The 66,624-nt window shown below is 49.7% G+C and overlaps 7 protein-coding genes across 23 annotated transcripts; 3 read left to right on the top strand and 4 right to left on the bottom strand.

Moving 5' to 3' along the window:
* Positions 1–8,740: 8,740 nt before the first annotated feature.
* MBLAC1 (metallo-beta-lactamase domain containing 1) lies at positions 8,741–10,330 on the bottom strand. The gene is made up of 2 exons (XM_008536559.2): positions 10,193–10,330; positions 8,741–9,880 (listed from the first exon to the last, which is right to left on the bottom strand). The coding sequence occupies exon 2, from the start codon at positions 9,861–9,863 to the stop codon at positions 9,051–9,053; it is 813 nt and encodes a 270-aa protein (XP_008534781.1). The 5' UTR covers positions 9,864–9,880; positions 10,193–10,330; the 3' UTR covers positions 8,741–9,050.
* TAF6 (TATA-box binding protein associated factor 6) lies at positions 10,055–24,052 on the top strand. 12 transcript variants are annotated; one of them, XM_008536565.2, is made up of 15 exons: positions 10,055–10,643; positions 19,168–19,383; positions 19,486–19,572; positions 19,703–19,856; positions 20,074–20,130; positions 20,230–20,349; positions 20,569–20,714; positions 20,816–20,893; positions 21,019–21,120; positions 21,226–21,408; positions 21,681–21,755; positions 21,870–21,995; positions 22,568–22,741; positions 23,008–23,205; positions 23,525–24,052. In XM_008536565.2, the coding sequence occupies exons 2-15, from the start codon at positions 19,228–19,230 to the stop codon at positions 23,903–23,905; spliced, it is 2,037 nt and encodes a 678-aa protein (XP_008534787.1). In that variant the 5' UTR covers positions 10,055–10,643; positions 19,168–19,227; the 3' UTR covers positions 23,906–24,052. The 12 variants fall into 12 exon arrangements, with proteins under 12 accessions (XP_008534787.1, XP_070423747.1, XP_008534788.1 ...); XM_070567646.1 differs by having other exon boundaries at positions 10,620–10,643; positions 20,209–20,349; XM_008536566.2 differs by lacking the exon at positions 10,055–10,643 and adding an exon at positions 14,929–15,248.
* On the bottom strand, positions 10,537–14,963 carry CNPY4 (canopy FGF signaling regulator 4). The gene is made up of 6 exons (XM_008536560.2): positions 14,693–14,963; positions 12,628–12,754; positions 12,432–12,528; positions 12,069–12,191; positions 11,436–11,553; positions 10,537–11,343 (listed from the first exon to the last, which is right to left on the bottom strand). The coding sequence occupies exons 1-6, from the start codon at positions 14,805–14,807 to the stop codon at positions 11,189–11,191; spliced, it is 735 nt and encodes a 244-aa protein (XP_008534782.1). The 5' UTR covers positions 14,808–14,963; the 3' UTR covers positions 10,537–11,188.
* On the bottom strand, positions 22,112–27,985 carry AP4M1 (adaptor related protein complex 4 subunit mu 1). Of its 3 annotated transcripts, none has more exons than XM_070567651.1 (15): positions 27,851–27,985; positions 27,653–27,741; positions 27,161–27,267; positions 26,986–27,082; positions 26,735–26,845; positions 26,565–26,645; positions 26,302–26,364; positions 26,136–26,202; positions 25,977–26,030; positions 25,732–25,838; positions 25,536–25,630; positions 25,206–25,250; positions 24,922–24,972; positions 24,659–24,770; positions 22,112–24,472 (listed from the first exon to the last, which is right to left on the bottom strand). In XM_070567651.1, exons 1-15 carry the CDS (start codon positions 27,906–27,908, stop codon positions 24,248–24,250), a joined length of 1,362 nt encoding a protein of 453 aa, XP_070423752.1. In that variant the 5' UTR covers positions 27,909–27,985; the 3' UTR covers positions 22,112–24,247. The 3 variants fall into 3 exon arrangements, with proteins under 3 accessions (XP_070423752.1, XP_070423753.1, XP_070423754.1); XM_070567652.1 differs by having other exon boundaries at positions 27,653–27,761; positions 27,851–27,972; XM_070567653.1 differs by lacking the exons at positions 26,986–27,082; positions 27,161–27,267.
* A 231-nt stretch (positions 27,986–28,216) lies between these two features.
* MCM7 (minichromosome maintenance complex component 7) lies at positions 28,217–35,872 on the top strand. 3 transcript variants are annotated; one of them, XM_008536571.2, is made up of 15 exons: positions 28,217–28,352; positions 29,560–29,639; positions 29,989–30,153; positions 30,317–30,441; positions 30,516–30,696; positions 30,973–31,110; positions 31,418–31,567; positions 31,788–31,902; positions 31,997–32,128; positions 32,376–32,459; positions 32,767–33,160; positions 33,458–33,541; positions 34,233–34,401; positions 35,180–35,289; positions 35,486–35,872. In XM_008536571.2, the coding sequence occupies exons 1-15, from the start codon at positions 28,322–28,324 to the stop codon at positions 35,685–35,687; spliced, it is 2,160 nt and encodes a 719-aa protein (XP_008534793.1). In that variant the 5' UTR covers positions 28,217–28,321; the 3' UTR covers positions 35,688–35,872. The 3 variants fall into 3 exon arrangements, with proteins under 3 accessions (XP_008534793.1, XP_008534795.1, XP_008534794.1); XM_008536573.2 differs by lacking the exon at positions 28,217–28,352 and adding an exon at positions 28,759–28,909; XM_008536572.2 differs by lacking the exon at positions 28,217–28,352 and adding an exon at positions 28,838–29,224.
* Positions 35,873–36,807: 935 nt separating this feature from the next.
* Positions 36,808–39,567, bottom strand: COPS6 (COP9 signalosome subunit 6). The gene is made up of 10 exons (XM_070567654.1): positions 39,329–39,567; positions 38,983–39,108; positions 38,634–38,765; positions 38,275–38,363; positions 38,111–38,173; positions 37,733–37,780; positions 37,542–37,656; positions 37,356–37,448; positions 37,158–37,258; positions 36,808–37,071 (listed from the first exon to the last, which is right to left on the bottom strand). The coding sequence occupies exons 1-10, from the start codon at positions 39,393–39,395 to the stop codon at positions 36,931–36,933; spliced, it is 975 nt and encodes a 324-aa protein (XP_070423755.1). The 5' UTR covers positions 39,396–39,567; the 3' UTR covers positions 36,808–36,930.
* A 13,726-nt stretch (positions 39,568–53,293) lies between these two features.
* Positions 53,294–62,552, top strand: ZNF3 (zinc finger protein 3). Of its 2 annotated transcripts, XM_008536556.2 has the most exons (7): positions 53,294–53,427; positions 54,614–54,735; positions 55,521–55,626; positions 56,937–57,066; positions 58,202–58,293; positions 58,462–58,588; positions 60,317–62,552. In XM_008536556.2, exons 4-7 carry the CDS (start codon positions 57,012–57,014, stop codon positions 61,384–61,386), a joined length of 1,344 nt encoding a protein of 447 aa, XP_008534778.1. In that variant the 5' UTR covers positions 53,294–53,427; positions 54,614–54,735; positions 55,521–55,626; positions 56,937–57,011; the 3' UTR covers positions 61,387–62,552. The 2 variants fall into 2 exon arrangements, with proteins under 2 accessions (XP_008534778.1, XP_008534780.1); XM_008536558.2 differs by lacking the exon at positions 55,521–55,626 and having other exon boundaries at positions 53,296–53,427.
* Positions 62,553–66,624: the final 4,072 nt, after the last annotated feature.

The following is a 66,624-nucleotide window of genomic DNA, read 5'->3' as shown; positions in this document are numbered from 1 at the left end:
TCTTTACTGGCCTCTGACTCTGGGAGATAAGGGTAAACTTCGGACCTCCACCAGCCCCCAGACCTCCACCTAACACCTGAGAGGTCCTGCCCAGGGCAGCAATGCCCTGGGAGGCTACCTGGAGGCCGTACTTGTGACCAGACACCACCAGGACAGACCCAAGATCCACAGTGGGGATCTGTTTTGGGTACAGGTGCTGGGACCTGACCTGCAGGCAGGGATCCCTGGGGATGTCTCGGATCTGGAGAATGGCACATACCTGTTGTCCTTCTCCCAGCTCTGGGCTGCTCAGGCCCAGGTGCAAGTGCCACTGGTCCACTCCAACAAGGCAGTTGGGACTTTTTAGAGAATCTAATGAAAGCAGGATGCCGCAGTAGATTTCAAAGAGTATTTCCAGGAAATTGAAGATAGGTCCCTAAAAAAGTAGCATAACTGAAATACAAGAGGAGAGAGAGAACAGAACATACAAGAGCTGTGGTCAATAATCAAAGGTCTAACATACAGGTAATTGGAATCCCAGAAGGAAAAGAGAGAGAAGAGCAGTGCAGAAGTATTTGAAGAGACAATGGCTAAAAAATTTCCAAAAATAAAAACTATTAACCCACAGATCCAAGAAGCTTAGTAAACTCCAATAATAACACATATAACACAAACACACATATACACCTAAACACATCATACTTAGACCAATGAAAACCAAAGAGAAAGAGAAAAATCTTGAAGATAGCCATAAGAAAAATACGACACCTTACATAAGGAGGGAACAAAGATATGAATTACAACAGAATTACAGCTTCAGGTCAGAAGCTAGAAGAAAAAGGAATAACATCTTTAAAGTGCTGAAAGAGAAAGGTACCAACCCAGAGTTCTATACCCAGTAAAAACGACTTTTCTGACAAACCAATGCTGGCGAGGATGTGGAGTAACTGGAATTCTCAAACATTGTCGATGGGAATGCAAAATGGTACAGCCATTCTGAAACAGTTTGGCAGTTTTTATAAAATTAAATGTACACTTACTATACAACCCAGGAATCACACTCCTGGGTACTTGCACCAAAGACATGAAAACTATGCTCATACATAAAAGCCTGTGCATGAGTGTTTATAGTGACTTTATTCATAATCACTCAAAACTGGGAATGACCCAAATATCCTTCAAATACAACCCCAATATAAACAAACTGATACATCCTTACAATGGAAAACTACTCAGCGATAAAAAGGAACAGATCACTTTTAGATGTAACAACATGGATGAATCTTAAACATATTGTGCTAAGTGAAAAGAAGCTAAACTCAAAAGACCACATTTTCTATGATTCTATTTATATGACATTCTGGAAAAGGTAAAATTCTTTTAAAAGGAAACAGATCAAGTGGTTGCTGGGGGGCTGGAGATGGAGGGGGAGAAATGACTACAAAGGATCATGAGGGAAGTTTTTGGGGTCATGGAAATGTTTTATACCTTGATTGTATTTGCAGTTACATGACTACATGTGACTGTCAAAATATGTAGTTATGACACTAAAAAGAGTAAATTTTACTGTATGCAAATTATACTTCTATAACTCCAAAAACATTTTTTGAAAAAAATATTTTTCATATCTTTAAATGTATTAATAACCTGTCAAATTTTAAAGGAATTATCACAAGGCAAAAACTTAGTGAGACTGGGAACCTAGAGACCAGAGTGGTAATAGACCACTGAAGCTTGCTTTCCCCTTTGGGGGCATTTACCAAACTCAGCAAACTTGAGATGGGTGTTCAGGAAGCCAAGAGCAGGAGACAATGTGGGGAGCCTTGGACAATGTGGGTAGTCCTACAGGAGACGGCACACCGGCATAAAGCCAGAGTCTCCAAATTCTACTCTTTCAAACTGTGTGACCTAGAAACCACCACCCTACACCTAACCAGAAGACAGCAAAGAACCTGACTGTCGTGGACGGACCATGGTCCAGAGTGGTTAGAAAAATGTCTTCCTAGAGAATTGATACCCACGAGCCAGCCCTCAGGTGGATGTGTAGCCCAAATTCACAAATCAGAGTGGTCTGGAAAATCTCAGGCTGTGTTAGTTTAACAGGGTCTAGGAACTTATTGGCCTAGATTTTTGGCAGAAGCAAATACTAATTTTCCTTGGAGAATCCCACTATTGCCTGGGATTCTTTCATGCCAGTTTGGTAACCTCTGAATCCAGTACCAAATTAATAGAAAATTCAATACCAAATTAATGAACAAGGGATCTCGTTTGTGTCACATTTAGATTAACCATAAGGTGTTAGTATTAACAGAGATAACTTACCCAGAACAAAACATGTTTATGACTTAGATCCATTATCTGTTCTTTACATTCTTTGGGGCCTTACAACCATCTTTCCCATAGGTTACTGTTTGGCCTTCTTCTTTCCAATTTCTTCTTTTAGTCTTTTGCTCTTGTTAGCAGCTTTGAGTTGAATTTGTTATTTCAATACCTAATATTAAATAAACTCTGACTTGTGTTTGTTTTTTTATTCTTTTTTCCCCCAGGCATGATTGACAAATGAAAGTTGTGTATATTTGGGTTGCACAACATGATTTCTTTTTTTTTAAGATTTTTTTTTATTTTTCCTTTTTCTCCCCAAAGCACCCCTGGTACATAGTTGTATATCTTTAGTGTGGGTCCTTCTAGTTGTGCTATGTGGGATGCTGTTTCAGCATGGCTTGATGAGTGGTGCCATGTCCGCACTCGGGATCCAAACCAGCGAAACCCTGGGCCCCCAAAGTGGAGCACGCGAATGTAACCACTCGGGCATGGGGCCAGCCCCCAATGTGATTTCTTAAGGTGTACAACATAATGACTTAATATATGTATGCATTGTGAAATGATTACCACAATCAAGCTAATTATCCTATTCATCACCCCACATAGTTACATTTTTGTGTGTGTGGCAAGAACAAAGATCTACTCTCTTAGCAAATTTCAAGTCTGGATAAAGTATTATTAACTATAATCACCATGCTGTACATTAGATCCCCATAAATTACTCATAACTGAAAATTTGTACCCTTTCGCTAACATCCCCTCATTTCCTCCATTCCTCGGCCCCTGGAAGTAACCATTTTACTCTCTGGTTCTATGAATTCGACTTTTCAGATTCCACATATAAATGAGATCATACAGTATTTGTCTTTCTGTGTCTGGCTTATTTCACTTAGCATAATGTCCTCCAGGTTCATCCACGTTGTCACAGATGGCAGGATTTTCTTTTTAAGGCTCAGTAATATTCATGTGTACGTGTACATACACACACATAAACAAACACACATATATCTCACATGTTCATTATCCACTCATCTGTCAATGAACACTTAGGTTGTTTCCACATCTTGGCTACTATGAATAATGCTGAAATGAACATGGGAGTGCAGATATCTCCTTGAGATACCGATTTCATTTCCTTTGGATATATAACCATAAGTGGGATTACTGGATCATATGGTAGCTCTATTTTTAACTTTTTGAGGAAACTTCATACTGTTTCCATAATGGGTGTACCAATTTACATTCCCACAAGCAGTGTACAAGTGTTCCCTTTTCTCCATATTCTCTCCAACACTAGTTACCTCTCGTCTTTTTGATAATAACCATCCTAACAGGTGTGAAGTGATATCTCATTGTGGTTTTGATTGCATTTCCATGATGATCAGTGATGTTGAGCAACTTTCCATGAACCTGGGCCATTTGTATGTTTTCTTTGGAAAAACGTCTATTCATGTCCTTTGCCAATTTTTAAATTGCATTTTTTGGACTTTTCGCTATTGAGTTGTATGAGTTCTTTATAAATTTGGGATATTAAGTGCTCATGAGATACATGGCTTGCAAATGTTTTCACCCATTCCACAGGTTACCTTTTCATTTTGTTGATTGATTCATCTGCTGTACAGAAGCTTTCTAGTTTGATGTAGTCTCACTTATTTATTTCTGCTTTTGTTGCCTTTGCTTTTGGTGTCATATCCAAAAAATCACGACCAAGACCAGTGTCAAGGAACTTTTTCCCTATGCATACTTCTAGAAGTTTTACAGTTTCAGGTCTTACATTTAAGTCTTTAATCCATTTCAAGTTAATTTTTGTGTATGGTAAGATGAGTCCAATTTCACTCTTTTGCATGTGGATATCCAGTTTTCCCAACACTGTCATTACTCATGAAAGTGAATACTACGCATGCGAAAATAATAAATGAACAAACCTCAGGATCATAATATTGAGTGAAAAAAAGCAAGTTGTAGAAGAATATTTACAATACGATTTCATTTATTTTAAGTTCAAAAACATACAAAAACAATCCTTGTGTAGAAATGCAAATACATATGGTAAGACCACAAAAAAATTCAAGAAAATGATAAACATCCCAGTCAAGATAGTGGTTGCTTCTGAGGGACCAGGAAAGGAATAGGATTGGAGAAAAAAGTAAGGAGACTTCAAAGTAATGACAATATATTTTTCTTAAATTGGGTGGTCTGTTGCATTATGGTTCTCCATACATTTTATTTTATAGATGTTCTTATGACCAATCAACAACAAAAATTTTTATTTAAGGTGCATGAGGAGAAAGAAGAGCCCCCAGTATGGACTGAGAGGGAAGTGGGCAGTAAGTGCAGAACAGAGTAGGGTATGGTCAAGGAAGCCAAGGGGGCATGTAAGTTTCAAGACGGAATGTCAAGTCTGCTGGGCAGTGAAGTAAAATGAGCACTAAGTGTCCTGTGGAGTTGGCAATTATGACGTTCATGAGCAACTTCATCCAGAGCCCTTTCAGTGGAGTGGTCAGGGTCGGAGCCAGACTGAGCGAGCCAGAGAATGGAAAATGCTGAAAAGGAATCAGCGAGGATATAAAGAAAATGTCTGGTAGGAGAGTGGGGGACTGCTCCTCTTCTGGAGTACAGCCTGGGTGCAGATACTGATGAGTTTTCTGGTAAGGTGTCTTAAGCAGAGAAGGCTGAGACAATGGTCTTTGCTTTCTCTGTGAAGTCAGAAGTGCTGCTCTCTTCTGGGGCTGAGGAGGGAATGGTGTGGTGTGATTGACAGGACTGCTTTGGGACATGGGAGAAGGCATAAAAAGATTGCATTTAAGACCTACCTAAAATTGGAGATGGTGAACTTTCAGCATCACCAACTCATGAACAGCCATTAGGGTAGATTGCAACAACGAAAATGGCCACAGAACTTTTGGAGCTCCTTCTGTCAAGAGGTAGAGGCCGTTTCCTTATCCCTGAGTCTGGGCTGGCCTTACGACTTCCTCTGACCAACAGAATGTGAGGTAAGGGATATTGTGCAATTTCTGAGCCTAGACCTCAAGTGGCTTTGTAGCTCCTGCTCTAACACTGGGAGCACCTCTGCCACCATGTGAACAAGCCCAAGCTGGCCTACTGGAGGTTGAGAAACCATGTGGAGAGCAGCCCCAGCCATTCCACCAATTCCAGCTGAGGCACCTGATGCATGGGTGAGGCCGTTATGGACCATTCAGCTCTCACCAAGACAATCCAGATGAACCACAGAATTGTAATAAATAATAAATATTTGTGTTTTTAAGCCACTAGGATTTGCAGTGGTTTGTAACACAATAAAAGCTAATTGATACACCATTCATTCATTGACTTTTTTTTTTTTTTTTTTTTTGCTGAGGAAGCTTAGCCCTGGGCTAACATCAGTTGTCAATCTTCCTCTTTTTTTTTTTTTGCATAACAATGATTAACCCTGAACTAACATCTGTGCCAATCTTCCTCCACTTTACATGGGGGTCACCACCACAGTATGGCTGACAAGTGGTGTAGGTCCATGCCCAGGATCTGAACCCCTGAACCCACACCACTAAGCCCCTGAACCCACACCACTGAAGCAGAGCACACTGACCACCAGCCCTCATCATCTTCATTCTTGTCACAGACACTTGTCTCTTCAGGAATGTGACAAAGCTCTCCTTCAGAGCCTTTCTCTGATCCACAGCCAGATGGCAGCCAAGAGAAGCAGCAACTTGAGTGAGTGCATCTGGGATAGTTAGGGGTGGAGGTTAGCCCACCTGGAGGGTTCTGTCCATAACTGAGATTAGCCTCTCCCTGCAGTGGTTAAGGGATGGGCAGTGGAGTCTGGAAGCCTGCATTCACATGCATGCTCTGACATTTATCAGCTCACCTCACTTAATTTCCCCATCTAATATAAGAGGATGGTTAAAGTACATGCACCTGGCACAGAGTAAACACTCAAAAAATGTTAGTTCTTTTTATTAATTTAGCTGTTCCATTTTTCCCTTTCCTATAGCCCTGTCCCCATGGCTCCCATGCAGCTCTGAGCTGGTCTCAAAACTCTCTGGCTTCTATCACTGAAATCTGTGGTGCTCACTGTCCTGCTCCAGATGCTCCTCCTCCACTGTTGACAGCATCCTGGGCTGCCTGGCTGGCTGCTCAGATCCACATGGTGGGGAACTCCACACTTTGGCAGTGGTGGGAGTATCTGAAGGAGGATGCAGGCGTGTCTGGAAGGCAGCAGGCAGTCCAGCCAAACTGGAGTGGAGAGTCTGCCTTGAAGAGGACTGGGTGAGAGTTTGGGTTATTCTACAGGCCATGTGGAGCCATTGAATATTTGTGAGTAGAGGAATCTAATCATACAGCTCAAGTTTCCCTAAGAGTTTTCCAAAAAAGAAGCTTGAAAGGAACTTCTAAGAGGACAGTCGCTCTGAGCCCAGTCTCCTAATATCTTAAGCACTGCTTTCCCTGTTATCAACCCTTCTCCACAGCATCCTCACTGCCTCCTTGTAATGGATCATTTCCTCCAGTGTTTGCATCCATTCAACTCTTCTTGTTCTAAGTGACTGTCAAAGCAGCTTAGGCAGGAAAGGAGTTAATTGGCCCAAGTGACTAAAGAGTTAAGGAGTGGATCTGGCTTTCAGTGCCCAATCTGGTCATCAGGTCTGTTTCTCTCAACTACTCACTTCTGCCCCCTTCTGTTTAGCTTCATTCCTGGTCTCCATTTGGTGGCCCCAGTAGCAGTGGCTCTTCCAAGGTGGCAATATGACCCATCATCCCATGTCAGTCTTGCAGGAAAGAACTATGCTTTTTTCCACTAGCTCCAGCAAAAACCCTAAGATTACCAAAACTGGACTAACTTAGACGACCTGTCCATCCGGGAGACAATTAGTGTGGCCAAAGGGATGTATTGTTCCAGATGACAAGGCCTGAGTCATGGGCAGAATACCTATGTTCTGGGAAGTAAGTCAAAACTGGAATTTTTGTTTGTACATGTTGAGAGTGCATAGCTCTAAATAACCGATCTCCTCTTCTCTCAGCCTCCCCACAGCCCTGAACCTGGTGGATCCACATGCCACATATCAGCTGAGGCCCCTGACAGCCGTGAAGACCACTCAGGGCATACTGCTGCACTAGCTGGCCCCTCCACACCCCAGTAGCCTCCCTGCACACCATGGCCCAGGAGCTGGGGGGCCTGGCCAGAGGCCTCCACTCCATGACAGTGCACCCACTGCACCACTTCCCCTCCATCCATCTTTGTGCAATGACTGGCAAGGACCCAGGCAGCCGTGGCTGTGCTTCTGGCCCAGGAACCGACACTCCTGTGGTCATCAAACTGGCCAATATCAGCGACCAGTCCATGTACAGCAGTGACTGGTTCACCCTCCAGGTGAACCAGCCCCTCCAAGCTGCCTTTGCTGATCTCCGTGCGGCCTTTGTGGATGCCTGGGAAACGCTGGCAGTCTGGCCCTGCCCAACATCCACCCAGGGCGGTTCATCATCCACAATAAGGTGGACTTCCTCCTCTCCTTTGTCTGCCCCACCTGAGTGCTTCTGCAGGTGTGTTTGGAGGGCCTGGGGACTGGGACACAGTTGTGAAGAGGCCACAGCCATAACAGGACTTCTGGAATAAGGGGAGGTGCCATCAACTTCTCTCACCTGGAGGAGTGCAATAGCTTCCCATCTAGTACAGCCAATTCTACTCTTGCCCCATTCCAACCACTTTTCCACTCAGAACAAATGGTAATTTTAAAACATGTGAGATTAGGTCATTAGCCTGCTCAAAAGTCAAAGGCTTCTCAATATAAATGGAAACCCCTCCCCATGGTCCACAAGGCCCTGACTAACTCTGCAGCCTCATCTATTGCCACTCTTCCCTGGCACTCTGCAGTTGAAACCCACGGTCTTCTCGCTGCTCAAGCAGGCCAAGCTGTCCTGCCTCAGGGCCTTTATACCTGCTATTTCTGTGCCTGGAAGGCCTATCTTCCAGATCCTTGTATGGCCTGCTTTCTTCTCGTTCAGTTCTTATCAAACCTCGACTCTGCTTTTCCTGACCACCCTTCCACCCCAGCACACTCTCCCCTTCTCACCCTGCTTTCTTTTTTCATATCTCTAACCACAACCTGTAATTATATGGTTTACTACTGTCACTGTTGTTGTTTACTTGTACATCTCAGTAGAACATAATCTCCATGAGGGACAGGAGTTTCTCCAGCTTGCTCACTCTTTTATCTCCATGACCTAGAGCAGTGCTTGAGACATTACAAGTGTCAAATACTCATTGAATGAAGGAATGTATGAATAAATTAAAGTCAGATGCCTTAGGTGTTAACCTTTTCTCAGCAACAGCATCCTAGGAGAAATAGACAATCGGCCAAAGCGACCCGTTGAAGTGTTGCAGCTGCTGATTACATTTGCATGATTATCGCTATTAATACTTCATATTTACATTAGGGCAGTACGATTTTCCATGCAGTTTCCTGTTTTTATTTTAGACGACCCTCCCAAGAACATTCTCTCACTTTTACTAATGAAGCCCCGAGAGGGGGCACACAGCTGAGCCAGTCCTTGGGGTCAGTTTGGTTGCAGAAACAGTGACATTGGCGACAGCACTGGCAAGAGCACTGTATCCTCGCTGCAAAGCTGGCCTCCTAGAGGAGCTGGAAGTGACCACCTTGAGTCCTCTGATTGGCTGTCCGGGTCCTCTCCGTCTCCGGGACGTCAGGTCCTTGGCTGAGTGGCTTCCCTGACAGGAGTCCAGTCTCTCCCAGGGCTTATCCGTGCATTGTGGGCTCCTTGTCTCCAACCACGGAATCCTGCCGGCTGTTCCCTGGATCCTTTGTCTCTGGCTGCGAGGCTTCCCTGACCACCCTAAAGGGGGCTCCGTGACCAGGCACAACCACATCGGCAGTGTCTAGGACCCTCTTCCGGCTCCGCTCCTGGGCCACCGGGTCCTCGCTCAGCGCCTGCCAGGAGTCCTCGTCCCCTTCGCGTTCAAACACATCGCCCACCACCATCACGGTGCCCAGGGCTGTGCCCGCCACCACAACGCTGACGTCCCGCTGGCCCCCGTGGCCCGGCGTGGCCCACACCTCGAGCCCGGGCCCCAGACGCAGGGGCCGCTCCTCCCCCAGCCCGTGGAGGAGATAGCGGCCCCCGGGGAGGCAGAAGTCGTGCGAGACCAGCAGAGACGCCGCGGGAAACAGCCCCAGGTTCCCGATGTGATCCGAGTGCCCGTGGGTCCCCACCACCAAAGTCACATCTCCAGGGGCCACGCCCTGCCCCGCCAGGGCCCCCAGAAGCGCCTCGCGAGCCCAGGGGCCCCCGGTGTCCACGAGGATGGGGCCACGGGCCGCCTCCTCCAGGGCGCTCTTCGCCTCGCCACCCGTGGGCGGGGGCTCTTCGTGGCTGGAGGCAGGGCCCCAGGCCTGGGGCAGGACAAGAGTCACGGAGCCGTCGGCACGCACGGCGTCGCCCTCCTCGGGCTCCGCGTAGCCCTGCAGCAGAACCACCACGGAGTATGGGCCGCCGGGCACCAATAGAGGGGTCTCCCCACGCAGCGGCTTGGTCTGCACTAGACTGCTCATGGCAGGGGAGGGACGGGCTGGGGAAAAGAAATGGTGCTGTGGGCGACTGTGCACTCCCTCTGGATTCCCACACAGGCCCAGCCTCGGCCCAGCGGCACCTTCCAAATCTCAGTTCTTGGCCACCCCCCCCCCCGCCTCCTTACGGTGGTATCGCCCTCACCCCCCTTCCGAAGATGGTATCGCCCAACCTTCCCTCCAGCGTGAACGCACGGGGCCCTAGGCGTCTGTGGTCCCCGCCTCGCTGGTCTCGGGTGGTGCGTCCTCACCCGTCACCCTCCAGAAGCTATCGGTTTTGCTTATACCTCACTCTAACAGAAGCTGCTCTTTACCTTGGACCTAGCTTTATCGCCTTAGGTCTTGCCTCACTCCGGAAAAAATAAAAATCGGAAAAGCGCGCGCGATTTTGTCCTCTGCGAGCTCCCGTAAGCTCAAGTATGGCGGCTGAGGAGACGCCAGACGCTGAGTTTTAATTCCGACGCACTTTGTGGCATGCGCAGACGGGCTGTCTGACCCCAACCTGAAGACCGCGGTTCTCAGCCCGCTGGGCCCTGCCAGCCTCCTTGGACTGCAAAATTGGCTTCTTAAAGGACGGCGGCCAACGGCCCTATTCTCAGGGCGCTGCCATATCGGCCTGCTATGATGAATGCACGACACTTCATACTTTGGGCCCAACTGATTTAAAAAAAAATTTACTAGCGATATAGAAAATTTGGCACCTGCGAAATTATGTGGTGGGCCCTCGGTGAAATTAATATGAAGTAGACCAAGTATCTACGCCACGTAAGTTATCAACATCGCCCTGTCCCCATCCACTGTCCCTTCTTGTTCACAGTTTGTGGGCATATAGCCTCCTGGACGCAGGCGGTGTGTCTAAGTCATAGAGAATGTCCTTTCTGGCTTTTTCCCTTGTAAAAGTCTGAAAAACAGACCCCCGAGGGGCAAAGTGACTTTCCCAAGGCCTACAACTCCTGTGCCATCGCTGACCCCCGGGGGGTGGGGGGGGGGGGGGGGATGTAGTAGAGATATTTAAAGGGGAAAGGCTTCAATACTGTCACCACACACACCTGACAATTAAGGGGCTAGACGGCAGGCAGAGGGCTCATCTGTTGGGGCAGGGCTTCCACCTGCTGCTCCCTCCTTTGTCCCCATAGCCATGCCATGCTGTACCCCCGGATCCTGCCTGAGACCAGATGGGAGAGAACAGCTACAAGCTCTGCGGTCACTCACACGTACACACACACTCTTAAAGCTGTGGGGCAGGGAGAGCTCAGACTTCAGAGGCTTCTCTATGACTGCTGCCCCCGTGGGGGCTTCAAAGGCAAGGGTCAAAGATCCTCTGGGTCGTGCTTGGGGTAGCTTGGTGTGTTGGTCAGGTTCTCCTCTTCCTCCTCCTCCTCCTGATCTTGCTCTTCCTCCTCTTCTGTCTTCTCTTGCCCATCTGTGATCTTCTCCTTTCCAGTCCAAGTTTCCCGGAGACATGCTAAGTTGGATGATAGAAAACAATTTAGCCATTGGTCCTGGGGGTAGGGGAGGGTGTGGTCTGGCAGGAAAGGGACCAGCTCACACACTTACCAGTTTCAGCAGCTGGGAGCACATGACCTTCACAGAGAAAATGCTGTAGGGGCTTCTCCTGATGGTGGAAATACCAGTCTCCCACGACATCTTCAAACTCCTCCAGCATCGTCTCACACTGGTCAAGTGGAAGGGTCAGAAGGGTATCTGCTTTGCTGGGTTTTGGAAACCCTCCTCTCTGCTCTTCACTCCCTGTCTCCCCACCCCACCCTGAAGAGGCAGGTAAACCAGGAGGTTAAACTTGGCTTACTAGATGTGTGATCCTCATTCATTCAACAAACATTTACTAGCACCTACTGTGCCAAGTAGGTTATTAAACTCTGAGTCTCAGATCCTTGCCTGTAAAATGAAAAATGGTAATAGTACCTACCACGTCAGGTTGTTGTGAGGGTAAAATGAGGCAGCAGCTGGAAAGTATGTGGCCCTAAATCTAGCACATAGTAGCTGTTCAGTAAGTGACAGTCCATATTATTAGCCTCTGTAATTAGTTCTTAATAGGCTCCTGGCCTCACTTTAATCGATGGCAGTCTTCACTCTGCCCCCTCTCCCTGCTCAGAGGTGGACCTCCCTAGGATCTAGCTCCCTGCTCAGGTTCCCTTCTCTCCTCCCTAAGCAGTGCAGTATCCTTCCTACCTGCTTCTTAAGGAACGTGACCTCCACGCTGGGTTCGTCCCACAGCTCCAGAGGGATCCCCAGATCCACCTTCACCCCCTTCTGCACCAGGCCCTTCAGCGTTGCCATGGTCTGACTCTGCCCCTGAGAGATGGGAATTTGGGATCAGCCCAGCCCACTGCCCCACCTCCTCCTTCCCCATTCTGCCAGATCAGTTTTGTCAACTACTGGAGACTCAGGCGAGTTGCATGAAGGTGACATGAGGGAGTCTACAATAGGGAGAGGATACTCCAGAGCTGGGGCCGGGGTCGGGGGGAATAGGCGTGAGGGGATAGAGGTTGTTGTTTCTGAGAAGTGGGATCCTGCCGTGGGGAAGAGTCTGACCTTAGCATATCTCAGTGAGCCCTTGCGCTCAGCATGAACACTGTAATCCAGGATCCGCTCACATAAGTTCTCCAAGGCCTCTTCTAGCCTTGTCTCTCTGTAGGAAGAGGGGAAACAAAGACACCTTTGGATGCTGTGGGAGCTCCCAGGGCTCCTTCAGGGCTTGGAAGGTGGAGAAGCACCAAGAAGGACTCACGAAACGCTGTAGGGGACGTGTCTCTTCCTCTTGCCTGTGTCCAGCACCTGCCCCAGCTCCAGCACCTCGCGAGATCGGCCAGTGCGACTCAGCTCTTCCTGTAGCTCCAGGCTCAGCAGCTTACACACTAGATGTCCAAGAGGATGTGAAAGACAAACAAACATACCAACAACTCATTCTGCAGATGAGCAAAGGCAGCAGAGCATGATGGTCATAAGTGCAGACTCTGCAGCCAGCATGACTGGGTTGGAATCCTGAGTCAGCTACTTAGTAGCTGACAATCCTGCTGGGCTTTGGTTTCTTCACCTCTAAAATGGAGATAATAATAGTACCTCCTTCTCAGGGGTGTGGTGAGAATTAAATCAGTCAATCTATATAAAACTCCTATCATAGTACCTGGCACCTAGTGAGCAGTGTACAAGTGTGTGCTGCTGTTCTGCAGCTATTTATTGAGCTCCTTCTGGATGCACAGTAACAATACAGAGAGCAGTAAGACCCATGATCCTTATCCACAGGACACTGCCATGTAGTTGGGGACAGCTAAAAAGATGATGACAATATGGTATGAGGGGCCCTACGCTAGGGGTTAAGAACAAGAGACTTAGTCTCACTAGGAAACACAAAATTCATTCAGTGGTCATTTATTGACTTCCTACTAGCCTGCGATTTCCTTAAGGGTGAGCAGTGCATCTGTTCCACCACTGTCTTTCCAGCACCCCCAGCACATGTCCTGGCACATAGTGGGTCCCAAGACAAGGAGTGGCCTATACAGAAGAGCCAAACAAACTAAACACAGGGGCAAGTAACAAAAGTGTCTAAAACGTGCCAGGCACTAGGCTAGGACCTGGGAGACACAGGTACTTTCCTTCCCTCCAAGACCTTACAGTATAGTGGGAGGTGACAGAAAAGGAAGAAGGCTTCCAAAGGAGGTGACATTTAAACTATCTCTTGAAGAACCAAATACAGAAGGGAGATGGTCATTCCAGGCAAAGAGAAGAGCAACCTGTAAAGGCAGAGACGTATGAGGGGGTAGGTCAGGCTCGGTGACTCTGAGAAGTTCAGTGTGGCTGAGGCCTGGGCTTTTTGGGGATGGGAGGTGGGATATGCAAATGTAAGAAAGATGGGGGCCATACAACAAAGAGACTGACACTATGCCAAAAATGTTGGCTGTATGCTGATCACAGCAGGAGGCCTGCAGAGGTGTTAGGACTCAACTGGGTCCCTTTAGAAACACTGGCAGAGGTAGGGGGAGAAGAGTGGGGACACAAGTGAAAGGAGAGGAGAGATTAGGACCAAGTCATGGGGAATACTGATAGTGAAATGCACTGTGGACTGAGGTGAAGGGAAAAAGAATCCAGGGAAGAAATTAAAGTCAGGAAGGCAATAAACTGGGGAGCCAGGACACTGAATGGCCCAGCTCTGAAGTGCGTTCTCCCAGCTGGGCCCAACACTGATGCAGCCCAGAAGATGCTGCTCGCTGTAAAATCCATACAGTACCCACCCTCTGCAAAGCCTCACACGTATGGGGAACCTCTCCCAGTTGTGTGGCCTCTTCTTTCATTTATGAGCGTCAAGGGCTGATTTACTCACTCCAAACCCCCTCTGGAGGGCGTGGGGCCTGTAATTTGGGAGCGTCTCTGCCAGGGTGGAGCAGAGGATATTTACAAGGTACGAGCCTTACAGGCTGTTCCAGCAGGCTCTCCAGATTTAGGTCTAGCGGCATGGGGGAAATACGAACACACAGAGGCACTAAAGATGCTGTGTAGAGTGGGCGGTCCTGAGCAGATAGTCCCTTAACTACAATTCCCACAAACTGTTGGGGCCCAAGCCAACAAGAAAAAGCGGGCTCCCTCTGGATGTCTCATGGGAATTGTAGTGCCATAGTTTTCGGGTAGGGCTATGCATTCCTTCCCTTGACCCCATAGGGATTCCACCAAGCTCCACCAGAATGTCCCTCAGGCCTTCAAGGAGATCGAATAACCCAGCCATCACAGTCCATCTGGCTCGGCCTAGACGAAGGAGGTGGGACAGAGGGAGGCGAATAGAGGCTACTCCCTTTAGATACCTTCGCATTTGCTGGGCAAGCGTTCTGTGTCATCGTCCTCCTCCTTCGGCGTCCCAGCCCAAGCACCGTACACAGCCAAAATGAAAAGCAATATTCCCAGCCGCACAGGTCCCATGACAAAGTGCTGTCCACAACCAACCACCCCTTGTCTTCAGACCAACTTCGGAAAGGCAGCGGGCCCTTTAAATCCCGAAGCGTTCGGCGGCAACTTAAATCCAGCTTGGCAGGGGCGGCGCACGCGCAGTGCCGGCCCGAAAGGGGGTGGAGTCTCACTGCGCTCCAGGCTTCCCCGCCCGGGTTTGGTGGCGCCTCCGGAAGGTCCTGGCCGCTGGGTGGTAAAGGAATAAACTGAAGTAATTGCAGAAGGAGGGTGTGCTCCTTACACGTGGACACAGAAACAGAGTCTTTTATAGCATTTCAAGCCGTGGGCCTCGAGGACTTACTCCGGCTCGAGGAAGGGACACTGACTTGCTCTCCTTCCCTGCCAGGACCTGCTCCCGGGAGGGGGCGGGGCCAACATGGCGCCGAGCGCCGGGTGAGCGGCGCTTTGGCGGCGGTGAGAGACTTTTCCTGCCCGGGACGCTCGGCTGGCGGGGCGGGTCTGAGTGGTACCCGGGGCTAGACCCTTTGAAGGGCCCGTGTGGGCACCAGGAGGAGGACGGTTGGTTGTGTGTCCGTGGCGTGGGGACTCCGTGTGTGTGTTTGCATAGGAGGGATGCTGGGGGGATGAGCTGGGCTCTGCGCCTCCTTTCGCGCTGGACCCATTGCCTGGGGACCTCCGACCCGCATCCCTGCTGAGGAGGCTGCTATACGGATGTAGTTCAAGTTCCCCCTCCTCTGTGAAGCCTTCCTGCCCACTCCACTGGCCTGAGGGGTCCCTGAGGTGGTAGAGTGTTTTATGAGCGTTTGCTGGCAGAGGGTACCGCAGGATATTGAAGGATTAGTAGGAGTTCGCCAGGGAACTGCGACACGACTGCTTCTTGTATACCCGGCTTCAGGCACAGAGTATGTGTTGAATAAATGTGTTCCCTGCAGATAAGACTTATAAACGTGGGGGAGGAGACCTGGGATGGTATGAGAAAACCAGATTCTCTTTCGCTTCCATCTTCCCACCCCTCCAGCACGCCCCACCTGTCCCCCACCTAACACCCGCAGTCAGTCCTAAACACTTTGACATTAGTCTTAGTAATGCCGTCCTCAGGCAAACCACTTTCCTTTTGGCGGCAAAGTAGATTCCAAGCTTGGCCTTTATCTTGTTCATTTTGATAATAGTGGTACCTAGTATTTATTGAGTATCTCCGTCTGTAGGCCTTACAATTCATTCATTTACTCAACAAATATTGAGTATCTCCAGTGTCTCAGGCACCAGTCTGGGGTCTTGGAATACATCAGTCCACATAACAAAGATCTCTGTCCACAGAGTGTGGGAAGGGGAGCTGTGGTGGTGATAAGCAGCAAGAAATGATACAGTATACATTAGCAGATGTTAAATGCTGTGGGGAATAAGAGGGCAGAGTGAGGGTGGGGTGCGGTATTAAATAGGGTGGTAGGAGTGGGCAGCCAAGCTGACATCTGGGAAAGAGCATTCCAAGCAGAAGGAACAGAGCAGAAGCCATAAAGCAAGAGTCTGCCTGTCAGGTTGGGACAGCGAGGAGGACAGTGGGGCTGGATCAAGGTGTAATAAGGAAGGAAAGGGGGTCGAGGATGTAATGGGGAGAGGGCAAATCACGAAGGGCCTTGTAGACCATAGTAAGGATTTGGGGTTTTACTCTATGGCAGCTGGGGAGCAGAGAAGTGACCCAATCTGATCGACATTTTGATGGACTCACTCTGGCTGCTGTTTTGGGAATAGATGTAGGGGGCAGGGGTGGAGCAGACAGACCTTGTCAGAAGGTACCCAGATGATAGAGGATGAGAGTAAGAGAATCAGGTTGGATTACCTGTGGGTTTGATGTGAGGACTCACATAAAAAATGAGCCCCTTATTGTGAAGATGAGGAAAGCCGAGGCTGGAGCAGGTGGGGAGTGGGGGATCAGGAGTTCAGGTTCAGAAGAGATTTTATGTAGACAGTTTGCTCTATGAGTCTAGAGTTAGGAAGAACACCCTGGGCTAGGGATATAAATTTGGCCATCATCGGCCTATAAGCTATATTGAAAGCTGTGAGAGTGGTTCAGGTCACCAAGGGAGTAAATGTCACTACAGAAGAAGACCGAGGACTGAGCCCAGGACACGCCAGCATTACGGAGATGAGAAGATGATGAACCGGTAAAGGAAACAGAGGGAGTGGTCAGTGAGGCCTCTAGGAGGAAAACCAAGAGAAGGTGGTGTGGCAGTGGAGTAAAGAAAGTGTTTTCAGAAAGGACTAGTCAGCTATGCTATATGCTGCTGAGAAGTCAAGTAAGATGAGGAAGGAGAATGGCCCTTGGCTTTGGCAGTGTGGAGTCATCGGTGACCTTGATGAGCAGTTTCAGGCACCAAGTGGAGTCAGAAGCCTGATTGGAGTAGGTTCAAGAGAGAAGGAGAGGACAGGAATCAGAAACAGTTAAGACAACTCTTTCAGGGAGTTTGGTTGCAAGGAGGAGCCGAAAAACGGTATAGCTTTTAGAGAAAGTGGAATGAAGAAAAGATTTTTTTTTCAGTTTTTAATTTTAGTGAAATACACATATCATAAAACTTACCATCTTAACCATTTTTAAGTGTACAGTTCAGAAGTGTTTAAGAACATTCATATTGTTGTGCAACCATCGCCACCATCCATCTCCAGAACTTTTTCACATTGTGAAACTGAAACTCTGTTATCTGTCAAACAGTAACACCCCCTTCTCCCCTTTTCCTAGTCTTTGGCAGCCACCCTTTCTGCTTTCTGACTCTGCATTTGTCTACTCTAAGAACCTCATATAAGTGGAATCATATGGTATTTGTCTTTTTGTGACTGGCTTATTTCACTCAGCATAATGTTTCTAAGGTTCATCCATGTTGGAGCGTGTTTCAGAATCGCCTTCCTTTTTAAGGCTGAATAATGTCCCATTGTATGGATAGGCCACTGTTTTGTTGTTTTACATGGGAAAAATAACTGCATTTTGTAGGCTGATGGGAATGATCCGGCAGGTTGAGAAACTGATAATGATACAAGGAGATGGGAGAAAGGCTGGAGCAAGGCTTGAGTTGGTGAGGGGCATGAGCAGTTTCTCTGCAGTTATGGGTAGGAAGGAGGAGTGTGGACACTGGTGCTGCTCACTGGGTAGATGTGGTGGTGGGAGTCTGGAGGTCTCTTCTGATGGCCAAAATGAGGGAGAAGAGGTGTCAGATAAGACAAAGGGAGACTGGGGCCAGCCCCCTGGCTGAGTGGTTAAGTTTGCACGCTCCACTTCGGCGGTCCAGGGTTTCACCAGTTCGAATCCTGGGCACAGACATGGCGCTGCTCATCAGGCCATGCTGAGGCGGCATCCCACGTGGCACAACTAGAAGGACTCTCAACTAAAAATATACAACTATGTACCAGGGGGCTTTGGGGAGAAAAAGGAGAAATAAAATCTTTTTTTTAAAAAAAAAAGAGGGCCAGACCAGTGGCACAGTGGTTAAGTTCACACGTTCCACTTCGGCCGCCTGGGGTTCACCCGTTTGGATCCCAGGTGCAGACATGGCACCACTTGGCAAGCCATGCTGTGGTAGGCGTCCCACATATAAAGTAGAGGAAGATGGGCATGGATGTTAGCTCAGGGCCAGTCTTCCTCAGCAAAAAGAGGAGGATTGGCAGCAGATGTTATCTCAGGGCCAATCTTCCTCAAAAAAAAAACAAACAAAGGGAGACTGAGTGCACTGAGGTGTAGTATGATTGTCTGGCAGCATTAAGGGCCCCTTTGAAGTTTGTGGCCATGAATTTAAAGTGGGAATTGGTCGAGATGGTTGTGTGTTTTCTCATGTTCAATTGTACGGGTCTGTAGAGCGAGAGAGTTGTAGTTAATCAATATTGTGTTTTCGTCAAGCATGAATAATGGTGCAAGAAGGGGCAAGAGAGATGAAGGTATGCACATTAACAATCATAGGAAAAAAGACATTTTCCACATTTGCAAAGAAGAAACCCAGAGCTGGGAGAATTTAAGTAACTGGCCCAGGTAACACAGCTCGGTAGTACTAGGGCTGGGATGTAGACTGAAGGCCGAGATCATTCTGCTGTGCCTCCCTTGTCCAGTGCCTGGGATAGAATCTAGAGATTCTACAGTAGAATCAGAGCTCAATATTCTATTGAGCTCAGGAGAATCAGAGCTCAATAAATGGTGTCGAATTTGATCGGATTGCTACCTCCTGTTACACCCAGTGCTGACTCACGTGGGGATGGACAGAAGGCACCCCTGAGTCCCTTCCCCCGCTCACATCTCATTGTCCTCCTTCTGTTGTTGCCTCTCCTGACCCGACAGCCCCTCTTCTTGGGGTCTCACATTTTCTCTCTTCTGCCTGCCCCATCCCCCTGCCAGGGACTCCATCTCTCCACCCTGGGGCATCATCCTTCAGGGGAGGGGAAGAGGGGCTCCAGAATGGCTGAGGAGAAGAAGCTGAAGCTCAGCAACACTGTGCTACCCTCGGAGTCGATGAAGGTGGTGGCTGAGTCAATGGGCATCGCTCAGATTCAGGAGGAGACCTGCCAGCTGCTGACAGATGAGGTCAGCTACCGCATCAAGGAGATTGCACAGGTAACCTGGTCCCTCTGCCCAGTCCTGCGTTGTATGGATGATGCTGCCTGGGCCACCTTCTTCCTCAGGGTCTCCAGCTGATGTCTGTTCTCCCACCCCCAGGATGCCTTGAAGTTCATGCACATGGGGAAGCGGCAGAAGCTCACCACCAGTGACATTGACTACGCGCTGAAGCTAAAGAATGTCGAGGTGATTGGGATGCACAGGACTGAGACAGGGACAGGGTGGTGAGACACTGTCCTCCCAGACATTGCATCTGCCTTCAGCAACGCCCCCACAGGCTACCTTCTCATCCCAGTGTCTCTCTCTTCTGATACAGCCACTCTATGGCTTCCACGCTCAGGAGTTCATTCCCTTCCGTTTCGCCTCTGGTGGGGGCCGGGAGCTTTACTTCTACGAGGAGAAGGAGGTTGATCTGAGCGACATCATCAATACCCCTCTGCCCCGGGTGCCCCTGGACGTCTGCCTCAAAGGTTGGCGGAAGGGAGAGCAGGGTGGCAGGGAGGAGGGGAAGGAGGAGCCATGCATATGGGTCTGAGGAAGCTTACCAGTGAAGCAACTCAGTGTGAGATCCCTGGTGAGTGCGTTGCAGGAGATGGGGACAGGAATGAAAATATACATTCCTTAGTGTGGAGTGACTCCCTAGTGTCCAGGTCCAGCAATTCACCTTGACACCTCCCTTCCTTGCAGCTCACTGGTTGAGCATTGAAGGCTGCCAGCCAGCTATACCGGAGAATCCACCCCCAGGTAACCCTCTCCGTGCCCAGAGCCCGCCCCTTCCCTCTCTCCCTTCTTCCTTTACATCTGCTGCTCTCATCACTCCAGCTGTGACTGCTTTCCCACCAGCTCCCAAAGAGCAGCAGAAGGCTGAGGCCACAGAACCCCTGAAGTCAACAAAGCCAGGCCAGGAGGAAGACGGACCCTTGAAGGGCAAAGGTCAGGGGGCCACTCCAGCTGATGGCAAAGGTCAGTCCTGCTAGGCCAGGCCTCTCCTGGCTCTTGCCCCAAAGCCAGATGGTCATTTGTGAAGTGGGGGAGGTCAGGGCCAGGGACGAGACCTCAGGCCAGAGGTCCCCAGGAAGGATCAAGAAACATAAGGCGGGTCTCCCTCGGTGGGGGAGTGGAGGGTCAAGGTTTGTCTGGTACTGATGCCTCTTCTGGAGCTTTCTTTTTCAAACCCATCAGGGAAAGAGAAGAAGGCACCACCCCTGCTGGAGGGGGCCCCTTTGCGACTAAAGCCCCGGAGTATCCACGAGTTGTCTGTGGAGCAGCAGCTATACTACAAAGAGATCACCGAAGCTTGCGTGGGGTCGTGTGAGGCCAAGAGAGCGGTGAGGGCCCCCTGTCCTGCCTCTACTCCAAGACTCCTCTTTTACTCCAATTCCTCCCCCCAGAATCTGGCCCCATTTCACTCGCTGCCCTCCTCCCACAGGAAGCTCTGCAGAGCATTGCAACAGACCCAGGGCTCTACCAGATGCTGCCACGATTCAGCACCTTCATCTCAGAGGGGGTAAGAGGATTTGGGAAGGCCAGGAGCTGGGATGAGGTTCCGGGGGTGAGGAGGCGTGAGGACGTGGCAGAGGGAGCTCATCTGAGGGGTCTCGCCACCCCGTCACTTACTTCTCCTTCCCACAGGTCCGTGTGAATGTGGTGCAGAACAACCTGGCCCTGCTCATCTATCTGATGCGCATGGTGAAGGCCCTGATGGATAACCCTACACTGTATCTAGAAAAATACGTGAGTGGTCCTGCACACCCACCTCTCATCCCAGGGGCTGGGGACCTCGCTGCCACCAACAGCAAGCCATGTGTCAGAATTAGCTGACTCGCCACTTCTCCTTAGGTGCATGAGTTGATTCCGGCTGTGATGACCTGCATCGTCAGCAGGCAGCTGTGTCTGCGGCCAGATGTGGACAATCACTGGGCGCTCCGAGACTTTGCTGCCCGCCTGGTGGCCCAGATCTGCAAGCATTTCAGCACAACCACTAACAACATCCAGTCCCGGATCACCAAGACCTTCACCAAGGTGAGCCAGGAGAAGAGGAGTGTAAGCTGTTTCACGTCACTCCCCAGGGTTGTCACCAGAACAATGCGAGCTTCACCCAAACCAGTGGGGTCAGCTGTGGCTGGGGGAAATGACACTGAAAACAAGGGGCCGAGGGCAGAGGGACTGAGACTTGAGCTGCATCTGTAGTGTCTTAGCGATCTACAAGGGAAGTGTGTTTGTCAGAGACTTAGGGCGTTACCAATTAGCCTTTCAGACCCCGTTATCTGGGTCTATTTTCTGTCCCCTTACAGAGCTGGGTGGATGAAAAGACTCCATGGACAACACGTTACGGCTCCATTGCAGGCCTGGCAGAGCTGGGACACGATGTGAGGCCCCGGGGGGAAGGGGAGGCATCATGAGGTCACAGCCGGCAACAGCCCCCAACCCGGGAGACCCTGTGTTGACCCCAGGACGCTGGTTCTCCCCTTCCTTTCCAACAGGTGATTAAGACTCTGATTCTGCCACGGCTCCAGCAGGAGGGGGAGCGGATCCGCGGTGTCCTGGATGGCCCCGTGCTGAGCAACATCGACCGCATCGGAGCTGACCATGTGCAGAGCCTCCTCCTGGTGACCAAAGCCCCCTGTTCCTGCCTTTGCCCAACTTCTTCCCACCAAACGCCCCTCCCCCACCCCCACCCCCACCCCCACCACCCCGACCACACACAACACGGGTACAACGTTCAGCCAGCACATGGTGTCTTTTATTCACTTATCCCATCTTTGCCTCATATGTTCAGAGCATGCCTCGGAGTCCGATACTGTTTTGCAGATGGAAAGACTGAGGCACCCAGGAGTTAGTAAGAGGTCAGAGGTCTTAACTCTCAGCCTGTGACTTCTAGACCGCACTGCCCCCGGGGCTTCTGCATCACTCTGTGGCCCGCTCTGTGCAAGGCACACGCCCTCTGGACCAACCAGCCTTGAGTCACCAGTGTATTCAGCAAGTTCTCCACTCACACCAGTGGATGCCCGCATTTTCTTAGGAAGAAAAACAACAGCATTCCTTACACACACTGCTGTCCCAGCACAGTTTGGCCTCTAAGAGGAACATACCTGAAAGAATGAGTAATCTTTTTCACCCCTTCTCACTACTGAGAGTCCCAGCCCTCTCTACCTGCCTTTTCTTTGCCTTCTCTCTGCAGAAACACTGTGCCCCTGTTCTGGCAAAGCTGCGCCCACCGCCTGACAATCAGGATGCCTATCGTGCAGAATTTGGGTCCCTCGGACCCCTCCTCTGCTCCCACGTGGTCAAGGCCCGGGCCCAGGCTGCTCTGCAGGCTCAGCAGGTCAACAGGACCACTCTAACCATCACTCAGGTCAGTGACCCAGTGGAGAGGAGGGGTAAGGTGAAATGAAGAACTCAGGGCTGGGACAGGGCCGGGGTTCCCCTCGGGGCAGGAACTCACAAACATGCACACGTACTCACTTGTAAAGCACAGTACCCTGCCTCAGCAGTCTTGGGGGAGTCCAGGCCCTCTTAGTGAATGAAGCCCCGACCCCAGGGAGATCCACTGAGGAGGAGCCAGAGGAGCCCTTCTTTTCTTAGACACTGACATTTTCTTCTTGCCTTTTCTTCCTATAGCCTCGGCCCACGCTGACCCTCTCGCAGGCCCCTCAGCCTGGCCCTCGGACCCCTGGCTTGCTGAAGGTCCCTGGCTCCATCGCACTTCCTGTCCAGACACTGGTGTCTGCACGAGCTGCTGCCCCACCTCAGCCTTCCCCTCCTCCCACCAAGTTTATTGTAATGTCATCGTCCTCCAGTGCCTCATCCACCCAACAGGTATGTGGAGCCGTGGGGGACCAGGGATGAGGGGGAGCATGTCACCATGCTGCCCCAAGGGGCCAGGTTACCTCAGAGAACCCTGGGTGGCCCGAGTAGAACCCAGTCACCACTGGGCTCAAGGACAGGAGCTGGAAAGGGCACTTCCCAGGGGCCTGTGAGGCCATAGCTGCTTATCCTGAGCAAGGCTCTCGAGCTGGCAGCAGCCTACAGGCTCAGAGGGTGGGAACTAATTATTTGGTCGGCACAAGTATTCCCCCACGCCTGGGGAGTGGGGAGGGCACAAGGCAACCGGACTACCTTTCCTTTCTGCCCCCAGGTCCTATCCCTCAGCACCTCAGCCCCTGGCTCAGGCTCCACCACTACCTCTCCCGTCACCACCACGGTCCCCAGCGTGCAGCCCATTGTTAAGCTGGTCTCCACCGCCACCACCACCCCACCCAGCACTGCTCCCTCTGGTCCTGGCAGTGTCCAGAAGTACATCGTGGTCTCTCTTCCCCCGACAGGAGAGGGCAAAGGAGGCCCCACCTCCCATCCTTCTCCAGCCCCTCCTCCATCCTCAGCCCCTTCCCCACTTGGGAGCAGTGCTCTCTGTGGGGGGAAACAGGAAGCTGGGGATAGCCCCCCTCCAGCTCCAGGGACTCCAAAGGCTAATGGCTCACAGCCCCCCGGATCTGGCTCCCCTCAGCCTGCGCCTTGATGCTGTCACACATCTGCTGACCTTCTCTCCCCCGATTCACACACACACACACGCTGGGTGGAAGGAAGGAGTACTCTGCTTCCGCCACATTACTTTCTTTTTAGATATTGTATAGCTAGTTCCTCAAAATAAAAGTTTGATTTGTAAGTTCTGATCCACCTCAGTCCTTCCTGTGTCAGATCCACAGGAGGGTCAAACTCTACAAGTCCACCTGGTCTCTAGGACTCAGGACTCTTCCAGCCAGATCCATAGCCACGGGCCAGAAGGCTGGAAAAGACGTATTGTCCCTCTGCCGATCCACAGACCACTGCCTTTGCTGCTCGTGTCCTCGTGGGGGGAGCCTCAGATCCGAATGACATAGGCATCACTGTGGCTTAGGTGTCGCACCCACTTGTGGGGGTTGGCATTGCCGCAGGGTCTGAACGCCAGCCTGAGGAAGCGAACCTGGAGGCCAGAGCACGTGTGCCGAGGAAGTTCAAAGGAGAGGCTCGCGGGGCCCAGCCCCAAAGGAGGGGCCGAGGTGGAGGGCCCTTGGCCAGGAGGCCCTGGGAGGCCTGGGACGTCCATCTGTGAGGGGCAGAGGCAGGGGGAGGGGTGCTGAAGGCACAGAGAAGAAAGAGGGCAGGGAAGCCAAGGGACCAGGAAGCTGACCACGCTGGCAGGAACAATGCAGCAACTGCATTAGGAGGGGTGGGCCGGGGGGGCTGGAAATGGAGGTGGAAGGGAGGGCCTTACAGAATCGGTAGCCGGTACCTGGAAAAGGGCTGAGAGCTGAGAGCCTCCTTGCACCCGAGGAAGGTCCCAGCGAAGGGCGCCCTCGCCCAGCTCTGCCTTCTGCTCTGGGCTGCTCAGCTCCTGAGACAGGCTGGAGTTTGGAGAGGAAAGGTGCTGGACTCAGCCCCTGCCTTCCTCAGGAGCAGGCCAGTCCCACCCCGAGCTTACTCCTCCTCAGTGCCATCCTATTGTCCCGGGAAGCTGGTAAAACCACCCAAGCCCCCACGGTGCATACAACTAACCTGACCACCCCTCGCGGTAGGGGAAGATGCAGCCTGACGTTAAGAGCCTGGCTGCAAAGAAAGGAACAGTCAGACCCAGGTAAGTAGTGATTTGTTCATATTCTTCGTTTATGTCACAACTGGACATCTGCACAAGGACCACCCCAACCCCTTCCCAAACTCTAGAGCCTCTAACTAAACTGGATTCCGAGGCTGGTGATGCATCTGAAGGCGGAAGCAACAATAAGTGGGCCTGGTCTCCCACCCTACATAGCTGAACTAGGCTTAGGCACCCCGACTTGTACCTCTTTGGGGGCAGGTCACATCGTAACTTCAGATAAACCTGGAGCCTGGGTGAGAGGGTACAATACGGTTACTCGGGCCATACCCTCACAGCATCTTACCATCCCCCACCCAGGGCCCCCATGTGTGGCTGTGTTGGTGCCCCAAGAAGGCGAGAGAAGGGCTCCACTAGCCACTAGCGTTCACAAGGCTGAGTCCACTTTGGGGGAGAGTGCCTTTTTCCAACTTGCACCCTATTACCTTGACCACCACCACTCACCCATAAGTCTTGGGAAAATGCAGGTATTAGCTTGGGCTCCAGAGAAGTTCTGGTACAGGGGAAATGGTCTCACCTGCCTGAGCCTCGGTCCCACTGCACAGAGGGAAAGAGCCGGAAAGGCAGCGGGGAGGGGAGGTCATCTGAGAGTTGGTACCGCATCACAGTCAGCTGAGACCAGAGAGGAACGGAGGTCAGTCTGGTCTCCTCACATTTGAACTGCCTCCCTTCCCCACGATAGATGGAATATGCTAGGCCACCCTGATCCTGACCTCGCCCTGAGGTGGCTGCAAGCGGAGGATTCGATGAGACTCAAACTCATCCAGATGCACCGAGCTGTGAAATGAGACCTCATCCACCCGAATTCCTGGCCCATAACCTGGAAAGACAGACAGACTCCTCTCCATATCTTGGGGGAGAAGAGTGGGAAGTTGGGGATAATCTGTCTCTAACTTCGCTCCATGAAACCTCTGGCACTGACCTATATACACTTAGAGAAAGACCAGTTTCTCCTCACCTCTTAGTTCTGACTTCCCCACACAAAATTCTTCGGTCAAGCCAATGCGCATCTCTGTCAGAGGAAAGAACATCAGAGAAAGCCACCAAATACTGCCATACACACCAGCAAGGAGCCTGTCCCAAACCCCACCCTGGCTCCCGCCTATAAACTCCTCACCAGAGCCGCTGGGAAGAAAACTCTTCAGCCGGATCTCTCCCTGCACGTCCACCTTTAGCAGTGAGCCCTGAGAGTGGCAGGGAGGTTCATGTCCAGAGGTGACCGCACCAACATGGTTCCCAAATACCATCTGTCCTCAGCTCCAGGGCTGGGGGCCTAAACTTACGTTAGATGCTATGAGTACGGACAATCTCTCCACCACATCCAAAAACACTTCATTCTTTTGGCTCTGAGGAAGAAAAGGGATTTACATGGTTGGAGGCTGAACGGCCTGTGTTCTAAAGTGGACAGGCAGAAAGGACAGGGCAGTGGAGGCCAGGGCCCGGGGTGGGGACACAGGGGTAAGGGTGGTGGAAAGATACACCGAGATCCTGGACTCTGGGGTCCCAGAAAAAAAAGAGGGTCTGAACCCCTCAATCCCTCCCTCACCTGGTCAGTGCGGCTGGACAGGACAGGGCGGCTGGCTGCACTGCTGGGGGCCACTTTGCTCTGTTGTGTCTCAGCCCCAAACTGTAAAGCACCCAAAGCCATCAATCCTCAGGTTTGATACTCCCTGCCAACCCTCCTCCCTCCTCGTCCTCTTCTTTCCTTCTACTGACCAAGCCAACGCTGCTGAGGTCAAAGAGGCTGAAGGGCTTGCTGACCACAGCCTCTGTCTGAATGAAGTTCCTCAGCATCTCTGTGGATGTGGTCTGTACATAGCCATAGTCCTATGGGCAGAGGAAGGGAGGAAGGACAGTCTTTGGGTGGTCAGTGGAGGGAAGGGGTGGAAATGAGTGGACTTAGCCTTGCAACCACACGATATATCTTCAGGGATCATAGGACAGTGAGGGAAATCCTGGGGCCTTACCAGCACTTCATCCAGGAGTTCATAGACAAGAGCCACGTTGCGGGAGATGGTGCCCTCACCCAGGGAACCACAGTAATCGCCCAGGAGAGTGGCTAAGCTGAAGGAGACAGGACAGTGTGCATATGCCCCTCCTCTGAGACCCCCACGCCCAGGTACCCAGCCCTGCCCTCCTCACCGGGAGAGCAGCTCTAGGAGGCTGAAGGGAGAGATGTTTTCTGAAGTCGTGGCCACCAAATAGAGGCCGCTGTGTCTGATGTGAATAAAATGACGGTCATCGTGGTGCTGAGGCAGAGGCGGGGAAACAGCATTAGGAAAAGAGAGTTGCCGTGCTTTAGGGCCCATAAGCCTGGGGCTCCTTTTCTGATTCCCCTACTGACTATCCGTGTGACTTCGGGCAAGATAGGAAACTTCCCTAGGGCCCAGCTTCCTAATGTGTAAAGGGAGTTAATGATAGTACCTACCCCTGAATTGCTGAGGATCGAGACGCGTGAGGAGCTGCGCCTGGTACATTGCCAGCGCTAAATAAACTTACGTTAATATTATTTGGAGGAACGTACTCCCCCAGGTGGAAGCTCTTAGGGAAACAGCCCTGGGAGGAGGCGGCCCCCCTACCCCGACCCGTCAGGCGCACCCCCTAGTGCCCCTCCCCCGACCAGCGAGTGGTTACCATGACAACCGGGGACTCGTCTCCAGGCAGTCCCGTCAGCTTCCGGTAGAAGAGCTCGGCCACATCCCGGCCGCCACTGTCCCCGCGGACTGACCGAGTGGAAGGACAGCTAAGGAGCGGGTAACACAGGCTAGCTCTGGGGCACTGCTCCACCCAGGCTCTCCAACCCCCGTCCCCCGCCTCGCGGGTCAAGGATACAGTCCTTGTAGATGAGCGGGTCCCCTTTGGAGGACAGAATGAAGAACTGGGAAATCATGGCCCTTCGGAAGAGCAGACAAGGAGATAGCGAAATGCAGGCCCGCCCCGCCCGGCGGCCCCGGAACAAAAGGACGCGCGTACTGGCCCTTTAAGAGCGATTCTCCTCCGACCGCGGGAAACCCGGCGCCCGCCCCGCCTCGCCCAGTCTTCCCCTCCCGACACCCGCGCAGCTTCCCCGTCACTCAGCCCAGACTCGCCCGGTGATTGGCCGAGGCGGGGCCTGAGGCGAATGGGAGGGGTGGAAGATCTCTTCTCTGATTGGCCCTCACGCAGTGGCGCCGGTCACGTGAGGGGCGACGTTTCGCGCCAATTTCGGTTGGTCGGCTGCAGTCCGCCGCGCGGGCGTTCTCTGCTACCCGGGGAGTGAGATCCTTGAGCCCGCCAACTGCTGCGGCACGGCCCTCAGCAGCGATGGCGCTTAAGGACTACGCGCTCGAGAAAGGTAAGGGTGTACAAGCCTGGGAGGGGCGTCCTGCGCGGGAAGCCTCCCGGCCAACACCTGTTGGTGTGAGCTGGGGTCCTGGGGGGCCGGGGCCGGCGGGCTCTGGGCGCGCGAGACCCGAGGCGGGATCGGGAGGCGGCGGGCTGCGGCAGATGGTGCCTGGGAGGCTCGCGGGGCACCGAGGGCGAGAAGAGCTGTAAACGTGTCCAGGAAAGCAGTGGGGGATCCTGATCGGAGGCAGGCAGCCTGGCTGGGGCTCCAGAGGGGAGATTCGCGCCCAGGAGAGGCCGGGACATCAGGGGACGTTGGCTGAGACTCAGGCAGCCACCGACCCCTTCCCCCCGCGCCCTTAGGCATTCCGAGTGCCCGCGTTCTCCCGAGACGCGCCGAAGCCCCGGGGGCGGGCAGTCTCGGGCCGCTGCGCGCCAGGATTGGCCATTTTAGGCCAACCTCCGAGCGGAAGTGAAGGCGGGCGGAAGTTGCGCGACGAGGCTGGAGGGAGTGTCGTGTGTAAACAGTGTCCTTCCGCGCGGCGGCCTCGGAGAGAGCTACCGAGGGTGGGGGCGTGCCTCGAATTGGGGGGTTTAGCGAGAGGCCCAGAAGGGCAATAGTAGTGGGGGGACAGAGTGGCCTTGGACTAGCCCGCCAGTTGCCAGATGGGCTCCCGCTCTGGGCGGAGGAATCCCGGGCTGTGAGGCGGCGGCATCGGGGCCCATGTGCTTCTTTGTTTACTAAGAGCGGAAGCAGTGGCGGGAGAGCGGGTGGAGGAAGGGCCTAGTGGCCGCGATCGCAATGAGAGCGGAGGTTTAGGGGACCGAAAGAAAAGGGAGTGTCGTACGCGTGGAAGAATAGCTGAGAACCTTGAGAGCTGAGTATGTTGCTGGGTGTGAGAGGCCCTTGGGAAAGGCTACAAAGATTTCTAACTAAGGCAGAGACTGGAATTCCCCGGGGAGGAGGGCGTTGGGTAATACTCTTTAAGTGCCAGGGGCGCCTGATTCTTCCCCGGCTGAAAACAGACTTGTGAAAAGGAGTTCTGCCCAGTCGGGGGAGAATTTCCTAGGCTTATTTAAGTGTTCACATGATTAACTAGTTGACATTTCTTGTTTTAAATAAAAGGGGGTTTCTTAGATTTCTATCAGAGGAGTTTACAGTAAGGGATGTGAAAGAAGGAAAGCTTGATCCTCATGATTTTACATATATGTTACAGAAAAGGTGAAGAAGTTCCTACAAGAGTTTTACCAGGATGAGGAATTTGCCAAGAAGCAGTTCAAGTATGGGAACCAGTTGGTAAGTCTAAGACTAGGTAGAGGGAAGGGGGTGGTTGCTTAAGGAGCTCTAAGAGGTGGCCCGGCTTATTTCAGCAGTTATGTTTGTCTGTAAGTGACATGCGTTTAGCACCATACCTGATACCTGGTAAGTGAATAGAACACTATGTTCGTGATAACTAAGGTGTTTTTAGGAGTTGGGAGGCTGTGTTTTGGAGGCTGAGAAGTGAGTATTGCTCTGTGTCACATCACTCTTTGTCCTCTGTGGAGGCCTGGAACCTGTGTGCTCAGCTTGCAGTGGTGGGTCCTTGCACGTGAATACTGGTGAGCACAGTAAACTTGGCTCTGTTGCTGTCTCTTCCCCGCTGCAGGTTCGACTGGCTCACCGGGAACAAGTGGCAATGTACATAGACCTAGATGATATAGCTGAGGATGACCCCGAGTTGGTGGACTCGATTTGTGAGAACGCCAAGCGCTATGTGAGGCTCTTTGCTGATGCTGTCCAGGAGCTGCTGCCTCAGTACAAAGAGAGGGAGGTGAGTGGTTGCAGAAAAATACAGGGCAAGGAACTTCGGTTTCTGTCAAGAGGCTCCTCAGAGAGTGTTTTCTGAGTTAGCAGAAAGAGGGGCAGTGATTTCTGCCTGGCTCTGTCTTTTCCCCATCCTGCCGCTCATTTTTCCTATCTTTTCCCTCTTTTAGGTAGTAAATAAAGATGTTCTGGACGTTTACATTGAACACCGGCTGATGATGGAACAGCGGAACCGGGACCCTGGGGCAGCCCGAAGTCCCCAGAACCAGTACCCTCCTGAACTCATGCGCAGATTGTAAGTGGTGTCAGTGGACAAGGGTATGGGAATTTATCCTCCAGGACCTTGCTGATGATTATCTTCTCCCTTAGTGAGCTGTACTTCCAAGGCCCAACCAGTAACAAGCCTCGTGTCATCAGGGAAGTACGGGCTGACTCTGTGGGGAAATTGGTAACAGTGCGTGGAATTGTCACTCGCGTCTCTGAAGTCAAACCCAGAATGGTGGTGGCCACTTACACTTGTGACCAGTGTGGGGCAGAGACCTATCAGCCGGTATGTGTAGAGCAAGGAACAGGAACATGCTTAACTCTTACTGGATTTTGAAAGAAATAATCTTGTCTGCTGGTGTTTATCTGTCATGTTCACTGTTCATTATGAAACATGCCTCTGTGTTCACTTTTTATTCTTTTTCTGGTATGTGCTGGTCTTTCCATTCATCCTGTGTTCTTGGTGCCTATTGATATTGAAGAAAAAATGGGGTTTGAGTGACTGATCCTAAGGGGCTCATTTCCTTCTGATTTCTTCTTTGTTTCCTTTCTTACATCATAGATCCAGTCTCCCACTTTCATGCCTCTGATCATGTGCCCGAGCCAGGAGTGCCAGACCAACCGCTCAGGAGGGCGGCTATATCTGCAGACACGTGGCTCCAAATTCATCAAGTTCCAGGAAATGAAGATGCAGGAACATGTGAGTTTGTGGTATGTGGCCCAGGGAAGGTCAAGCTTGGGAGTCCACTGAAATCCTGCAGTCACTCATGGAGTGGGAGAAAGGAGAACAGAAGCGGGAAGAGCTGAGGCAGAGAAATCGCCAAGGGCAGGAGGAAGGTTTAACTGGAACTTTCTGATTAAGCTGGGAAGAAGTCAAGGAGATCTCAGCTTCCCTCTGCCTGGGCAGGCCAAGAAGTAGAAGAGTGGTAGGCCTAGGGAGGGAAGGTCAGACCCTCGTAGGCCTCGTGTTCCTTTCTCCTAGCCTCATGTACCCTCCTCCCCCATAGAGTGACCAAGTGCCTGTGGGAAACATCCCTCGTAGTATCACGGTGCTAGTAGAAGGAGAGAACACAAGGATCGCCCAGCCTGGGGACCACGTCAGCGTCACTGGTATCTTCTTGCCGATCCTGCGCACTGGGTTCCGACAGGTGGTACAGGTAAGAAAGGGAGTTTCTGATGAGGGGGAGATGTTCCCCTTTCCTCTTCACCCGCACACTCTCAGCAGCCCCACAGAGAACAATCAACAGCAAACCACCAAACAAAATAGAACAAAGGGTTCTGTCAGGCACTCCTGGGGGGTCTCAGGTGGATGAGGGACTCACATGGATGGGCAAGTTAAAGGGACTTCATTAGTCTCCTGGCATTTTCCTGCCCAAGGGTTTGCTCTCAGAAACATACCTGGAAGCCCATCGGATTGTGAAGATGAATAAGAGTGAGGATGATGAGGCTGGTGCTGGAGAGCTGAGCAGGGAGGAGCTGAGGCAGATTGCAGGTGAGAGGCCAGGGGGAACACTGGGCGTGTGAGTTTCTTCTAGAGCTCTTCCCCCACCCAAAAAAAATACTCATTCATCTTCACTTTCTCACAGAGGAGGATTTCTATGAAAAGTTGGCAGCTTCCATTGCCCCAGAGATATATGGGCACGAAGACGTGAAGAAGGCGCTGCTGCTTCTGCTAGTGGGGGGTGTGGACCAGTCTCCTCGAGGCATGAAAATCAGGGGTAAGAGGAAAAATAAGGGAGACACTTGGGTGAGTGAAGGCATTTGGGTAGAAGAAAGGATAACAAGGACTAGTGTCCTGTAGGTCGGAGAATAAAATTCAGCATTTTGGCTTCATGGACACAGGGTGGGATCAGAAGAAATAGTGCTGAGTATGGTGGGGAAGCAGACCTGAGAGGTATTTTTCTCTGTTGTTGAACAACGTGCCTTGAAAGAATAGTCACCTAGGGGCTTCCTTCCCTTCCTCAGGCAACATCAACATCTGCCTGATGGGGGATCCTGGTGTGGCCAAGTCTCAGCTCTTGTCCTACATCGATCGCCTGGCCCCCCGCAGTGAGTAATCGGACCTGGGAGAGGTGAGCGTAGAAGACAGGGATAGGGCCACCATGTTTATTCTCTTCCTTGAGGCTTGGGAAGGTGGGGAGGGTTGGAGAGGGGAGGTGTTGCCAGTGCCAAGACCCCACAGATCTTCGCCTGCCTGGAGAAGGCCTGGACAGGTAGGCAGAGCAGTTCAGTGCAGGCCTCACCTCACTGTCCCCATTTCTTGTGTTCTTTGCCCTATGCTTGTTTCCTTCCTTGTTCCTTTCCCTCTTCCTAAACTTGTCTGCTTATTTTCTCTCTTCCCGACCCTGCCGTTCAGGCCAGTACACAACAGGCCGGGGCTCCTCCGGAGTGGGGCTTACAGCCGCTGTGCTGAGAGACTCTGTGAGTGGAGAACTGACCTTAGAGGGCGGGGCCCTTGTGCTGGCTGACCAGGGTGTGTGCTGCATTGATGAGTTTGACAAGATGGCTGAGGCTGACCGCACAGCCATCCATGAGGTCATGGAGCAGCAAACCATCTCCATTGCCAAGGCGGGCATTCTCACAACACTCAACGCCCGCTGCTCCATCTTAGCTGCTGCCAACCCTGCCTACGGACGCTACAACCCTCGCCGCAGCCTGGAGCAGAACATACAGCTTCCTGCTGCGCTGCTCTCCCGATTTGACCTCCTCTGGCTGATCCAGGACCGGCCTGACCGAGACAATGACCTACGGTGAATGAAGCTCAACACTCAAGGAGACATCCTTTAGTAATGATTTGGGGAGGATTAGAAAACCCCTTAAATTCTCTGCTGTGGAAACTCAAGAGTCGAGAGCCTTCCTCTTATAGCAGGGGCTGGTCCACAGTTCTTAGGAGGGGAGTCAGGGCTGAAACGCTGAGCATTTCCTGGGAAAAAGTGTCCCTGCCACGCTGTGAGGAGATGGTGGAGCTAAGGGAAGAAGATATAGAGTTGGGGCACAGGGTGTGTGGCACCAAAACGACTGTTAACTGCTTACTTCCACTCTCCCAGGTTGGCGCAGCACATTACATATGTGCACCAGCACAGCCGGCAGCCCCCCGCCCAGTTTGAACCTTTGGACATGAAGCTTATGAGGTAGGAGAGCTGGGTAAGGACCAGTATACTTCACCAGTCACCACATGTGGCAGTGTCTTGGGCCATGCGTGCATCTCCTGAAAAGCTTTCAGCCTTAGGGTGTGTATTTTTCACCCCTCCCCCTCCGGCTGTGTCCTGGATCTGAGAACAGTGAGTCTGGGCCCACCCCCAGCCCAGCCACACGAGAAAAACATGGCATCAGAACCTGCTTTCACACCACCTCTGCCACCTGCCTGTCTCAGGGTTGAGGCAGGTTCAGATTTTAGGCAAAGCTGGATCCTGTCCCACGGTTACTTGATATCACTTTTCTCCACGGGGTCTGTGCGAGGCCTTCTGGTCATCTCTGAAGTTTTTCTTTTACCTATCTCTTAAAATATATTTCTGCTCCTTTTAGCCATGTCATAGAATCAGGGGAGGGGACTTGACCATCTCTTAAGACGGGCAGCTTTGTCTTATTCATGCAAAGGCCATTTTCCTGAAAAGTTGGAAATAATTTGAAATGCACCATGTGGAGAAGCCATCAGTGATATTCAAGCCAAGCAAATAATCATCCACTAGTTTTTCTTACTTAAAAGCCCCCCGTCCCCCCGTCCCCCCGCAAGAGTTTCCTTAAACCGAAAACTCACACAGGAAAAACACACACTCTCCCCATCTCCCTTTTCCACTTTCCCACAAACCTTCTCTCCCGCAGACGGTACATAGCCATGTGCCGGGAGAAGCAGCCCGCAGTGCCAGAGTCTCTGGCCGACTATATCACAGCAGCGTATGTGGAGATGAGGCGAGAGGCTTGGGCTAGTAAAGACGCCACCTACACTTCTGCCCGGACTCTGCTGGCCATTCTGCGACTGTCCACTGCTCTGGTGAGTGCCAGGCCCCGTTCTGTTGGAGGGTGGTCTGTTTGGACCCTCTCTGGGCAGCCTGCCTTGATAATGTCCTCACTCATTGCCTCCTCCCTCCCACTCAGGCCCTGCCGGGGCTAAAGTGCTGACAGTGCAGATAGTGGTCCTCTCCATGCTACCGCACTGTGGGTACTTGCTGCTCCAGTAGGGCACGCACAGCGTCCCTGGAGGGAAAGGCCTTCTCCCTGCTTCTCAGACCTCACCAAGGGGATGGATGGGGTTAATTTCACTCCCTATGTCCTAGATCCTGTGCTAGAAACCTTCATTTCTGTCCTCACATCTTGGACCTTAGTCCTGGGGGCTCCAAAGTGCTGTTCGTGCAGGTAGTGTGATTACCTGACCTACTGCTGAGCTAGCACTTCCCGAGCCCCAGGGACACAGCCTCTCTGCCAATCGCCTTCTTGGCTGAGCTCCCCAACCTCCATCTGTCATGGTGGGGAGCCCAGTGGAGTTCAGAAGAGTCTGGTCTCCCTCACAGGACAGCTGAACACCGGGACTGGCCAGTGTTGAGAGGCGGAGACTTGGGCAATTGCTGGACGCTGCCCTGGGCATTGCACTTGTCTCGGTCTGACAGTGCCGGCCCCACACGGCGGATGTTTGGGGGGACGGGAGGGGCCTCCACTCGTTTTGTGAGTAGGCAACACATGGGTTGGCCAACCTTAAAGCTGGAGCAAGGGGGTTCCCTGACTTTGTTCCACTCCCCTCCTCCCGTTCCCATCTCTCCCCACCTTCCCCTTAGGCGCGTCTGCGAATGGTGGACACAGTGGAGAAAGAAGATGTGAATGAAGCCATAAGGCTAATGGAGATGTCAAAGGACTCACTTCTGGGTGACAAGGGGCAAACAGCTAGGTGAGTGGTTTAATGAAGGATGAAATCAGGAGTCACCTTGACTTTCCTTGAGCAGACAGACCACTTATCCTTGTGGCTTCTGTATCCACACGTGTATGATCTTGGCCTCAGAATTCTAACACTGACCACTGTTCTTTGCTCACGTTGGGTATTCTTGTTTGTACCTGACCTTTCACACCACGCCTGTTTCCTTCAGGACTCAGAGACCAGCAGATGTGATATTTGCCACTGTCCGTGAGTTGGTCTCAGAGGGCCGGAGTGTCCGGTTTTCTGAGGCGGAGCAGCGCTGTATATCTCGTGGCTTCACACCTGCCCAATTCCAGGCGGCTCTAGATGAGTATGAGGAGCTAAACGTCTGGCAGGTCAATACTGCCCGGACACGGATCACTTTCGTCTGACTCCAACCTGCTTGAGACAGTGGGGTCTACGCTGCACACCATGTTTAACCCTCTTCAAAGGTCTAACAGTGCCCTGGAGGTCTAATGGAACCAAAAAGGCGCTGCGCTTGTTTTTCCAGAGCTGCACTTGTTTATTCATTTCTTTTGCTAATAAAGTGTTTGTAGATTGCTGCCTTCTGTTAAAATGATATTGTGAATTTTCTAGATCCATACCTTGTTCCCTTTATGCTTGTCTTATTCCATCCACTCAGCAAATTTACTGAATAAAGTACCTGTTCTACCTGCCAGATACCAATGCGGACCCAGGGGTACAAACAGGAAGGAGAAGCCTCCTGTATGCAGATTATGTGGGTGATGGAGCTCCACTCTGATCCCCCCTCCTGCCATCTCAAGTATTTACTGGGCCTACTTCTGTGTGTCCCTCAGGTTCTGGGGATCCAGAGCCTCTCCGAGCCAACTCTCCTTCATTTCTACGTCTTGACATCAGACTCTCATTTTTCATACTTCCCTAGTCCCAACTCCCACTCTGAAGCCTTATTTAGGGGGTGATGAAAATTGGGGACCTGGAGGGTGGCACATGGAAATATGGTACCTGGCATAAGTAACTATGTAACACTCCCTGTATTGAGACCATCTCCTGACCTCTGAAGTACAGGCTGCTGCCTGCTAGGGTTGAGGGGCCCTATGGGTCAGGCACACTCAATAAATGTTAGCAGTAATTGAGAAACGCCTGCCTCTTGGCAATACGTGGTGCCCATAGTCCTTTATACAGATGTGCTTAATATCCCGCTTCCTCCCACTCCCCTTTTTGTGTGTGAAAAACAATTTAGCTTGGGCAAGTAGTCATCTGTCTTATTTACAGGGTTGGTCTTTGTAAGTTGATGTCATAGGCTGACAGCTCTCTTAGGTGGAAGCTGCCAGCCTTTGGCTCAATATAAAGACAGTCCACCTGACTGGACATGGGGCCACTTCAAGTGGCAGTGAGCTCCCAATCACTGGAGGGTGTCAAGAAGAGTTGAAGATGGGGCTCGTGCCCCTGAGCAGGTCTGGAACCAACACCCTCTAAGATCCAACTTGAGAAACCTGTGTGGTGCCTAACAGAGAGGACAGAGCCACTGGAAGGGGTGCTGAGGGGCTGCTCCCCCTTTTATTAATGACAGGTTTCTGTGAAGGGAGTACAGCACCCCTCCCCTCTGGGACAGCTACTGTCTGACCCCTGTGCATCATTCCTTCAAGTACCCCATCAGAAGAAGAGTCCCCGCATCCGCCTGCCGATGCCTTGTCGATCATAGAGGACGTTGAATTTGTTCACAAACTGGTTCATGGTGTTGCACGTTTTGGTGATGGTACCAAGGTAGGCCATGAGCCCCACGTCATTGCATTGCTGAGAGGGAACAGAAAAAACCAGTTGCCCGGAGAAGAACAACAGTCCGATAAGCCCCACCTCCCCATCCTGGGTTTTACACTCACATCGTAAAAGTCTGTCTTGAACTTGTCTGTGCTGAGCACTGGCAGGCAGTGACACAGCGCATAGGCCTCCCGCAGGATCTCATGATTAAAGGGGACCTCTCCTAAAGGCACAAAAAGAGGTTGTGTTAATGTAGATGCTGTCACTTCCCCAGGAGAGAGGAAAAGTGGTATAAAGTGCCAGGCAGACACCTATCCTACCCGCTTCAGAGGCCTTGACGTACTCCAAGATGAGCTTGACACGGCTATGCAGCATCTTGATGGCGCTGTGCTGTGCTATCAGGTGTTCAGCTACTGCAGGGGGACGGGGGACAGGCCAAGGGTGAGAAGGCGTGTGGCCACACCTCCCACCCCCACTTCCAAGAAAGCCCCTCCAGCCTCCATTACCAGTGGAGTTCTCTCCACTGCCTGTTGCTGTCATTCGGGCCACGTGGTCTACACCAATGCGTTCAGCTTCCTCTGTCGCCAGAGTGTAGGTCAGCTCAGCAAACAGCATTGTGGCCTACAGGGCACGTAAGGAGAGTCAAAAGCCAGAAATGCCAGGAGCAGGATCTGAGAAGTGAAGGGTAGGGCATTACCTCTCCATTGATTATATCGATGACAGACTCAAAAACGCTGACGGGAAGCTATAAAGAGGAGGGAGAAGAGCTCTTACTAACATCAAATGCACCTCAGCCTATACTATGAGCCAAAAACTGGGCTAGGCCCTTTCCCATTAGATTTTCTCATGTAATCATCCCAAGGACCCAGTGAAATAGGGATTACCCCATTTTACACTTGAGGAAAACGCAGTGTAGAGGTTACATGTCTAACCCAAAGTCACACAGCTAGTAAGTGGCAGAATGGAGATTCAACTCAATAGAGATGTCATACAGTAAAGGAGAGCAGGGGATGAGGATAAAAGGCACAGTGACAGACAAAGCATGACAACTGGGCGTGGGGTCAGTATAACTCACATCTGTGTGCTTGGTCATAGGGTTCAGCTTAAGAAAGAGGGGGCTCTCGATGATCTCGCACACCTGGAAGAGGGGGAGGATGGACAAACGTGTCAATGCCCATCTTTCTTCTCCTCATCCTCTATTCTCTGTCCCCCAGCACGCACATGTGGCAACATGTATACCTGCTTATGGACGTGGATGTCGGAGGGGTCAGGCGGCCCCCCTGTAGTATACCAACCCAGAAACTCCAATTCCTTGAATACCTGTTTAACTGGAGAGGAAGAGGCCAGAGCACACAGTATTGCTTTAAACCAACCTTCCTTAAGTTGAAGCTCCCGGTGTATTTTCACCAGTTTCTCACCTCCCCACTCAAATCCCGGCTCAATTTAGAATGTTTTCTTTTTCTGAGATCTCTTCAGCTACTCTCTCTTCACTTTTCTCCGTTCTCATCCTATTGTTTGCTTCTTCCCAACCCTCCCCACCTTCCCACTCTGCTTTTTTCCACTCCCACTCGTCTCCCCCACTTCTATTCCCCTCTCACACTGCTCCTCCTTGGTGTAATAATATTCCTTGTCAATGATAATCTTCTCTTCCACGGTGTGGGACAGCAGCTCAAAGGAGTTCATCACCTCGATATTTCGGCCCTCTTGCTTCCCGATCAGAGCCCCAATCACTGGGGGAGAGAACAACACACAGCGGCGAAGGTAAGAAACCCCGAAACTTTTTCCGAATTATTATAGCCTGAGGGTGTGAGGTCGGTCCGAACCAAGTACTGGGGATACAGTGATTTAGGGGAGGGAGAGCTGGCTTCAGGAAAGGAAGGGGAAGAGACCACTATTTGAAGGAGGTGACCAAGGACAGGACGTTGGAGAATTATGCCCAACACTCACCCTGCATGGGCCGCCCCTCCTGGGAGCGCATGCGAATCCAATGGTCTGAGATGTTGAGAATGACGAGGGGATGAAGAGCGACTGAAACACTGCCAGTCACCCCGGAGGCCATCACGCTTGGGACTACTAAGAGTGGAGGAAAAGGAAGGAAGGTGAGATCCCGGGCCTCACGTTCTTCCCGGGAGATGAGAGCGGGCACAGCAGAGCCGGGGCCATACATCCCTCCTGCAAGTTATCCCAGGAGCGATGCTGCCGTCCCGCCCTCCTGACTTCTCGGCGGAGCCCAGCAAGGCCTTGACGCCCCGCGAGGGGGGTCTCCAGAAGCCGCCCCCGCGGGGCCCGTTACCTGCTGCATCCACCTCCATCCCGCTGCTCCCTCCGGTCCCGTTCGTCGCAACCCCCGCCGACGCCATTTTCCCCGCGCCCGCCAGCCTCGGCCCCGCCCCCCCTCCCGGTTTCCGTACGGAGGCGGCGCATGCTCAGTGCCCCCGCGGCGCACGCTGCCCTGGCGCCGGTCCGCGGCAGGCGGCGCAGGCGGCCGGCGACCGGGAAAGCTCCAGGCCTTCAAAACCCCGGAGCAGACAGATGGTCGTGGAGGTTGATCCCGCCTCTTTCCTGCGGCTGACCTTGAACAAGTTACTTAACCCCACCGCATCCTTATAGTTCAGTAGAATTGGGATAAGACTGCCTAGTTTCTAAGGCTGTTGCGAAATGAATGAAATATCATGTAATTGCCCCAGAATAAGATCCGAGCTCCCAACCACGGCCCGCAAGGCCCTGCATGATCCAGCCCTGCCTGCAGGCGACCCTGCAGCCACACTGGCCCTCACGTCTGTTTCTTTCACACGTACCCCTTCAAGGGTCTCGTGTCGTTCATCGTTGTATCTCCTGTGACCAACACTGTACCTGACGCTGCGGCACCTAAATATTTGAGCGAGTGAATGAATGAATAGTTTGGGGTGGAGCCTGGTCTTGAGTGGCTCCATCTGCATGTCCTGTCTTACCTCCTCCTAAGCAGTGACATTACCTTCAGTACTAGGAACATCCCGGGCATTTTCTAACCCTTCCCAACCTCCCTCTCTATCTTCCATCGCCATCAGCCTTTCAAAGCTCACCTCCAGCAAACCTAACTCACTCCAGCCGTCTCTGCACTCCTACACGCAAGCGAGTTATGTACACTGCCTTTACCCCTCCTGCTTCCCCCACATGTCTGGCTGGCTCATTTAGTATATGTCTGTACCTGACCCAAAGGGTAAGCTCTAGAAAGCAGGTAGAGACCTGTGTCTTGATCCTGCAGAGCCTATTCTGGTACCTAGAACTAGCAGATACCAGGAGATGTTTTCTGGTGATAACGGTGATTTATGTGAATTAAGCAATCTCTCCATTTAGAAGCCCAGATGAAGGGAAGTGGAAGGCCCAGCAATCCTCAAAGGAAGGGGCTGGAGAAATCCTGCGGGAGAGGGGTCTTCTGGCCAAGGGGAAATTAAGAAAGAGTTTGTCTCATTCTAATCCCCAGGGGAAAACCTCTCAGCCAATTGAGATGGTTATGGAAGAAAATCATATATGCCTCACTTAGGAAAAATGAAGTCAGAAAAATGTAACTCTTTTCAATGGTAGGCAGCTTCTAAGGAGTACAATGCTTTTCAGCTAGACTGAGTGCTAAAATAAAACCAAGAATTATTCTGGTGTTAATAAAGTTGATAATTTGCATTGCTGTTTCACATGCTAAAGAACTCCTTTGTCTTTTTGTTGTTTCAAATGCTTTTAAGAGCTAGTCCTAATGGCCTAGCAGTTAAAGTTCCCTGCTTTCCGCTTCAACAGCCCGGGGTTCGGTTCCCAGGTGCAGAACCACACCACTCATCTGTCAGTAGCCATGCTGTGGTGGTGGCTCACATAGAAGAACCAGAAGCACCTAAAACTATACACAACTATGCACTGGGGCTTTGAGGGGAGTGGGGGGGGGCAAGCAAAAAAGGAGGAAGATTGCCCACAGAGGTTAGCTTAAGGCGAATCTTCCCCTGCAAAAAAAAAAAAAAAATGCTTTTGAAACATTGTTGAGATAATTTACAACTCATAAAACAATGGTTATTGTGAAATTTAAAGATGCCTTTGAGATTGAATCAGTTGCTTATACATGCTTTGGAAGTAAATTCATTGAGCATTTCTTAAAGTGCATTGTATTTTAAAACTACAGAAAAAAATTCAAGTCCCTCTGTTCCCATTGTCACACTGCATTCTGTTGTCAAATCTTTATTTCCCTCCTATAAGGACACTTGGGATAACATTTAGTGCCCACTGGGATAATCCAGACTAATCTCCCCATCTGAAGATCCTTAACTTAATTGTAAATCCAGGATGATCTCCCCATCTGAAGATTCTTAATCATATCTGCAAAATCCCTTTTACCCTATAAAGTAACATTCACAAGTTCCAAGGATAAGGACCTGGATATCTTTTGGGAGCCATCGTTTGGCCTGCCACAGCATGTGCGGGCCACTGGAGGGGAGCTGGAGAGCAGTGTCTTCAATCAACTGGTCATTGTCTTCATGATCTAGAACCATGTCAGTCCAACAAGAGAATCCTTGTGGCTGCACTGGATTTAGGTTGGAATTCCCTAGGCTCGCTTTTCGGCAGGCTGTACCCAGTGGGTCTACCAACCAGGCTGGCCTGGGATAGGAAAAAAAAAAAAGAAATGTCATCCCAAGGAATGGTCAGGGCAGAGTCTTTAATTTTCAAAATAAGTCTGGACAGCTCCCCACTCCTTTCATCATGATCATTGCCCAAGAGATGGCTGACCAAGAGGAGACGAACTTTTTCAGGGAAAGTCACATTCGGTGACCAGGCTGCCTTACTAAGGTGTGTGGACCCAGGAGGAGGGCAGGGAGGTAGAGATGACTTGGAGGAGGCTGTTCCAGTGCTCGGCAACCAGATGCTGAGGATGGTAGGGAGCGTGGATTGTCCATCCAACACTCTGACTATTGGCCTATTGGGTGGCTTTTGTGACAAAAGGCGCACCATTGTCAGACTGTAGAGGGTCTTCAAAGCCTAAAACATGACATAGTTTAGTTTCAAGGGCCGTAATGATGTGGCCTGAGTCAGCAGATCAGACTGGAACAGGGTCACCGGCACCAGGAAAGCCCCTAGAGAGTGTCAAAGGTTCGATGGTGTCCGTTTACCAGAAGGGAGACGGAGCTTCTGGAAGGTGCAGGTTTGATCAACAGCTTGGTGTCAGTCAGTCTTATCAGAGACCAGGTCCCCACCATAAGCATCCACATGAATGACCCAATTGTCAGATAGAGACAAGGGGTGTTTGCATAGTTCGCTGCCCTAAAGGGTGTCTTTAATTTTCCATATCTGTCATCTTCAAGGCGGCAAACCGAACAGCCAGGCCATTGGCTAACAGCCCAAGTCAGTAAAATGTAACAAGGTCCATCAGGGGGAGTGCTGGCCAGACTTATGTTGAGAATGGCCTTTAGCTCTGCCCCCTGAGCACAGTGGTGATGTCTGCTTTCAGTTTTACATAGCTGGCCCTGAGCCTGGAAGCAGCAGCCACCCAATGGCCCACAGAAGTTTTCAACTTAGTTAAGACATCAGTAGACAAAGCCCAGGCGTTTAGGGGAACCTCTGAGATTTGAGGGACCCATTGATCCACATCTTTGCTTTAGGTGATTTCTCCCCAAGCAGTAAACTGCCATTTTTTCGTGAAAAACCCTTCTGGGGCCAGGCTGACCATCCTCTTTAGTATACTATTTCTACTTGACTAACGAGGCCTTTTAGGCTCTTCTCATCTTCTTGGTCATCAGGTCCGACTTGATTCACCCCCAAATAGGGGTACCAGGCTGGAGAGTTACAAGCCTCCTGGGTCTGGTGTTCTTCAGTAGCAGGTGTACGTGTGTCTGCATCCGACAGACGGCGCTATTGCACTGAGAAATGGCCTCTCTGCAAATACTGGCAGCAATCAAGTTTTTAAGTGAAACTGTGATTTAACCTTATATTCTTTATTGTTTCTGCTGGATCATCTGGGAGGGGAAAGAGAGGTGGGTTGGGGAGTGATCTGCATGTCCCACTGTCACCCTCTACATACAGCAGTCCCTGAATGGAAAAACCCCCTCTAACCCTTAAGGGACTGGAAAAGTGCAAGCGTATAATCCATCAGTTCCTGTGATGTATTCAGGTGTAGAAGCAGCAAAGACATCGGGCTCCACACAAGATCCCATTAGCTTCATTTCTCCACTGCAAACCTTGTCCAACCCCATCAGCTGAATTCAGGCACCTCTTCCCCTACAGGAACAAGGACCAAGAAATCTAACTCATGTTTGTCAAGGGCTACAACAACAACCTTCAGGACCCCGCTCTAATCCCCCTGGCTGAGGGTGCAGGGCAGAGGGGGAAGCCAGCCTGCAGGGCATGGCGGAGGCAGCAGAGGGGAAACTTAACTGTCAGCCTTTTCCCTTCTCTGGCCTTGCGCTCCACAGTCAGCACCCACAATTCAGTACTGCCTCCTCCCTCGAGGGGAGGGGTGGTACCTCCTGGCCTCCTGTAAATGCCCCAGCCCAGGGCACCCTTTCTTTCTGCACCCATGCATGTTGCTTCATTTTACCCTGTAGTCCTTGGCACCTTGGCCCCCCCCGTGCCCAGCATCCTGTCCTTACGGACAGTTGTGGCAAGAATCAGGTATTGCAGCTGGGTTGTGAGTGCAGCCCAGAGGACATGCAGGCCACTGGTTTATGCAACACTGGCCAAAGGTGACTGTCCAGACACCCTCGCCTTGCATAGAGGGGCGACGTCTCACAAGATCCCCTGTGACTGCCTCCTACAGGCCCACATTAATGAAAACTAGTGACCTTGTTAGTGGGCTGACACTGGACAGGCCTCCTGAATCAGTCACTTTGGCAGTGCCCCATGTGGCAGGAAGAGAGGATGAGCCAGCCAGCTGCAGCTCACAGTCCCTGTCCCAGGTACCGGCCTCGAGTACGTTCCTTTAACCCATAATGGCCTGGTCATCTGTGGGCATCCACATCCTGTGGGCACTTTCTCCACCCAAACCACCACAAGCACCATCACACACATGCACACACGCCCGCACACACATATGACTCAGCTATTTACCCAGGAGGATGGGCTGAGAAAGAAGAAAGTGTTCACTCTTCATTGAGGCTTGGAGGTGACCAGAAGAGTTTCATCTATGAATAAACCACCATTAATTTTCTAATTGATTAAGGCTCTAAGGTGCAAAGATAATTTTGTCCATATGCCTCTCCCATAGGTGTTACAATCTAGAAAAAGAGAACGGATAGTGTTTGGGTGTTGCAGGAACTACTAGACTCTGAGCTTATCCCAGTGCACTGAGGTCACAAAATTATCTCCTCTCGTCCTCGTGTCTCTCGTCCTGGGCATTTAACCAGTTGTCAAGTGCTCTTGCTTCTACCTCTATGAAATCTCCCATACCAACCCCCTCCTCCCTGTTTCTGATGATACTGCCCTAAAACCACACAGCCTGATAGGCCATCTTGAGTGCCAAGGACGTCTCCGATCCCCTGTAACTCATCCGAGGCACCCAGGCTGGGGCACCTGGTGGGAAGCCCTGATCTTCACACCCCTGACCTCTCCCCTCTCACCCTGCCTCCAGCTTAACAGAAAATTGAGGCTCTCAGGTAAGACTTACCTCAACTTCCTGGTCTCTAACCTAACCTAGAAGGCATGTCCACCTATATCCATCTTCTTACCTATAGCTTTAGAGGATGAAACTTACCTGTAGTTTCATCGAACAGCTTGCAGGAGCCAGTCATGACTCAATGGTTAAGGGAAAGCCTGGTGGAACAAGCAGCAGCGGCGGAGATAAAGGGATGGGCCGCAGCCCAGTGATGACCTGCCCAGAGCAGGTAGGCCACACTCTCCACCCACAAGAAGCTGAGAGACTCTGGGCCACAGCTGCGCAGACAGCCGTTCGTAGGATGTGCCATCACAGGGGCTTTGGCTCTTTATCCAATATTGAAAATTTCATTTGCGTCAAACCCATATGAATTTTTGCCGCAGCTGAAAATAACTGTCTGCCAGGTGAGTCGAGCTCACCTGCCAGCCCACTCAGGGCACAGCACCCACATCCCAGCTGAGGCCTCCCTGCCCTGTGGCCATCAATGGGAGCCGCTCCTGGATAAAAAACTGACATTCCTCCCTTCCTCTAGCCTCAGAGAAGCCTTCCTTATAGACAAGAAGGGTCTAATTGTAGCTCCAAATGTATCCCGGGGTCCTGTGAGCATGCCTGTGAGTTAGCAGAGAGGGCTTGTGTGCAGAGGAGAATGGAATGGACCCACAGAGGAGAAGCCTAGGTCAGATCGCTTAGAGAGTGGCCGCTTCCCTTGCAGTCCCGTGAGCCCCGACTCTGATTAGGATCCTGGCTTCGGATTCTGTGAGCTCTCTGTGGCCCTACGTCACCCTCCCTTCCCCTACTTCTCACTGGAGTTAGTCTGGAGCGGCTAAATTATAAGCGCTGATGAGGTACTGGATAGCAGCGCTAACAACTCCCTGGCACCATCAACCTTCGATTACTGGGCAGGAAACACTTACGCAGTGATGCCCCGGAGCTGCTGTTGCCATGGGGATGCGCGTTGTAAAGTGGAAATCCAAAGGAATTAGCACGGCAGTTCTGACCAAAATATAAGGATTAAGAGGCCCCAATTATTCCAGGTTTTGCAGCGAATGCCATCCCCATACAGAGTCTCAGGGCACTTGGTTTAAAGGTGAGAAAGAACTATAGAATCCTGCATCCGTTTCCAACAACAGCAAAAAACTAACTGGGGTATCCCTCTAATTCCATTTGGGACCCAGGTCGATCCTTGACTGCAATGCTAACACCCACAGAGCTTGAATAGAAGGACGCCCAGACGTCCTGTCTGTCTTTCTCTGTAGCTTCAACCTGCACCCTCTCTGCATAGCCAGGATTCCTGAGTACTTAGATCATGTCTTGAGTCCTCTTGGGTCCTACAATGGGTTGTTGGGCAGGAGGGGCCAGATAATGAGAAGAGATTGGCCTAATGGTGGGGGTTCCCGAGTGCAAGGCTGGAGGGAGGTCCTGCCTCTGGCTGGCCTTGCGGCAAGCACAGGGTCTCGCCATCAGGGCAGCAGCTCTTGTAAGCCAGCTGCCCTCTCTACGGAGTGTCACTCAGTGAAGGCAGTTCCCAGACAAAAGGGTTAAAGCTCTTTCTTTTTACATCCAGGGTGCTAGACTGCCCTGGAGATGTGGAGTCGGGGAGGCTTCCATGTCAGTTGTCCCTAAGGGATGGGGTGCAGGTTGAGGAACGTGGTTGACTCTCTCCCAAAGGAGACACAAACTGCATGAACAACGACATTATTCCGAAAGCTGTGCTTGGAGTGTGGTCATAGAAGCTGGTGATTGGCTCAAGCAGCTACTTCCGGAGCCGAGGTGCCTTTCCTCATCCCCAACAGTTCTTTGAGGGAAGGCAGCCGTCCTAAACTAAGCTCGGGGAGAGAATTTTCACCCCAACCCAGTGACTCTCAAGTGGGAGCAATTTTGTCCTTCAGAGGACATTGGTAATGTCTGGAGACATTTTTGGTTGTCACGACTGGCAGTGAGTGCTACTGGCATCTAGTGGGTAGAGGTCAGAGATGCTGCTAAACATCTACTATGCACAGGACAGCCCCCCACAGCAAAGAATTATCCAGCCCCAAATCGTAGCATCAGCCCTTCCAGAACGCACGCACACACGCGCGAGCACACACACACACACACACACACACCCTTCCCAGGACTCAAGGAGGCCTGGAGAGGACCAGTTCCAGTGTTTTCCACCCCAGAGAATCCTACCCCCTCTTCTTCCTTTCCCCAATGGCCCTGTTCTAACCAAACCAAAGTGGGTTTGCTTCTTGGTGAGTTGAAATCAAAGCCTTCACCAAAAATAGTTGTCAAGCGAAGTGTAATTTGTTTGCAGCAAATAAGGAGACCATGGGGAATTATTTCCAAAGCCGTGGCTCCCTGAGCAAGAGAAAGCAGGGGCCTTTTATTTCAGATGGGGAATGAGTATTCGAACTGCAGGCGCAATTTGGAAACACGCTTCCACATACATCCCGGTGTTGTGGCAATAAGGCCTAAGCATCTCCTGGGGTGGAGATCGTAACATTAAAACAAAGCAGAGGTAACTCTTGGCCTGTGGCGTTTAGACAGGTTCAGGGAGGTTGGTGATTGCATCTCTTAACAAAACTAAGAAACAATTTTGCAAAACAATTAAGCGCTTTTGAAACCTCCTTTGAGTTACTTGGGACAGTTAGTCGGGGACACTGTGTCTCTCCAACTGTTCTAGGTTTATTTCAGGGGCCCCGTGCCCTTTCCCACCAACGAAACCTTGATAGGTCTCCCTAAGTTGGAACCCTCTTGGAAAGCAGGCAAGGATGGAGGCCCAGGGCTTCTTATCCAAACTGATCCACTTCCTCCCCTGCAACCGGCTCCTCAGGATGCAGGGAGACCACTCTAGGGCTTTCACTGAACAAAGACCAGTCATTGACAGGGATTTTCTGTACCTAAATGGCACCTCTCTTGCTAAAGAAAAATGACAACAAAAATGTTTTTTAAATCTCTCTTTGGGGAAATACTCCAAAGAATTGACAGCAGGGACTTGAACAGATACCTGTCCACCTGTGTTCATAGCAGCATTATTCACAATAGCCAACAGGTGGAAGCAACCCAGATGTCCATTGATGCACGAAAGGATAAACAACCTGTGATCTAGCCATACGATGGAATATTATGCAGCCTTGAAAAGGAAGGAAATTCTGACACATGCTACAGCATGGATGAAGCTTGAAGACATTATGCTAAGTGAACTAAACCGGTCACAAAAGGACAAATATTGTATAACTCCACTTATATGAGGTCCCTAGACTGGCCAAATAGAAACAGAAAGTAGAATGGTGGTTGCCAGGGGCTGGGGGAAGGGGAAGGAGGAGTTGTTGATCACCGAGTGCAGAGTTTCAGTTTGGGAAGATAAAAAGTTCTGGAGCCGAATGATGGTGATTGTCACACAACAATGTGAATGTACTTACTTAATGCCACTGAACTGTACACTCAAAAATGGGAAATTTTATGTTATGTAACTTCAGTAAAAAAAATTTTTTAAATCTCTCTTAGGAGTGTACAGGAGCGGGCTGTGGACGTAGCTCCCGTGCTGCGGATGGGCTGTGACCTTCAGTGCGTCAAGAAGATCGCTGGGGCTACAGATTTTATTGGAAATAAGTAACTGGATTTCACCAGTTCACTGATGTCCTTTTTCTTTTCTTTTTTTTTTTTACTGCTTTTTTCTCCCCAAATTCCCCCAGTATATAGTTGTATATTTTAGTTGTGGGTCCTTCTAGTTGTGGCATGTGGGGCACTGCCTCAGCGTGGCCTGACGAGCGGTGCCATGGCAGCGCCCAGGATCTGAACCAGCGAAACCCTGGGCCGCCGAAGCGGAGCTCGGGAACTTAACTACTCGGCCACGGGGCCAGCCCCTGATGTCCTTTTTCTTCTTCCTTTTTTTTCTTTTTTGTTTTTTTGAGGAAGATTAGCCCTGAGCCAACTACTGCCAGTCCTCCTCTTTTTTGCTGAGGAAGCCTGGCCCTGAGCTAACATCCGTACCCATCTTCCTCTACTTTATGTGTGGGACACCTACCACAGTATGGCGTGCCAAGCGGTGCCATGCCCGCACCTGGGCTCTGAACTGGGCTGCCAAGAAGCAGAACGTGGGAACTGAACCACTGTGCCACTGGGCCAGCCCCTGCTGTCCTTTTTCTGATCCAGAATCCACATGGCAGCTTGGAGTGTTGTCTCCTGTTACCTCCAGCCTTTAATATTTCCTCAATCATTCCTTGTCTTTCACAACCTTGATGTACGCTTGTTTTTTGTAGTTCTCATGAAATTCCTATATATACACACTCACACACACGCTTGAGAGCGTATTGGAGGTAAACGAAGAATTCCATAAAGATTCACTTGCTCACTTGTCAGCCATTGAACAGCTGTTATTGAACGCCTGCTAAGTGTCAGGCAGGGCTCTAGATCATGGATGATTGCAGTGGTAACTAAGACAGTCACTGTCCCTGTCCTCAGGGCTCTCATGGGGGCTGGAGGAGGGGGAATACTGATAATGAAAAAGTAGATAGATACACAAAATAATTTCAGCAACTAATTTTGGAATATTTTTAAATAGGTTAGAAAATTGTATTCTATTTGTGCAGATTTGAGAGGCTTTATAGGTGACAATATTTTTTTATTATTGTTTGTTGAGGTATAACATACAAACAGCAAAGTGCACAAACCCTGTCTACAACTCACATATGGTGAGATAAAGTCTTTTATATATAGTAACCCTTCTGATGACAGCTGGCAAATGTTGAATGAAACAAAAATTAAAATTAAAATTTTATTATTTAAAATTCAGAAAACTAAAGAAGTGTAAAAGATATTGAATTAATTTAATTTTTTTTTTTTTTTTTTTTTTTTTTGCTGAGGAAGATTTGCCCTGAGCTAACATCTGTGCCAATCTTCCTCTATTTTATTTGTGGGTTGCCACCACAGCATGGCCAATGACAAGTGGCATAGGTCTGCACCTGGGAACCAAACCCAGGACGCCAAAGCGGACCATGCCAAACTTAATCACTTGGCCACGGGGCCAGCCCCTAATTAAACTTTTTCTAGGCTCTGGTGTAGATCTAACTACCAATTTATAGGAAATACAAGCTACTGAGGAATGTGCTAACAAACAACACAGGGGAACAAGAGAGTCCAGACAGTGGGAAGCTCTGCAGGATAAATCATCCTTTTTCTTTTTCTTTCTTTTTTTTGGTGAGGAAGAGTCACCCTGAGCTAACCTCTGTTGGCAATCTTCCTCTTCTTTTTTTTTTGCTGGCAGAAGATTAGCCCTGAGCTAACATCTGTGCCTTGTGGGTGGGATGACTTCACAGTATGACTGACAAGTGGAGTAGGTCCATGCCCAGGATCTGAACTGGCAAACCTGGGCTGCTGAAGTGGAGAACATGGAACTTTAACCGCTCAGCCATGGGGCCGGCCCCTCATCCTTTTTCTTAAATAAATTACAAGGAAGAAAAATAAGATGAAGGGAGAATTCATAGATCAGAAGAAACTTAAGAAATATATCACCTGATCTCAATATCAACCTTATTTGGATCCCAATTCAAACAGAATTATAAAAAGTAAAATTAAAAATGTTTTAAAAATTAAAAAATAAATAAAATTTTTAGGCAGTCAGGGAAATGTGGTCACTGGCACAATATATAATATTAAGTAGTTACTGTTAAAATTTTTTAGGGGCCTGCCCAGTGTCACAGCAGTTAAGTTCGCAAGCTTCGCTTCCGCGGCTCAGGCTTCACTGGTTTGGATCCTGGGCGTGGACCTATGCATCACTTATCCAACCATGCTGTGGCAGGTATCCCACATATAAAATAGAGGAAGATGGGCACAGATGTTAGCTCAGGGCCAATCTTCCTCAGCAAAAAGAGGAGGATTGGCAGTGGATGTTAGCTCAGGGCTAATCTCCCTAAAAAAAATTTAGGTGTAATAATGGTATCAGTTATCTTTTTAAAGAATCCTTATCATATAGGCAATTAGACTGAAATATTTACAGATAAAATGATGTTATGTCCAGGATTGGCTTCAAAATAATCAGGAGGAGGATGAGTGGGACCGTAGATGAAACACGATTGTTACTTTATTGATAATTGGTCAACAGTATAATTTGCTGCAAAAGAAATTGTATATAATTGAAATTTAATGAACTTTTTATTTTCTATACAGATAAGGCTTTAAGTATTAAATAATTTCTCCTAGATTGGGTTATCATTATAAGTTGTACTTTGCAATTGATCAAAATATAAATGCATAACAAATCTGATCTATGATTAAGACAAAAAGTTATTTTTATTAGAATTTATCTCAGTGAGATAGACAGGGACAGTCTTGTTTCTCTCAATAGATGGGCATTCCTTATTACTAGAATGAAGTATTAAATCAATTCCTACTTTTGTTTTTATAGGGGTAAATGTTCTGCTCACATAAGTGAGTAGAAATCCTGCTCACATAAATGAGTAGATGAGTGGTGAAAAGAATATAGTTGTAGCGACGCCAATTTTATCTGCCCAAATCACATTGTGATCAACAAATGCTTTTGTCCTCCTCTCATTTTATTGGCGAGAAATAACAGGAAACCACTTGAATCACACAAGATTTGTTCACTCAATATTGGCGGCAATATTCCAAATAAATCCTCTAGTTTGGTACCCCAGAAGCTCTGAAACCCCAGGGAAATGCACCGCTGTAAGATCTGGGGGTGAGAAGCTTATCTCCTGTCGGGTGGGGCAGGCAACATGAAAGATGGCAGCTTGACCACAGGGATGTGCACCAGAGCAGCTTTAAAGTGTGCAGGTAGTAAATAAGGATCCGGAAGTTGATTCTCTCCAAACCAGCTGTCTCCACACACTCCAGGAAGATTTGAGTGTTCTCCATCCCCATCTCTACCCTGTGGGTCCTCATACCCTCGTCTGAAGACTGCTACAGTCTGCCAGGATACCCACATGAGGCCACACAGCCCTTCCTTCTGTTGACTGTTGGTAAAGCTGACTTTTTAAATTCTATTTTTTTTCTTTCTTTTAGATAAAAGCTCTATGGAGGCTTAAATATCTTCTTTCCCACCTTGGTGCTCTGCCTTGAGCATCCAGAGGGACTCACGCCACTAGGGAGACCACACACTCAGAAGAACAATCATTAACAGGGTGGCTTTTGAGAACTTGCTGGGAATTAAGCAGGTGGCTGGGTTCTGGGGCAAACGCCAATGGTAAACTGCAAATTGACTTCTCACCCCCAAAGTAACAGAGTTAATCATATTGAAGGCGTTCCCTGACGGTTGTCGATTGTCCTTGGGAGAACATTTAGAAAACAAACAATCCCACTTTGAGGAGGCTCACTCTACTTCCATCCTTCCCTCCTCTCCTTGCCACTGCCTCCTCCTTTATCTCTGTTCGTCTTGTCCTGGAGTAGGACTGGAAGAATAAGGAACTGAGAAGAGAAAAACAAACAACGCCCAGTTTTGTGATGGGAATTGAGTTTATTGAGTGGCTTGGCTATTCCAAGTATTTGCTCAATTCTCACCAGGCTCTAGAAGGACTGGAGATGGGTCACACACCCACACCTCTCAGGCCACCCTCAAGTTTTATTAGTGCATTGGTGCATTTTATTGTGCATTGTTCTCTTGCCTAGGGGCCTTTGCACTGACTGTTCCCTCTGTGCAGAACACTTCCCTTCCCCTCAGCAGCCTCCTTCACTTCTGGAAAATCTTCTCTCCTCCCCACAGGGCCCTGTTCTTCGTCACCTTTTCCTAGCACATCCCATATTTTACTGGAATTGGTTATTTAATGACTGTCCTTAGACTGAAGTCACCAGAGAGTAAGGTCTACTGCATTCGCAGAGCTGACTGGGTGCGCTAAAAATACTGGATGCAGTAAAAATTGGGACCAAACGCGAGGCGTGGTTCTACGGGGACTCAGGAGGGCCTAGGTTACTCAGGACATCACAGGATTTCCTTTTGTATATAATCTGTAAGATTTGATTCCGGTACTTAAGAGGATTTCTCCTGTGAGGGCATAAAAGTGAGTGAAGCGTCCCCTCCCTTCTCTCAAGCATTTCACGCATTCGTCACACCGATGGGGTTTCCCAGGTCTTTTCTGCTCTCATCTCTTGTACGGGTTTTGTCCTCACGTGAACTCTCTTAAGGACTGGGATGTTTTCTCCAGATTTTAGTAATTTAAAGGGGACTTTTTAACATGAAACACACAAAACTTGGTCTGCTTGGAAGCACAAACTTGCTTTATTTGGAAGCAAATTTTAAATACAGGTGAATTTTTTTATATTGACGAATCCTTCAGGAGTCCTCCTGTTTGCTGCGGGTCGGCTTGGGAGCCCGGGCGCTCGGGCACCGTGCGCTCTCCTCGACCCCCGGCGGCCCCGAGGGAGACCACGTGCAGAGCAGGGGCGGAATGACCCCAGTCCCCACGTCCCCGCCGCCCCTCCCGGGCCAGCAGCCCCCGAGCATGAGCCCTGAGGCCGAGATGCGCGGCCGCCCGCCCGGCCGGGCCAGCAGGGTCACGCCGTGGCGGAGGGCAGAGTCCGGGGCACCGCGTCCGCGCTGGGGCCCTGCACCCAGGCCACCGGTCCGAGGCCCTGACTCAGCAAACCACCGAGAGGTGAAGACCTCCTATTTTCCTAGAGAGAACAGGAGGGCGTGGGAGACACGGGGGCGGGGTGGGCGGTGCAAAGGCCCGACCCGGAAGCGAAACGGAGAGAACTTCCGTTCTTTGTTCTGTTCCCGGTGTGTGGGTCTGTGACAGGGTCCAACAGGGCCTGGTCCGTGTCGGGCCCCCCAAACTCCCGTCCCTGCCCCCAGGGTGAGTCCGGCCGCCCCCGGGGCCCGCGGTGAGACGGCGGCTGTGGTTGCCGGGGAAGGGGGTGGTGTCCGTGCCGCCACGGCCCGCGGGGTCCCCAGGCCCTCCCGGAGCAGGGTGCCGGGAGGCGGCGCTCCCTCCCCCCAGCCGGTCCCCGACTCCGCTTCCCCAGAGGACCCCCCGCCCCGACTGGGGCCCTGCGAGGAGGGGAGGAAAGGGGCTCCGGTTCTGCTTTTGTGACTTAGCGCCCAGCGTGAGCGCTTAAAAGTTCCAGTATGGCTGTGGCGGGGTCCCTCTCTTTAAAACAGCTGATGACAGCGACCCTAACTTAGTAGTTCTCCGAGACGCTCTTCTTTGCCGTTAACACCGTTATTCGCGCCCGCGGCAGGAGAGGAGGCCGGTTTTTACTTAGCTGGGTCTGAAGACCAGAGAAAGAGGAGTTCTCGAAGTGTGCGCAGTTAGAACTAGGTCTGGGAGGGAGTGCAAACTCAGATTCCGGAAATAATACCCCTGGCGCCCTGTAAATCGAGACTTTTACGGGGAGTGGTACAGCTGTGTCTGGCTCTCCTTTCCAAGTGTATTGGATCCCTGATTTGATCCGCTTTTGAAGTGGGATTCAACACAGACCGGTGTTTATGCTCGGAAGGGTATGTGTAAATTCCACGAGAGGATAAGTAGGATGATGAACCCGAAATCTATGGAGTAATTAGAACAACTAAAGGTGTTATTCCCCGAGAAGTTTGTGGAGACCGGACGTCATTTGGTTTCAATGTGTAAGAAGATTCTATCCTTGAAGTTCCACAGGGCTCTAGGCCCCTGTGAGTTGAAGGTCCGAGGGGATTGATTTTCAGCTTACCATGCGCAGACCCCTCTAATGGCTAAGCTGTGCAGGCGTGGAACGGACTCCCTGCTGAAGTAGTTGAGAGTATCTAGCAAGTTAGCTGACAGAATGTAGGAACTCGAGGCCATTCTTACACTGCGGGGGAAGTTGACCTGGAAAACCTTGAGTCCCCTTTTAGCTCTCTGCACGGGTAACACAATGCAAGTACCAGCTGTGGTCTTCATTGGTATTTATTAGCAGATATCCTCTCTTTTTTTTTCTTATCTCTAAATATCTAGATTCTAGATTAGAAGTGAAGTTTACATGAATATTTTAAATTCCTTCTTTTTTTTTTCCTTAATCATACAGCCTTGGCATCAACTAAAGTCAGGATCCCAAGGAACTTGACAAGAGGCTGCCAAATTTCCCAATAATTGCTACTCTGGCCTTCTAGGGACTAACTCCAAAGAAGGAAGGAAAGAATCCAGCAGGTAAAGCTTTCCATGACTCGCTCTCACCACCCTGTCATCTTTCTCAGTCCCTGGGACCAGCTCCAGGGAGAGGGCTGGCAGCAGAGCAGGAGGAGGGCCCTGCCAGGACCTGGGGCGGTGGGGGCACAGTGGAGATTTTTCTTTCTGTGAGAAACGTTGTTTACTGATCCAGACACTGGGGACTTGTTCTCAACAATCTGCCTTTGAGCTCCAACGTTGGTTAACCCAGCTGTGAGGAGAGTGTGTTCCTTTATTTCTCTCGAGTCAGAGCCTCCGAGTGTCCTTTCTAAGGAGAGTTTGGACTGAGCTGATTTGTTGGAGGTGTCTGCTTATAAACAGTCCTGGAAGTTGTGAAGTTGGTTGATAGGAGCAGAAAGAGGACTGGCTCTGAGACTGCTGAAGGGACCCAGCCAGGAAGGGTGATGGTGACAAGAGGGTGTGTCACCTTGATTGCCAGTGGGCCTGGCTCACACCTGCTTCAGTGCTTTTCACTGTGTAATGGCGTTGGTGATGGGCGTTCTGTCCCCACTTGTTGCCCCAAAATTGGAGTTCTCTGAACTCTCAGTGGCTCTCAGACAGGGCCCCTCCCCTTCTTATGCCTTATGTGAATGCAACAGTCTGTAACGATGAAGCGGATACTTTTTGCATTCTTGATTTTTTATTCCTTTCAATAATGCCTTGCAATACAGTTGGTACTCAAGAAGTGTTTGTCATATGAGCAATAAATAGATAAAGAGAGGGAGGTAGACAAAATTCAAGGTTTTTTTTCCTTTGCTCTTGTCTAGGTGTAAGGATGCTCTGGTGGCTGCAGCACCTAATCTAGATCCGTGGATTCTTGCTACAGCATTCAAGCGTGTGGTAGAAACTTCTACTTGAGATCCAGACCTTAGTGTAGGTCCTAATGTTTTATTTTGTTCGCTGGAGGCATAGAGAACAGACCTTGATTGTCATAGCACCTGGGGAGTCGGGACATTAGTAGGGATAAAAACGGAGTAATAAGTAACCTTATGTTTTTGAAAAAGTATTTGTTCCTGCTTCAGGGACATAACATTCTGATCCAAGGAAATGTATTGTGAGAGAAGAGAGATACAAAGAAGGCTGCTGCCCACTTAACCAGTGAGAGGAAACCCAGCACACAGCCTTTTAGGTCCTGGGGAATATGTGCACCTACTCTCTGTAATGAGACTCACCAAGACCACAGAAAGGGCCCAGCTTCTCCAGTAATAACGTACCTCTGACTGGGACTGGAAGCAGAAAACTCTTGAAAGGGGAGGAAGAATTTATCTTATTTCATTTAATGGATCTGAACTCTTTGCCCTAGTTCTGTAATACAGGTGGTGTTTCCCCGGGTTTTTGGAATGGGAGACAGATCTCGTGGAAACTTCTCTGGTCTGTCATTTGGGGTTATTTCATTGCCCCTTCCTTCTGAGGATAACACCCAGATTTAATATAACAGCTAGAAACCTACTAAAGTAGGTTTTTTTCCTCCTACTAATTCTGGTGTTTATGAGGGTTTTTTTAAAAATCTGTAAACAGTTGGCTTTATCTAGTATCCTAAATATTCTTTTTTTTTTAAGATTTTATTTTTTTCATTTTTCTCCCCAAAGCCCCTCAGTACATAGTTGTATATTCTTCGTTGTGGGTCCTTCTAGTTGTGGCATGTGGGACGCTGCCTCAGCGTGGTTTGATGAGCAGTGCCATGTCCGCGCCCAGGATTCGAACCAACGAAACACTGGGCCGCCTGCAGTGGAGCGCGCGAACTTAACCACTCGGCCACGGGCTGGCCCCTCAAATATTCTTAAAAGTTGATATAATCCGTACACATTTTATAATCTTTATGTGTACACACTTTTTTACTTTACTCTGATATTTGTGATTTCAATAGTTGCTGAGTATTTCATTCTGTTACTATTCTTTGGTGCCAGTGTTACCTGTTTTTTGTTGTTATAAATGTCACTCACTGTGTTGAGGGACCCAAAGGTGGCATATTGTCAGGGACCTTGGGCTCTTTCTGTGGTCCCAGTGTAGTCTCATTACAGGGAGTAGGTGTCTGTATTCACAGGATCTAAAAGATTAGTCCCAGTTGCTTCGTTTCCCCTTGCGCTTCTTGGGTACTAACTGAAATGCTCGTTCCGTTCCCCTCTTTCTGAATTCAGGTGTTTTTTTTTTTATCTTTGAACCTTGAACTTTTGTTTCTGCAGCACTTCCTCATTCTCGTTCAAAACCTGCTTCCTGCCAAGTCTGCAAGTAGGAGACCAGAGCTTCTAGTCCTACCCATGGAAACTCAGGCTGATCGTGTATCTCAGGAACCTCAGGCCCTGCTTGAGAGTGGTAAGGAACAGGGATTCATTCATTCTTTCCTTCAGTCATTCAGCAATCATCTGTTGAAATCTCTTATTCACTAGGTGCTGGGTTAACTGCTAGAGTCCAGGCTTGGATAAGGCACAGTCCTTGCCATTCAGTAGCTGACAGGCTAGTGAGGTAGGTTGAGTGAAGCCAGTAATTAATGTACAGCTTGATATTATTTAGAGCTGAGGCATTTTTAAGGGCTGGGGGTTCTCTGTGCAGGATTAAGAATCACTGAATTCCATTTTCCAGGCACTTTGTAACAGCTGACTTCATAGGCCTAGTTTGTGCTTTTTAGGAACATGCGCTTAGGGGAGCTCTGGGGAATCATTTTGTAGATCACAGGCAAAAGGATAAAATGTGTAGGAAGCCACAAAAGTATTTGTATTTTGCTTTCACAGCCTGCCACTGACTTTGGAGCCAGTTTCAGTCCTAATGGGTATTCCCATGCTTATCAGGAAAAGGAATTGAAAACCTTTTTGTTTGAGTGATTCTATAGAATCTAGTGTCGCTGGGGGTTTAGAGTCTCTTAGAGACAAATATGTTAACATGAGAATTACAGGAAAAGGCATGTGATCAAGCACAGAAACAGGAAACATTTGTAGTGTTTTGAGATTTGTAGATTTGGTCTCGGGATGGAGGAAAGGAGAAGAGCTATGGGCATTGTGTCTTCAGTCAGGACGAGGGTGAAGCTCCTACTTTTCCTCTGGTCTAGGAGAACCTCATGCAAGAGTTAGAGCTGAGAGATGTGGAGAATGATGGAAGGGGCACGAACAGGAGAGCCTGTGTTTCTGGCCAAGCTTGGGAGAATGGCCGAGAATACACTATAATCACTAACAGTGGGACTGGGCACATTTCATTGAGAGTAGAGTGACTGGAGAGAGAGGAAGGGACCTGGGGCAGATGGCGGGAAGAGCTAACGGGGCTTTGGACATCTCTCCTCACGAGGATGGACCCACACTGAATGTGCCTGTTGTGAGTGCTTTTAATAGCTGCAGAGGAAGTGAACTTAGAAATATACGAGGGAGCAGGTCCTAGGTTGTTCCAGAACCCCATGAGTTTCCTGTAGGTCAGGGGGCCAGAGATAGACTCACTTATGGACCATTTTATTGTTCTTCAGCTCTGCCCTCCTCCAAAGTTCCTGCATTTGCCAACAAGGACAGCCTGGGGGATGAGATGCTGGCAGCTGCACTCCTAAAGGCCAAGTCCCGGGTGAGCTCTAGTTCCCTTTGTCCTTTTCCTTCCCATTTTGTGGAAATTTTTTGTGCCGTGGCATCCCATTCAGTGCCCTAAACCATGATTCCTCCATCAGGAGCTTTTTTTGGCACTGCCAGTCCCATCCCTCGCCGTGAAATTGCATGCAAGCCCGTGTTGTTTCAGGAGTTGGTGACATTTGAGGATGTAGCTGTGTACTTCATCCGGAAGGAGTGGAAGCGTTTGGAGCCTGCTCAGAGGGACCTCTATAGGGATGTGATGCTGGAGAATTATGGCAATGTGTTCTCACTGGGTAAGGAGTTACGCTTTCTCAGTAAAATTCCCTTGGCATTTCTTTGCTTCCTTGTTTGCTAGTAACAGTTGAGTCACTGAAAATAATTAGCTAAGGATTGACTGAGTCTCAGAAAATTCTAACAATAGTAGCTCCCATTTGTACAGTAACATGGCAGTTTATAAAGAGCTTTCATATATAGTCGTTCATTTAATCTTCACAGTAATGCAGCAATTGAGATAGCTAGAATTATCTCATAGGTGAGGAAACAGAGGTCAGAGGTGTTAAATGCTTTACACGCGGTCACATAGCTGGTGAGTGGCAGACCTCGAGCCTTGGTCTTTTGCCTCGAAATCTGGTACTTTTTTCCATGTTATTCTTAGGCCTTAACGTATAATCCAGAGACTTTTCCAAAAGAGGAGCATGTTGAGATCCCTGAACATGTGAGGTACTGCTCTGTGCCCAGGTGGACATTCTGGAACTCTGTCTCCTTCCTATCTCTATTGGATTACCTCTGGGGACCTGTTGTGTTGTTCAGGCCCTGGTGCCACTGCTGCTCTTGTAGAAATTGCAGCTTGTTGTAGGGAGCACTTGGCTTCTTCACTTTTAGTCTGTGGACTGTGGATTCCTCGTCTCTCGCTCAGTCTTGGTGAGAACATTTTCCTAAGCACTGTCAGGGGTTTTCCTAACTCCCATTTGAGACCTCCCTGTACATTTCCTTTCCATCCCCTGCAGATTCAGGGTCTGGGATTGAGGCCTGGGACCGCTCAGTATGAGCAGGATAAACCTTGTCCCATGTCTTTCCCCATGAGCAGGATTCCCATTTCTGAATTTTGACATGATCTCGGGGCTGGAGTGAGAGGAAGAGCTGAGGGCCCTGGGTTTGAAGGGAACTGAGTGCAGAGAGGTCCTGAGAGGTACCTGTTCAGGTGAGGGAGAAACAGCTATTTCTGTCCTTAACACAGATTGCCCTGTCTTTACTTTTTAAAATATTGACAAACCAGAAATGCTGTCTAGACCCTTTATCCTTATTCTCTGTGCCTGAAGTTCTCTGTGGAAACGCCAAAGCAGTGAAAATAGAGAAGTCAGACGTGGAAGCTGTTTCCATATCCTCACATTTTAGCATAGCCTTCTAGGCCCGGGGCCCAGGGATGGACTGAACTCGGTCTTTTGCCCATTTCCGTGGACTTGGCATGTGTGGCTCAACTACAGACATGAGTGTTCTTTTTACCTGGGGCTCAGGGGTCACTAGTGGCCTTACTGTTGTTGCTCCTTCCTGCTCTGCTGCTGTTGCTCATCACCTTCCCCACTTTTCTCAACACCCGTCTCTGTTTAGTTTCCTGTGTTTGTTCTCCCGTGTTGTTCTTAAACTGTGCTGGTAGTCACCATGTCCCCAATTACAGCTGCAGTCTGTGAGGACTTTGTCACCTCATTAAATACCATGACCTTTCTCTTCTAGTTTTGGTTCCCAGCTTTTGCCCGATCCCTCCTCCTCCTTGCATATCCAGCTTTCTCTGTACGTCCAGCTTTGCTTTTGCTTCTGCTTCCTGCCTCGCTCTTTCCCTGTTTCCTCGACCCAGCTCTCTTATTCTGCCTCAGCTGCACAGAACCTGGGCGTGCCTTTCTACATGCAAGAGACGGCATATGCATTTAGCCCTGTAAACATTACTCACATGATTATCCCGTCCTCTGGTTTTGATTCTTTCTTCTGCAAGGAACAAGTAACATTTTTATTTTGTATTTTGCCAGATGGTGAGACCAGAACTGAGCATGATCAAGAAATTTCTGAAGATACAGGATCACATGGGGTCCTATTAGGAAGACTCCAAAAGGATATTTCTCAGGGTTTTAAGTTTGAAGAAGCCTATGAACAAGAAGTCACTCTAAAGGGGCAGCTGGGGAACTCTTCTGGAGAAAGATTAAATAGGAAGATACAAGATTTTGGTCAAGTGATAGTTGAGGAAAACCTAAGCCCCAGGGGAGAGAGAAGTGAGAAATATAATGATTTTGGGAACAGCTTCACTGTGAGTTCCAACCTTGTTTCACATCAGAGACTTCCTGTGGGAGACAGACCCCATAAGTGTGATGAATGTAGCAAGAGCTTTAATCGAACTTCAGACCTCATTCAACATCAGAGAATCCACACTGGGGAAAAACCCTATGAATGTAGTGAATGTGGCAAGGCCTTCAGCCAGAGCTCACATCTTATTCAGCATCAGAGAATCCACACTGGAGAAAAACCTTATGAATGTAACGATTGTGGGAAGACCTTCAGTTGTAGCTCCGCCCTCATTCTGCATCGCAGGATCCACACTGGAGAGAAACCTTATGAATGTAGCGAGTGTGGAAAAACCTTTAGCTGGAGCTCCACCCTCACTCATCATCAGAGAATCCACACTGGAGAGAAGCCGTACGCTTGTAATGAATGTGGGAAGGCCTTCAGTAGGAGCTCCACCCTAATTCATCACCAGAGAATCCACACTGGAGAGAAGCCCTATGAATGTCACGAGTGTGGGAAGGCCTTCAGCCAGAGCTCACACCTCTATCAGCACCAGAGAATCCACACTGGAGAGAAGCCCTATGAATGTATGGAATGTGGAGGGAAGTTTACCTATAGTTCAGGCCTTATTCAGCATCAGAGAATCCACACAGGGGAGAATCCCTATGAATGTAGCGAGTGTGGGAAAGCCTTCAGGTATAGCTCAGCTCTCGTTCGCCATCAGAGAATTCACACTGGAGAGAAGCCTTTGAATGTAATGGGAATGAGCAGAAGCTCTCTCAGAGTTACTGCTGAGTTAAATATCAGAGAGTCTACATGAAAGAGCCACACACCTGTTTTCCTCACGTCCTCTGAGTCTAAAGAGCTCCTGCCTTATGATACAAGTATGAACAACTTAGAATGTGTCCCTTCCAGCTCAGACCTTTCACTTTAGAGAATGGGGCAAATTGGGCCAATCATCCTGGCACCGTGATTAGCAACCTAGTCGGTTTCCCCAGCCATGACACCAGCCTTGAAAAATTAGGAGGCGAGCAGCAGAGTAAGTGCTGGGAGTAGAGGGAAGCTCTGGGACCAGTGACCTTCCATTTTGGAGGGGAATTTGCACTAGATCAAATTTCTCACACCGGGGAGCTTTTCTTTCCAAGGTGGGGATGGAAGCACAGTAGGAGTAAAATTCTAAGGATTCCTCTAGTTGGAGTCAGTGTAGTCAGCACAGGAGGCAGTGGAAAGAATGTTCTGGATCCTGTTATTTGCTAGGAAGGGGAAATGGAGGCTGTATTTCAAAGCCACTGTTCCTAATCCAGCTTTAAGTTTTGATAAGGAATGTGCTATTTTGTTTCGTGACTTCATTAATTATGGAAATTTGGTGCTGAGGGATTTGTTAATTTGTTGAAGGGGGGAAGACCCCAAGAGAGGCTTCCTGTGGTAACTATCCTTTAGGGCTCTTGGAGCACAAGACGAGGTTTCCAACAGCAGCCTGGCAGTTATGTTGGAGAACCTGTCAGCATTCCCTGTTGTGACAGGACTAACTGGGACATCCAAGTAACCAGTGAGTCTAACGTGAGGGAGAGGATCAAAAGCATTTAGGATTGACCTCAGTTTCCCTTCCTCCTCTCTCCCTCTTGTCACTCCTGTGATGAAAAGTGATTTAATCCAAGCCTCTAGTTACTAAGGATGCTTTTAAGGAGCTTGCTCAACCAGCTTGCCCTGCACCATGTCGCCTGTGACCTATGACTTCTGGCTCTGGCAGCCAGCCCTCTCCTGATCCCACCTCTGACATCAGCCTCTGAGTATGAATGTGAACATAGCGCAAAGCCCAGAGAAGAAAGGCTGTGGCCTGAGCCTGGCGGCAGGGCTCCTTGCTGGGTTGGGATGGAGTTCCCGAGTTTTCCCAGCTGAAAGGGTGACCTTTCCTTATGTTTTCCCAATCCTGCTCATCCTGTAGCATAACTGAAGTGCACTATTAAACAGAATAGTTTTTCAGAAGGAGAGTTTGAGTGTGTTTTTGTGCACGGGCCAGATTGATTTGAGTTTAAACAGGAAACATTAATAACTGTAAATGGAATCTTTAATCTTTAAAATTTTCTTACAGGCAACCTTTTCTGTTAGTCGCAAACACAAGACCTCTTTCCCTCAAGACTCCATCGTATTCCTCTAGGTACTGCCGCAGACTAATCATTCAGACAGTCGCTCTCACCTTCATGCCCACATGTGGGATTCTGCGTGTTGTGTATCATTATGTACGGTACAATACTTAGGACCAGCCACCCAAACTAGAAAGGTCTTACTGGTAGGGTGCTTGACCAGAGCTGGGTAGCCATGGGCATATTTAGATTTCTTGGTCTGGCTGGTGGTGGGAGGGTGTTCTAGTCATGGAGAAGATGAGAAAATGTCTGGAACTCTGGCCTCTTAAAAATTTTGGATCATGTCTTGTGATTGACCACCTAATATGTTTTTAATTTCTTAAAGCTATAATGAAACTCGATTTTGGCTCCTCTTTGACATGATTCAGTACATACTTGCAAATTAACTTTGTTTCTCAAAGCATAGATCACAAACTATCCTTATTAGAATGACTAGGCTGCTTGTTAGTAATGCAGGTTTCTGTGTCCCAAATGAGACCTATAAAATAATTTCTGAGGATAGAGCCTAAAAATTTACACTGAGAAGGAAGAAATAGTAGTGGAATAGAGAAAATTTCTAGGAGATAAACTTGAGCTATGTCTTATGGGACAGATTATCTGTGGTGAGGAGAGGAGGTTCTGGGCAGGACGGTTTGGGGTGGGCCTGAGCATGGCCACTGATAGGGAGGTTCTTGTGGAGTTCTGGAAAAGCCCCTGTACAGGTAAAAGTAATAGGTGATGAATAGTCATTACATATGAAGGATCAGCCCCTTCTCTGTCCAGACTCTGAACTCCCTCCCCCAACCCCAAAAGACTCCGACTGTCACTCCACAGCATCTCAGTGGGACCTGAGACTGATCGGGGCCATTGCGTGAAGACTATGTTTGTTAAATGTCTTTGAAGCTACTTCTAACATTTGATTCACCTGATTCTCCTGATTATTCCTAGTTCCTATAATGATTCCTCTTTTCTCAGTCCCTCACTGAGCACTCCTTGATGCTCAGTCACGGTGTCAGTTTGTCTCTGTCTTTGCCATTATCCTGGGAACCCGTTTACTCCCATGGCCTCAACTGTTACCTCTATGCAATTAAGTTTTAAATTTGCGCGTGTGGTACTGATCTCTCCCAAGCTCCAGACTTGGGTCTCAGGCAGACTGCGGGGCATTTACACTTGGCTCTCTGAAAGTTTCAAATTACATGTTTCAAATCAGATACATCTTTTCCATAAACTGCCCTCAAAATTTCTGTAAACCTCTCAGGGTCAAAACTTCTGAGTTTTCTTTGATTATTCTCATCCTGCAACATCTAACTAGCATCCAGTCCTGGGCGGGTTCAGTAAGCATGGAGTGGAAAGATAGAGATTGTTGTCAAAGGGGAAGGCTTCAGAGTTGAGGTCATGGAGGAGGTGAGATTTCCAAATGATGGTACTAATAGTAGCTGACGTGGCATTTACTCTGCCTGGCCCTTTTCCAAATGGCTTCCAGATATCAAATCATTTAATCCTCACAAACCCCTGTGGTGAGCAGGTGTTAGTATTAACTCCATCTTACAGATGAGGAAACAATTGAACTTGCCCAGTGAGATCAGAGAATGGAAGACCTCCCCTGAGTGGCTCTACTTGGTGGGAGGCTGGACCATGTGGCTTGGATGTGAGGGAGGTGGGGAGGTATGTGTGAGGAGTAAACCTCATCCAGGAGATTGTCTTGTCCTGTCTATTATGACTGCAGTCTCCTTCGTAGTTCTTCCTCTTCGTTTCCATTCCTACTAACCCTAGAGTTCAGGTCTTTATTACTTCTCCCCTGGATTATACAAATCTAATGGATTAATACATTTTCTCTCAAGTTAATCTCCCCAAAGCACTACACCCATCTTGTCACTCCTTTATGAAGAAGTTTCAGTGACTTCTCCCTTAGAGAATAAAATTTGAACTCCGTAGCTGTATGGTCAAGGTTCCCTTGAGCTGGTCTCTACCTGTATAGCCTTATCTCCTGCTCCCCTCACACATCAGAAAACCAGGTTTTATTCAGAACTATTGCAATAGGGAAAAGAGCCCTCAGTATACTAGGCTAGTATACTAGACTCAATTCTGAATAGAGCATGGTCAAGCGGGGGATTTATAGCCAAGAAGCAGGGTGGGGGGTCAGTGGATAGAAAATTTCTGAGAGGAAGCATCAGGAGTAAGAGGGGTTTTGGCTGAACTGGCCTAACAGGATTCCTGCTGAAGACAGGCCAGGGCGATCAGACCTCACCTGTAGGTGATGGTGGAGAAAGAGGACCCGATTTGATACCGAGGGGCATCAGATATGGAGGAAGGGGGAACTCTTGCTAAACTGACTTAGCAGGGTTCTTGCTAAAACTAGATTTTACAGGGAAGTGCACAGCTGGGCCTAGGAGAAGGTTCAGGAGCCTGAGTATAGTTTGTCAAGCAAAGAATCTTTGCCAGTTCAAATAGCGAGATGATAAGAAGGCCCTATACACACCATACATTCCTGCCCATGAGTGTGTTCGCTCACAGAGTTGCCATGTCCTGCTCCAGCTCCTCACACCCCATCAAGAAAAATCAGAGTCCAGGAGGGCCTTAGGAACCATCCTTAACCTCCCGCTCAGTGCAGAGACTTTCAAGGGTATCCCTAACAGATGGCTATCCATTCTCAGTTGGAGGATGAAGGCACACTGTAGCACCAGGCAAAAGCAGACCATTCCACTGTGGGGCATTCTGAGTGCTGGAAATTACATCGAGCTGAATTCTGCCTCCTCCTAAGCTTCTGCCTTCCGCTGTTAGCTTGGTTTTGCCTTCTCATTGTGAAATGAGAGGGATGGGCAAGATTTCCAAGGACATTGTCAGTCATGGCGAAAGCAGTTTCATTCCTAACGGCCCCGTCCATCCCAAGTCGTGCTTGTTCTTTGAGATCCAGCTCAAAGAATTCTGAGAAAGGATATTATGTGAGAAATTACCAAGTAAACGAAAAGCCTGGCTTGACCTGAACATTTCAGCTGACGGAAGTGTGAACCACGGAGTGGTGGTGGTGAAGAACATCTTAACGAATTGTTTCTTTTTAATTAAAAGGTGGTTTTTAAAAGCTCCCCGAAGATATTTTCTCTTTTTTCATAAATTGTTTATAGAATTTAAATTTCTTCTACTTCAAAAAATAAAGGAAAGCCCAGTCAGGTGCACTATTTTAAATATGTCAGTAATGAAGAGCTGAAGATTTTGAAATGAATAAAAAATTACATGGACTATTTTCAACGTACAAAGGTAAATATGGTCACCAGAGTGGTTTCTCCAGGAAAGACAAACGATTCTTAGTATCTTCCCCCACAAGCATATTTTTTCTTGCTTACATGTCTTCCCTATTTTGGTGCCTGGCAGCATCAACTTCCCAGTCAGCCGAGCCGGAAACCTGGGAATTGTCTGGCTGCATCGTTTCTCTGCATCTCCGCAGCCGTACAGCTTGTCCGTCAGTATCTCTCGCCCATCCTGTCTCGCCCATTTCTGTGACCCCTCCGCTGGCCTAGGCTGTCCTTCTTCCTGGACTTTGGCATCAGCCTTACGGCAGATCTCTTTGCTCCCAAAGTCTTTCTCCTCCAACCCATTCTTCATCCCTATGCATGAGTTGTCTCTCTTAAATGCTAACTGGATGACACCACCTCAGAACCTTTCAGTGGCCCCTTCTCATCCCCTAGGTCAAAGTCCAAATTCTTTATCACCGCAGAGAGTTTTTTGTTTGCCTTCTACCCCCTCCCACCTCCCAGCACCCCTCTCATCCCAACTCCTCTCCTCCCCTCTCCCACATACTTTACACTGGAGTGATGAAGAACTCTAGTTACGGGAGCACAAATGCTGCTTAATGCCTCTGTGCCTTTGCATATGCTGTTCCTTCTTCCTGAATGCCCTCCCCTCCTTGTCCACCTAACAAACTCCTATTCATCTCTGAA

This window comes from Equus przewalskii, chromosome 12, assembly GCF_037783145.1.
Source record: "Equus przewalskii isolate Varuska chromosome 12, EquPr2, whole genome shotgun sequence".
NCBI lineage: Eukaryota > Metazoa > Chordata > Mammalia > Perissodactyla > Equidae > Equus > Equus przewalskii.
Note: the sequence above shows the minus strand (reverse complement) of the source record. Positions and strands in the feature narration are given on the sequence as shown.

Excerpts from the sequence above, each read along its gene's own strand:
- TAF6 (XM_070567646.1), top strand. The coding sequence starts at position 19,228 with ATGGCTGAGGAGAAGAAGCTGAAGCTCAGCAACACTGTGCTACCCTCG. Across the intron at positions 20,894-21,018 it reads GCACCTTCATCTCAGAGGGG|GTCCGTGTGAATGTGGTGCA; the intron begins GTAAGAGGATTT and ends TCCTTCCCACAG. Across the intron at positions 23,206-23,524 it reads GTGCCTCATCCACCCAACAG|GTCCTATCCCTCAGCACCTC; the intron begins GTATGTGGAGCC and ends TTCTGCCCCCAG.
- MBLAC1 (XM_008536559.2), bottom strand. The coding sequence starts at position 9,863 with ATGAGCAGTCTAGTGCAGACCAAGCCGCTGCGTGGGGAGACCCCTCTA.
- COPS6 (XM_070567654.1), bottom strand. The coding sequence starts at position 39,395 with ATGGCGTCGGCGGGGGTTGCGACGAACGGGACCGGAGGGAGCAGCGGG. Across the intron at positions 37,781-38,110 it reads CTATGACCAAGCACACAGAT|CTTCCCGTCAGCGTTTTTGA; the intron begins GTGAGTTATACT and ends TCCTCTTTATAG. Across the intron at positions 37,449-37,541 it reads CAGTGGAGAGAACTCCACTG|TAGCTGAACACCTGATAGCA; the intron begins GTAATGGAGGCT and ends GTCCCCCTGCAG.
- ZNF3 (XM_008536556.2), top strand. The coding sequence starts at position 57,012 with ATGGAAACTCAGGCTGATCGTGTATCTCAGGAACCTCAGGCCCTGCTT. Across the intron at positions 58,294-58,461 it reads TCCTAAAGGCCAAGTCCCGG|GAGTTGGTGACATTTGAGGA; the intron begins GTGAGCTCTAGT and ends GTGTTGTTTCAG. Across the intron at positions 58,589-60,316 it reads TGGCAATGTGTTCTCACTGG|ATGGTGAGACCAGAACTGAG; the intron begins GTAAGGAGTTAC and ends GTATTTTGCCAG.
- AP4M1 (XM_070567651.1), bottom strand. The coding sequence starts at position 27,908 with ATGATTTCCCAGTTCTTCATTCTGTCCTCCAAAGGGGACCCGCTCATC. Across the intron at positions 26,646-26,734 it reads ACCTCAGCAGCGTTGGCTTG|TTTGGGGCTGAGACACAACA; the intron begins GTCAGTAGAAGG and ends GGTGCTTTACAG. Across the intron at positions 24,973-25,205 it reads TGTGACCTGCCCCCAAAGAG|CCAGGCTCTTAACGTCAGGC; the intron begins GTACAAGTCGGG and ends CTTTCTTTGCAG.
- MCM7 (XM_008536571.2), top strand. The coding sequence starts at position 28,322 with ATGGCGCTTAAGGACTACGCGCTCGAGAAAG. Across the intron at positions 32,129-32,375 it reads TCGAGGCATGAAAATCAGGG|GCAACATCAACATCTGCCTG; the intron begins GTAAGAGGAAAA and ends TCCCTTCCTCAG. Across the intron at positions 32,460-32,766 it reads CGATCGCCTGGCCCCCCGCA|GCCAGTACACAACAGGCCGG; the intron begins GTGAGTAATCGG and ends CCTGCCGTTCAG.
- CNPY4 (XM_008536560.2), bottom strand. The coding sequence starts at position 14,807 with ATGGGACCTGTGCGGCTGGGAATATTGCTTTTCATTTTGGCTGTGTAC. Across the intron at positions 12,192-12,431 it reads GCTCACTGAGATATGCTAAG|GGGCAGAGTCAGACCATGGC; the intron begins GTCAGACTCTTC and ends CCCATCTCTCAG. Across the intron at positions 11,554-12,068 it reads TCACGTTCCTTAAGAAGCAG|TGTGAGACGATGCTGGAGGA; the intron begins GTAGGAAGGATA and ends CCACTTGACCAG.